The sequence below is a fragment of the Hevea brasiliensis genome, chromosome 8 (assembly GCF_030052815.1).
Source record: "Hevea brasiliensis isolate MT/VB/25A 57/8 chromosome 8, ASM3005281v1, whole genome shotgun sequence".
Classification (NCBI taxonomy): Eukaryota; Viridiplantae; Streptophyta; class Magnoliopsida; order Malpighiales; family Euphorbiaceae; genus Hevea; species Hevea brasiliensis.
This window is the reverse complement of record NC_079500.1, coordinates 86,592,801-86,664,889: the sequence shown is the minus strand read 5'-3', so window position 1 is coordinate 86,664,889 and position 72,089 is coordinate 86,592,801. Positions and strand designations below refer to the sequence as shown.

The window sequence follows — 72,089 nt, the reverse complement described above, 5'->3', positions numbered from 1 at the left end:
TATGATAAGTTGTGATACTGAAACACAGTGAAACTATGGGTTTCAGTGGAAAAGAATACCGGAAAAGAACCTGAGGCATCGAGTCAAGGCCAAGAGGCAACTCGTATAAGGTTTGTGCACAACATCAATATTCTTTAAAATTCATTTACAAAGTGCATGAAATGTGTATTATGCTTTTGACTAAAATTGTTGAAAGTTTACTTGTATATATTTGAAATGGCATTAAATGTTTGATAAATTGTTAAGATAGTTTTGAAACCACAGTGTCATAACCATATATTTGAATACATCACTAACATGACTAGTGGGGGAAATTAGTTTCGAATTTTGATTCCTTCTCTGGCTGAAGTGTTGAGGTGTGTGCCAGTAGAAGAAGAAATTGAATGGATATCCATATATTTGAGCTAGCTAGCCTTGTGATGTGACTTCTCATAAGCCTCTGGCTATTGAGATGATTATTGTTTCGAATGGCATGATATAACTGTGTGTTTTTATGAAATTTGTTTTGAGACTTTCGAAATGAAATTGTTTGGATTAAAAGCTTATAAATCATATTTGTATTTATTTCTCATATTCAATTCAGTTTTTGAATAAGTATGATTTAAATTCTGCATAAAGGTTATTTTAGTATATTGTGCACTACTGAGTCATAGTACTCAGCAATTGTGACACCCCTTACCCGTCTACAGTGTAGCCGAGCAATTTATGCCACACGGTGTACCAGCACACTCTATTTTATCTTAATTAATTTTCATCATAATTTTGAATATAACTTGTGAAATATAATTTATTTAAGTCATTTATTGAAATTATAATTTATTTAAGGTTCCGAAAATTTTATAGAAAATCCGGCAGGGTACCGGCTAAAAATGGAGAAAACAGTTCTTCGGAACCTGTTAAAAACACTTCCAAATAATTTCTAAACAATCCCAACTTCAATTCATCAACAAAGTCTCAATATCAAAATCTCAACATTTTCCAATCTCATTTCTCAATCATCATTTCTCAGGGTATTCATATATAAGCAACAGATAAATACTCAATTTACTTCCATACATATCCAAGTCATAGATAGATATTTACTTTTCCATTCACAAATACAATTTTCATAATTTACATGAACTTCAAAATATATTACATAATTCTAAATACATATGAGAAAATAAAAATTTAGTTACAAAATGACAAAATGACACCTAGTGTCCTACCAATGCACTGCAGGTGGTGAGGTGACACAGACAACGTCGTAATCTGCAGATGGACTCACCCAGTCTGCGGTCTACTGGGCTCACGATAAGTATCTCCAGTACCTACGCGTGGCAAAAGCAACGCGCTAAGCAATAATGCTTAGTGGTGCAATAATAAAATAAAAGAAAATAGCAGAAAATGAATATGTAGTGAATGTATATGTTTTATTTGTTTGGTATTGGTATATCCATTATATTCATTAATTTTGTTCACTTTCATTCATTTGGTTTCCCAAGTAACCTATACTGAACGACTGGACTGGATAATGGGTAAACTGGCACTGGGTATCTAGTACCTCGGGCCGTCACACCATCGGTCACATATGCATCTCCCGGTGTGCAATGAGCACTAACAAGTCAGAATACATCAGGCACAAGGCCAAATCTCAAGACAAGGTCAGAATGGCTAAAAGCCATAAAATCACAGAATGGCATATTGCCATGTGCAGTACTGCTAACTGAACCCTATTGGCATGCCAAACTATCCAAACCAATCTTGTTAGGTATACTAGGGCATTTGATACTTTAAAATTCTTCAATCTTTGAATTTCAAGTTTCAGTGTCACTATTCACCTCTTTGGTGAACAAAAATGTTGACTTTTAGGTAGAAATTAGGTACATTGGTTTTGGCACTCCCAACATACCACATTTTGCATTTAAAACTTGTTGGAATTGGTCACCATTACCATTTCTAACTTAAAACCAAGAGGGCAGAAATTTCAGTTTTTGAAGCCTAAGTTTACTGTTCCATTAAGCACTGTTGCAGTGGGAATTTGAAGAAATGGAAAACAGGAAAGTTGTTCCTTATTTTGTCTAGTTGAATTTCCTTTTTTGAATCACTCCATTTGGAGTTTTGTAGCTCCAGATATGGTCTAAAAACCATAGCTGGCCGGATTGCCAAAACTGCAAAATTATCAAATCTACAGTACCATGAACAGTGACTGTGATTGCATTTTTGAATAGGTTCTGGCCATAATTTGGGGTAGTTTTCTTCATGAAAGTTGTTTTTCTATGTCTTAACTTGTTGTTGTAAAAATTTCAGGTCAATTGACCATATCTACAGTGAGTTATGGCCAAATACTGTTCATTTGGTCATTTCTGCAGGTGCTGTTGCAGGGTATCCGGATTGGGGCCAACTTTTGGTCCTCTTGCTTTGGTCTTTTGGGCATGGTTTCTTCAGCAAAAATGTGCCATTATAAGCCTAGTTTCATGTCCAATTGGCCAAACACCAATTGGACCAACACAGCCAAAGATATGGCAGACCAAACAGGCTGGACTCACAGCCTCCCTGCTGCTGTCACTAGGCAGCCTACCAAAACACTTTGTAACACTCTAATGCACTTCAAATTATGGTCAATTTACCTCAAATGGTCACTAATTGACCATTAGAATGTTCTTTAACAATTTCATAAGCAAACCCTAATTTTGGTCATGTCTCCAAGTTCTCAAAGTTTAAGTTATGCATTAAACTTACAATTTCAACTTAAATCATGTCCTTAAACATGAATTGAGTGAGAGAGAATAAATTGGGCACTAACCTTAGGAGGGCAGAATTTTCCCTTCAATTTCCTTCACTTTCTTTAATTTTCTTGGCGGCCAAACACTTTCCCAAGAGGTAAAATCAAGTTTTTGTGAAGAAGACTAAAGGTTTTATGGTGATTTTTCAAGAGAATTTCTAGTGAGAAGTTTGGAATAATAATGGTGAAGGGAGAGGGAAGAGAGAAACGGCTGAAGAAGATGTGGAATTGCAGAAATTGTTTTCATTTTTTGTCATTTTATCTCTTTTTAATTTGGCTTGTTGAGTTGTGATTGGTGGAAGCCTTCCAAATGACATCATGTGATGTCATATTTAGGTTTTTCTTTCATTTTCTTTTCTTCTTTTCTCTACTCATTTTCAATTTAATTTTTAGCAATATTTATTCATATTTTAGATCATAATAATTATTTACTCAACTGGACAAGTCGGCCAAAAATCACCTCCGAAGGTGAAATGACCAAAATGCCCTCCGTTTGGCTCAACGGGCCAAAATTGTCTGTACCGATTGAAAAATTTTTCTAAATATTTTCTTGGCATTCTAATGCCATAGGAACCTCAATGACCCTTCTCTGGAGTCCCAAAAATTATTTTATGAATTTTCTCTCGGGTTTAGGGCTCCTAGTTGCGAGAACCGCAACTTCCCACTGGGTTACCCATCGCTTGGGCATCGGCTCATTTAACTTGGTTGTATTTTATTTCTAAAATTTTTACTAAATTTTTCTTATTAATATTTGAGTTAATTATAGTTCCTCACTTTAGTTTAAATATTTTTCCGGACGTTCTAGCTGTTAGAACCGACACTGGTCACCTAATGAGAATGTACGAATTGCTACTCGAGGGTGTTACAAAGAATGGTCATTATTATCCACAGATATAGAGACTAGAGGAGCAGCAGAGTGAGCTGCTGAGGATTGTGGAGCCACCTTCCCTGAAGTTCTATCGGGTATATTTTATACCCTGATTGTAATGCTTATTTTGATGTATGTAAATGTATGTACATGTAGAACTGATCATGAGCAGTTGTATAAAGTTTGTAATAATATTAGTTTGAATTTTTCTAATGTAAATTCTGGTTGGATGAATGTAATTTGTCTTAACTTTAATGAAATATGAATGAAAGTATTTTTTTTTAATTTGAATGAAATTACTTAGTAATATTTTGGATGATCTTTGAATTGGAAATTATTGATTTGAATTTTTCAATTTGAGAAATGATGTTGAAATTTGTTGCGGTGGATGTTGAAGTTGTTGAGTTGATGAGATAAATAATTGGAAGTGTTTTTTTCAGGTATTTGAAGAACTGTTTTATCAAAATACAGACGGCACTCTGCCGAAATTTTTATAAAATTTGCAAAAAAATAAAAAGGAACAAAAACTTTAACTAGTTTTCAAACTCTAATTAAATGTTTTAATACCTATTAGAAAATGCTCACCACTTCTAAAAAGTAAGAAAATTATTTTAAAATCCCTTGTAGGATACTTAATGAGTTATCGGTAGGTGAAGTTCGGTAGTTCATTAGGTATTCTATGGGATCATGTTATGCCTTACAGAGGGGTAAGGTGTGACAAATAGAAGTCACATTAAGGTGAAATGGAAATAAGAAAAACAAAGCATAATCAGTTATGTAACACCCTCCCGGTAGCAATTCCGTACATTCTACTGTTCCGGTGACTGGTGTCGGTCCGGACAGCTAAAACGTCCGGAAAAATATTTAAACTAAAGTGAGGAACCAAAAATTTACTCAAATACTAATAAGAAAATTTTAGTAAAAATTTTAGAAATAAAATACAACCAAGTTAAACGAGCCGGTGCCCTAGCGAGGGGTAACCCAGAGGGAAGTTGCGGTTCTCGCAACTAGGAGCCCTAGACCCGGGGGAAAAATTATAAAATAATTTATGGGACTCCAGAGAAGGGTTATTGAGGTTCCCATGGCATTAGAATGCCAAGAAAATAGCTAGAAAAAATTTTCAATCGGTATAGACAATTTTGACCCGTTAAGCCAAACGGAGGGCATTTTGGTCATTTCGCCTTTAGAGGCGATTTTTGGCCGACTTGTCCAGTTGAGTAAATAATTATTATGACATAAAATAGAATTAATGTTGATGAAAAATTAATTTAAAGTTAGTAGAAAAGAAAAGAAAAGAAAATATAATATAATGCAAATTATGACATCATTATGATGTCATTTAAAAGTCTCCACCAATTACATTTAAACAACTACTTAATTAACTAATAAAAAGAGATAATTGAGACAAAAGAAATCAAAATACCATCTGCTCTTCCTCAACCAAAAACGTTACACTCTCTCCCAAACCCATTCCTCCATGGAAGCTTAATGGAAGCTTGAGACAACCCACCAAATCACCATAAAACCTTTAGTCTTCTTCACAAAAACTTGATTTTACCTCTTGGGAAAGTGTTTGGCTGCCAAGAAAATTAAAGAAAGTGAAGGAAATTGAAGGGAAAATTCTGCCCTCCTAAGGTTAGTGCCCAATTTATTCTCTCTCACTCAATTCATGTTTAAGAACATGATTTAAGTTGAAATTGTAAGTTTAATGTATAAATTGAACTTTGAGAACTTGGAGACTTGAACAAAAATTAGGGTTTGCTCATGAAATGGTATATGAACATTCTAATGGTCAATTAGTGACCATTTTAGGTAAGTTAATCATAATTTGAAGTGAACTAAAGTGTTACAAACCCAATTGGTAGGCTGCCTAGGGACAGCAGCAAGGAGGCTGTGAATCCAGCCTGTTTGGACTGCCATATCTTTGGCTGTGTAGGTCCAATTGGTGTTTGGCCAATTGGACATGAAACTAGGCTTAGAATGGCACATTTTTGCTGAAGAAACCATGCCCAAAGGACCAAAGCAAGAGGACCAAAAGTTGGCCCCAATCCGGATCCCCTGCAACAGCACCTGCAGAAATGACCAAATGAACAGTAACTGTTCATTTGGCCATAACTCACTGTAGAAATGGTCAATTGACCTGAAATTTTTACAGCAACAAGTTAAGACATAGACAAACAACTTTCATGAAGGAACCTACCCCACATTATGACCAGAACCAATTCAAAAAAGCAATCACAATCACTGTTCATGGTACTGTAGATATGGTAATTCTGCAGTTTTGACAATCCGGCCAGCTGTGATTTTTGGACCATATCTGGAGCTACAAAACTCCAAATGGAGTGATTCAAAAAAGGAAATTCAACTAGACAAAATAAGGAACAACTTTCATGTTTACCATTTCCTCAAATTCCCACTGCAACAGGGCCCAATGGAACAGTAAAGTTGGGTCACAAAAACTGAAATTTCTGCCCTCTTAGATTTAAGTTGAGAAATGGTAATGGTGACCAATTCCAACAGTTTTAAATGCCAAATGTGGTATGTTGGGAGTGCCAAAGTCAATGTACATATTTCCTATCCAAAAGTCAACACTTTTGTTGACCAATGAGGTGAATAGTAACACCAAAACTTAAAATTCACAAATTGAAGAATTTAAAAGTTTCAAATGCCCTAGTATACCTAACAAGATTGGTTTGGATAGTTTGGCATGCCAATAGGGTTCAGTTAGCAGTACTACACATGGCAATATGCCATTCCGTGATTTTATGGCTTTTAGCCATTCTGACCTTGCATTGAGATTTGGCCTTGTGCCTGATGTATTTACAGCTTGTTAGCCGCTCATGCACACCGGAGATGCATATGTGACCGATGGTGTGACGGCCGAGGTACTAGGTACCCAAAGCGGTTACCCGCTTATCCATCCATTGCCTAGTGTAGGTTACTTGGGCAACCAAATGAATGAAGGTGAACAAAGTTAATGAAATGATGGATATACCAATACCAAACAAACAAATCATACACATTATATACATATTTATTTTATGCTATTTTCTTTTATTATATTATTGCACCACTAAGCATTATTTCTTAGCGCGTTGCTTTTGCCACGCGTAGGTACTGGAGATACAGATCGTGAGCCCAGAGACTGTGATCGGGTGAGTCCATCCTGCAGCTTCTGACAAGGTCCGTGTCACCTCACCACCGCAGTTGCATTGGTAGGACACTAGGTGTCATTTTGATATTTTGTAGCTAATTTTTACTTCCTCATATGTATTTGAACTTATGTAATGTATTTTGATGTTCATGTAAATAATGAAAGTTATGGTTATGAATGCAAAATTTGAGCATTTATTTATTTTTGTATATGAGTATTACGAGAAATGGATGTTTGAGAAACGAAAAGGTTGTTGAGAACCGAAATTGAAAATTGTTGAGATTTTTGGATATTGGAGTTTGATATGATTGAATACAAATACTGGAAGTGTTTTTAACAGTTCAAGAACTTTTCTCCATTTTTAGCCAGACTCACGATTTTCTTTAAAATTTTCGGAACCTCAAATAAATAATAATTTTGATAAATGGCTTAAATAAATTATATTTCACAAATCATATTCAAAAGCATGATATAAATTAATTAAGGTATATTAGAGTGTGCCGGTACACCGTGTAGCATTACTTATTCGGTATACTGTACACGGGTAAGGGGTGTCACATTTAGTGGTATCAGAGCACGGTTTAGGCATTTCTAGGCCTAGATTGAGTCCATACCATGCATTGCATTTGTAAGAGTTGAGGTGACACTAATGCAGATCTGTTTGTCTTTGTTATTTTGAATAGGATATGGACCCTACATCTCAGAGGGCAGTTGAGGAGGAAGTGGAGAGTCATGCTCCACCTGCAGCAGCTGAGACTGAGGGTATGGGAGAACTCGCTCCGCTTGATTCAAGCAGAGCTCGCCACCTCCACAGCCATGTTCTAGCAAATGGCCGAATTCTTTAGATAAATGGTCAGTAATGCCACCACCACCACCACCACCACTCCACAGTAAATCACACTGAAAGATTGAGAAAATTTGGAGCAAAGGGACTTCTTCGCAAGAGAGAAGATGATTCTTGTAGCCAAAACTGTTGAATGCAATGTGCAGTAGTCTTAAAACAACTCCACTGCACTCCTGAACAAAACTTAGAAGCTGCCATATCTCTGTTACAAGATGATGCTTATGAATGGTGGGACACGGTATCCAGTGAAGGGCAAATGGTTATAACTTGGGACTTCTTTCTCGTAATTCAAGAAGAAATATGTGGGTACTGTATACCGGAAGAGAGAAGAAGAGAGTTTATTAACTGAGGCAGATGCTTGTCGATGGCCGAGTATGAGAAGGAATTTGTCCGATTGAGCCACTATGGAAGGGAGATAGTCCCTAATGAAGCTGAAAGGTGTAAGAGATTTGAAGAGGGACTAAATGACAACATAAAGATCCACTCACCGCTCGGGAATCACAGAATTTACCAAGTTAGTGGAAGCTGCAATAAAGGTTGAAAAAGTAAGAATCAGTGAGCAGACCAAAAGGGATAGACAGCAGAAGAGGGGCCCGGGTCAGTCTAGTTCATCTCCTGCACCTGGGAAGAGGTTCAAGGGTCCATCTGCACAGAGTTCAAGCCAGCTACAAGGTCAGGGTCAGTCTCAGGGGCTCAGGCCATAGTTTAACCCTAGGAGAGGTCAATCCACACCATCAGTGGGCAGCTCTCCAGGGATGGGGTTCAGGGGACCAGCCCCAGCATCTTCTGCATGTCCACACTGTTTGAAATGGCATAAGGGGGAGTGTTGGAGAGTGACTGGTGCCTGCTTGAGATGTGGGTCGACAGAGCATCAGTTAAGGAATTGCCCACGTAGAACTACTACAGCTGCTCCAACACAAGTAGATGACCGCTCCCGCACTACGTAGGGGTAGAAAACTGCAAGTCCGAGGTCAGGACCATCACAGAGGCCTGCATCTGAGCCAGCAGAGAGGCCTAACAGCAGACCACCTGCAAGAGCTTATGCTATTAGAGCTCAGGAGGAGCAAGATGCCCCGGACGTCATCAGGGGTACGTTCTCCCTCTATACTACACCTGTGCATGCATTGGTGGATCCAGGATCCACTCACTCATACATCTGCATCAACCTACCCGTAGAAAGGGGGATACTAGTAGGGGAGAGTGACCAAGACATTCTGGTCACTAATCCATTGGGCCACAGTGTATTGGTGAACAAAGTATACAAGGGTTGCCTGTTAAGGATTCAGGGGTATGAATTCTTGGCAGACTTGATTGAGTTGCCCTTCCATGAGTTTGACGTGATTTTAGGAATGGACTGGTTGTCACGTCATCAGGCAATAGTTGATTGTAAACTGAAGAGGATTTCTTTGAAAACTTCTATGGGTAATGAGATCACAGTTGTGGGGGAAAGGACAGATTTCTTGTCCAATGTCATCTCAGCCACAGTTGCAAGACAAATGATGAGAAAAGGCTGTGAAGCCTTCCTAGCACATGTGGTGGATACTAGGCAGGCTAAGCCAAACTTGAGTGATATACCCACAGTAAGAGACTTCCTAGAGGTATTTCCTAAAGAATTGCCTGGTTTGCCACCAAAAAGGGAAGTTGAATTTGCTATTGAGACACTGCCGGGTACAGCACCCATTTCCATTGCTCCTTATAGGATGGCACCCACTGAATTGAGGGAGTTGAAAACTCAGTTGCAAGAGTTGCTAGATAAGGGGTTTATACGCCCCAGTGTGTCACCATGGGGAGCTCCAGTGCTGTTTGTGAAAAAGAAGGATAGGACTTTGAGGCTTTGCATTGATTACCGGTAGTTAAATAAAGTGACTGTGAAGAACAAATATCCGTTGCCTAGAATTGATGATCTGTTTGATCAGTTGAAGGGAGCAGGAGTATTTTCCAAGACTGATCTCAGATCAGGGTATCATCAGTTGAGGGTGAAGGATGCAGATGTGCCAAAGACTGCATTCAGGACCTGATATGGGCATTATGAGTTCCTAGTGATGCCCTTTGGCCTAACAAATGCACCAGCGGCATTCATGGACCTTATGAACCGTATCTTCCATCCACACTTAGATCGGTTCGTAGTGGTCTTTATTGATGATATTTTGGTGTATTCCAAGACCAGGGAAGAACATGATGAGCATTTGAGGATTGTTCTGCAAACCCTGAGGGAAAAGAAGCTGTATGCTAAGTTGTCCAAGTGTGACTTTTGGTTGAATGAGATTGCATTCCTTGGACACATAGTGTCAGCTGATGGGATTAGGGTGGATCCCAAGAAAATAGAAGCAGTGATGGAATGGAAGCCTCCCAGAAATACAATTGAGGTCAGAAGCTTCTTGGGGTTAGCTGGGTATTACAAAAGATTTGTGAAAGGATTTTCCTTAATAGCTGCTCCAATGACCAAGTTGTTACACAAGAATGTTAGATTTAACTGGAATGACAAGTGTCAGACCAGTTTTGAGAAGTTGAAGGCTATGTTGACAGAGGCACCAGTGTTAACACAGCCATTGTCAGGAAAGGACTTTGTGGTCTACAGTGATGCCTCTCATAATGGGTTAGGGTGTGTATTGATGCAAGAGGGGAAGGTGGTCGCCTATGCTTCCAGGCAGCTAAGGCCACATGAACAAAATTACCCTACCCATGATCTAGAGCTTGCAGCAATTATCTTAGCACTGAAGATATGGAGGCATTACTTGTATGGTGAAAAGTGCTACATTTACATGGACCACAAAAGCCTAAAATACTTGCCAACCCAGAAGGAGCTCAACCTTAGACAGAGAGGATGGATTGAGTTCCTGAAGGATTATGATTGTGTAATTGACTACCATCCTGGGAAGGCAAATATAGTTGCTGATGCTTTGAGCAGAAAGTCCATCACAGCTTTGAGATTATTGAATGCCCGTCTAACTTTGATTCGAGATGGAGCTATTTTGGCTGAGTTGCAAGTGAGGCCAAACCTGCTACAGCAGATTTTAGATGGGCAGAAAGTAGATGAGAAGCTAATGGCTATTATGAGCAAAATCCCAGAGGGAAAAGCAACTGACTATGGGGTGAAAGCAGATGGGTGTCTGTATTACCAAGGAAGACTGTGTGTACCAGATGATGGGGAATTGAAGGCCAGTATTCTAAAAGAGGCACATACCAGTGTTTATGCTATGCACCCAGGAAGTACAAAGATGTATCATGATCTGAAGCTTCAGTATTGGTGGCCTGGTATGAAGAAAGACATAGCTGACTATGTGACCAAATGCTTAACATGTCAGCAAGTCAAGGCAGAACATCAAGTTCCATCAAGTTTGCTACAGCCGATACGCATACCTGAATGGAAATGGGATCGGGTCACCATGGATTTTGTAAGTGGTCTACCTCTCACCCAGAAGAAACATGACATAGCATGGGTGATAGTGGATAGATTGACGAAGTCAGCACACTTTCTGCCAGTTAGGACTAACTACTCACTGGGGAAGTTAGCAGAATTGTATATTGTCGCAATGGGATTTTGCGATCGCCCGGACGATCACTCACCGAAGTGGGAAAAAGTGAGGAGTCGCCACCTTAGTTTTGAGGAAAACTAAAGAAAACCATTTGAGAAAAAAAATGATACCACTTCAAGGCAGAGATTCTAGGTTCGGGGTCCGTAAACGGGTAGGGAAGGTGTTAGGCACCCCACCTCGTCCCTTAATGAGGGTAGGTAGATTTAATTTTGCGTCCTTTATAAATTAGTTAGAAGGGCTTGAACGGGAATGTTAGTCCTTTTGGTAAAAGGAATGTTTGATTTTTCACTGATTAGGATCACCCAGATACATAAGTAAATGAGACAGCCTTAGTGAATTACTTTTGTATGTTAATTTTACTTGAAAAGGAATGTTTTATTTAAAATTTAATTTAGAAGATCGGATAAGAACTCTCTTCCGAACCTCTTTTAGATATTCATTAAAATTTTGGTTGGGGATCGGATAAGGACTCTCTTCCGATCCCTAATAAATATTTATTAGAGATTTTAATTTGAGATCGGATAAGAACTCTCCTCCGACCTCTTTTAAGTATTTATTAAAATTTTAAGCTGAGACCGGATAAGAACTCTCCTCCGATCTCTTTTAAATATTTATTAAAAGTTTTGAATTGAGGTCGGATAAGAACTCTCCTCCAATCTCTATTAAGTATTTATTAAAATTTTAAGCTGAGACCGGATAAGAACTCTCCTCCGATCTCTTTTAGATATTTATTAAAAGTTTAAGCTGAGACCGGATAAGAACTCTCCTCCGATCTCTTTCGGGTTAGCAGGAGCCTGGAAGGGGCTTTGCCGATCTCCCGAATTTCAATTTTAGCTACATATCACAAGAACCTAAAACTAAGGTTTCTGGCATTCAAAATGCTGGAGATGAGGTTTCTTGATACCCTATGACTAAATGGGTAATACTAAACTTGATTTACCGACCTTCCATGTAGTCATTTCATGCATACCTATTAATGTCCGCTCTGTTCTGTCTAGTTTATTTTGGTTTTATTCCTCTTCATGGTATCTTGCCGAATTCCCGTTCACGTCAGCCTAATAGTTTGGCTATTTTCCTGACGTGTTATCCAAGCTTTCTCTTTTTAAAAGAGACCCTTAAGTTGCAGATACCTATATTTTGCCTGACCACTTACACGCTACTAGGAGCTAAAAGCTCGTATTCAGAAATGACGAAAATTGATGAAATGATGGACCGATCACTAAAGAGAATTCGAGAGTAACGTTCTTTGAGATTTTTTTTTGCTCAGAATAAACTCAGAGAAAACCGCGTACGTAAAGAGAACAAAGAAAGTGCGAAAAGTAAACGCAAATACTTAATAAAACAGTAATATGAACTCTTACCTGTGAGGAGCCAAATATATTGAAATAACCGTGAGGTGGTAAATAGTGATGAAGATGGCGGATTGATCAGCCTGAGAGTTGATGTCTGTGAGGAGCCAAATGTATTGAAATAACTATGAGGTGGTAAATAGTGATGAAGATGGCGGATGGATCAGTCTGAGAGTTGATGTCTGTCGTGAAACCGAGAGACGCTTTAGCTAAAAGGTAACCAGGTAAGAACCCAGTGGAAGGAAGTTGAGCTTGAGCAGAGGAAAAGAAAGCAGAGATGATGAGAGTATGACTAGATAATGAACAAACTGGAAATGTAGAGTTCCAGTATTCACAATCTTTTTCAAGAAAACACTCCTGAAAACTAGTTTCAAAAGTCTTTTTAATCACTACAAAACAGCAGAGAAACAAACTGAATGAAGTTTCAGAGTTCCTCCACGATAATAGCAGCCTCTTGTCTATATTTTTGTCCGTCCTTGAACAGTTTTTTCATGCAGGTATTTATAGGAATCGGGTGCTCCCCATGAAGGGTCAGGATTTATTTTGAGGGAGATGGAGGGTCAAGATTTTGAAGTACATGATCGGATGTTCAGGAATTAAAGAGAATCAAAACGAATGGCTGAGATCGCTTCTCAGAATATTTGTCCTTTTCCTCTTTTAATCTGACGGTCTTGAATCCTCTTGTCCGGAACGATCTGAGGGCTAAGAGTGAAAAACGCTGGTATTGTCGTCTTCTCTTTTGATCCAAGGGTTCCGGATTCATCCTTACAAGTGAGATCAACGGTGGAGATTGGGATGTACAGGATCACATGACATACCACGGCACTGTCGGCATTGCGGGCGATTCTTAGGCGTGCGGTGGAGATCTCGTCGCCACGCTTTAACTACCTCGGCTCGATTCGACGGTTATTGGAATTTGTCTTATTCTTTTTGTCTTCCGATCCTCCCCTAGCTCCTATTCGATCTCTCATGCCGATCTCCTATCTCCGATCTCTTTATCCCTTGATCACCTGGATTCGGTCCAAGCATTAATTACATCTCGATTCTCGGCGCCCGCTGCTTTCCGCCGACATTAAATGCCTATTTCCCCTATATATACCGTCGACGGAGACATTTTCTTCATCCGACTTTCCTCTCTTCTTTTCTTACTTTCCTCGTTTCTAGCCGCCCGGTGGAAGTTCGCTATAATCGTGGCTTTGATCTTTTCCGATGAACTTCTTTACTTACCGATCAAAATTTATGATCCGGTGATCGCATGACCTTAACTTACGATGGTGAGAGAACCGATTTGACCGATGTATTGCGGACCTCGGTTGTACCGATCTCGAGTCGCTCAACCGAGTTCATTCGGCTTCTCACCGCATTGGGTGTTCGGCGTCTTTCCTCCACATTGGGTGTTCCGACGCTGGTCGGTTTCGAGTGGTAACATCGGTGACGATGTCTCTCATCTTCATGGGAGTCATAATCACCCCATCCGAAGCCGTACATCCGTCGATGTCAATAGCCGGTCTCCTGATCGAACACATCAATTGATTCAGCAACAAGACTAGGCTTTGACATAGGCCTTTTAGATAGGATGTTCCACCGGTCTCTAGAGATCGCCCAAATGATGTAATCCTGAAATGTAATCAGATCTCTAAAGATTGCCCAATTGTAGTCTGATCCCTAGAGATAGCCCAAATGATGTATTTTATTTTCAATGCAATCCGATCTCTAGAGATCACAGAAATGATGTGATCCAATGTTAGTGTAATCCGATCCCTAGAGATCGCCCAAATGATGTAATCCGATCTTTTGAAAATAAAGACTTTATCTTATTATTTTTGCATTGATTATTTTTCCGATCTCTAATGTGGTTATCCGATCTGGTTCTTTACCTGAATGACACTTAACTGATCCTTTATTCAAAATATTTAACTTATTATGCCGATCTCCAATTAACCGATCTCAGAACATTCGGATATTTGAGAAAAGTGTCAGAACAACATTGCCGAGTCCCACCAATCGATGCGCTGCCTAGAACCTCGCGAGCATTAAATGCTCGGACTAGTATAAATAGGGGTGGGTGGGTTAGCCAGTTGTTCTCTCATTCCATTTTCAATCCCCTGCTCACAACTTCAAAGTTCTCTCCTTTTCTCCAGCTCTTCCGACGCCGATCAGACTCCGGTAAGGGCTTTAATCCTCTTTTTAGTTTAAGTTCTTTGTTTCTTTTGAAAATGAGCGGTGCCGAAGGTCAGAGAGCGGCGAGCCCTCCTTCCATTCAGTTCTCATGGTCATCGTCTGACGAAGAAGAAGCAGTCGGGCCCAGCGTGCAACCTAAACCCCCTAGGGTCTCTCGCTCCAGTCGGTCAGTCATACCATCAAGGCTTGCACCACCTTCAAGGAGAGAGACCCTTCCTATAGACGAGCTTCCGTCGGTTCTTCGAGAATCCGATCTGCAATCGTTTGTTCAAGAATACAATATTTGTCCTGATTCATATGAGCTGATCAAGTGCCATGGCGATCTTCGTGTCGATCACTCTTTTGAAGAGGATGACATGGTTATGGTGTACGAGGAACAGTTAAAGGCCGGTCTGAGGTTCCCTCTAGCCGATTTCTATAAGGAGGTCCTAAAACTTCACCGAGCATCCATTGTTCAAATCCACCCCAACTCGTGGCGGATCTTGGTAGCTTTCCGAGGTCTATGCCGAGCTAAGGGAATCAGACCTACGGCTAAGGTGTTCGCCGAAATGCCTGCACTAACTCGCCGAAAGGATGACGAACACTGGTTCTTTCAGGTGAAGCCTCGTTGCGGACTCTTTTCCGATCTGCCCTCATCCCTTAAGAATTGGAAGAACCGGTTCTTCATTCTGAGGAGTAAAGATCCGAGCTGCTTTGAGGATTTTCCTCGTAGCTGGTGGTACCAGGGGCCCCTGCTTCCGAAGCACATTACCCTGAGTCAAGAGGAAAGCTTGATAGTGATGGAGCTGAAAAGTCAGGCCGCCACTCTAAAATATTCCTGTCCAAATGCGGTGACTGCCGAACTGCACCATTGGACCATGCAACTGATCACCGGCCGAGATCGCGAACTTCCGCTCTCTGACCTCGGCATTGGTATTTTCTATATCTCGATTCGGGACCTTAGCGATCTCACTAACCTCTTTTACGTGCGGTATGGCGGGTGGTGAAGGTTCTAGGAAACGAAAGAAAGAAAGAGAGATCTCCGAAGATAAAAGAGATGAAGCGTTGAACGACTTCAAACACCCTGGCCACGAACACTGGGAGATACAAAGAGACCCGCCTCAACCTTCGGTCCACGACCATCAAGCCGCCGATCTCCTCCTAGATCGGAAGAGCAGCCCCCGCCTCTCTCAGTTATTCCAAGCACGGAAAGGGAGCCTTCTCAATCTTCTGGGAGGACCTCTTCTCGTGGCGCTCAGATACTGATCGACTGCTTGAAGAATAACCGGACTGTTAGGGAGAACTCCGATTTTGCCAAAGTCCTGGGATCTACCATCTTCTTTCAAGAGGATCGGGACAGGCTATCCCGGAATGGTCTCGATGATATCTTGACTCGAACCATGAGCTTGAATGTGGAGTGTCTGGTGAACCAGACCATGGTTCGGGAAAAGATTCAACGTCTGGGTAAGGAGGTCGGGAAGAAAAATCAGGAATTGGCTTCCCTCCGATCCCAACTCTCATCCGCTCGGGATTATATATCTCAAGTCGAGGGACGGGCGAAGTACCATGAAGACAAGCTGGCCGAGAAGTCTCGTGACCTGGCTGAAAGAGAACGGGCTCTCAGAGAAGTCCAGGCACTTCAGGCCAACGAAGCCGCTCAGGTCGCCCAACTCATCGAAGAGCTTAAGGAGAAAGACGAGGAGCTTAAGGCGAAAGATGAAGAGATGGTGACAGGGATAGCCGGAGCCTATGTGAATGCTCACAAGGACCTCTTGGCCGAACTCCAAAAGCGCTACCCTGAAGAGGACTTCTCCTGGATGGATGACCTGGCTCCCGAGGGCGACGGCGAAGATAGTGAAGAGGAAGCTGAACCAGAGGGAGAGAGAGTGAGTGAGCCAAATGTAGATCAGGCTGGGGGATCACCCCCAGCCGAATAACTTGTACAAATTATGATATGAAATGAAATGCCTCTTTGTTCAATGAATGATTGTGATCGGAAAATTTTAAACCATTGTTTGTCTGAGTATTTGATTGTATGAGCACAGCAAAACAAAAACTAAACGTGATTATTAATCTAAGTATGAGAGATCGGAAAGCACTTTAAGCATGAGATCGGTAGGGAAGAAATGCTGAACGGAACTTGATTGAAAATTTAACTCGAACACTTAAGATCTGAATCCTCACTAAATCGAACCAAAACTTTAGCTCTTAAACTTTTGGAAAGGAGGTCGGTAATAAAACAGGTAGGAAAAGATCTTATTGCCAGTTCATTTTATCAACAGAGATCAGGAATATACTCGACAGGTCCGGAAATTCGACAACGGGTTTGAGAGGTCGGTAAATGATTTGAGAGATCGGCGGAGCTTTGACGAATGTAAGGACTTAGCGTTGATTCACTTCCTTTTAAGGAGAGATCGGAATAATGACTACCTATCAAGGAAGGATCGGAAATGTAATTAACTGTCCAGAGGAGACTTAGTACCAGAGATCGGCTTCAAAGTTTTATTGATTTTGGGGATCGGCCAAAATATAGTGTCGACAGCTGCCCCTCTTTACATAATTTCTATTGAAGGAAAATTTCCGTATAGGAATTATGTAAAGATTCAGACTCATATTTTGGACGATTAGGTGTACCTAAGTTAACGACCTAGAAATTGGCAACGGAAGTTAGAATACTTAGAAAATTAAAATCAACTTGGATCAAGAAACCAGAGGTTGATAGCAGGAAAATTAAATTGCGGAAAAATAAAATTGCAAGAATTTAAAATCAACTTAGATCGAGGAACCAGAGGTTGATAGCAGAAATTTAAATTGCAGGAAATTAAAATCAACTTAGATCAAGGAACCAGAGGTTGATGACATAAAATGTAAATTGCATAAAATTAAAATCAACTTAGATCAAGGAACCAGAGGTTGATAGCAGAAATTTAAATTGCAGGAAATTAAAATCAACTTAGATCAAGGAACCAGAGGTTGATGACATAAAATGTAAATTGCATAAAATTAAAATCAACTTAGATCAAGGAACCAGAGGTTGATAGCAGAAATTTAAATTGCAGGAAATTAAAATCAACTTAGATCAAGGAACCAGAGGTTGATGGTGGAAATGTAAATTGCAAGAAATTAAAATCAACTTAGATCAAGGAACCAGAGGTTGATGACATAAAATGTAAATTGCATAAAATTAAAATCAACTTAGATCAAGGAACCAGAGGTTGATAACAGGAAATGTAAATTGCATGAAATTAAAATCAACTTAGATCAAGGAACCAGAGGTTGATGACAGGAAATGTAAATTGCATGAAATTAAAATCAACTTAGATCAAGGAACCAGAGGTTGATGACATAAAATGTAAATTGCATAAAATTAAAATCAACTTAGATCAAGGAACCAGAGGTTGATGACATAAAATGTAAATTGCATAAAATTAAAATCAACTTAGATCAAGGAACCAGAGGTTGATAGCAGAAATGTAAATTGCATGAAATTAAAATCAACTTAGATCAAGGAACCAGAGGTTGATGGTGGAAATGTAAATTGCAAGAAATTAAAATCAACTTAGATCAAGGAACCAGAGGTTGATGGTGGAAATTTAAATTGCAGGAAATTAAAATCAACTTAGATCAAGGAACCAGAGGTTGATGGTGGAAATTTAAATTGCAGGAAATTAAAATCAACTTAGATCAAGGAACCAGAGGTTGATGGTGGAAATATAAATTGCTGGAAATTAAAATTGCAGGAAATCAAAATCAACTTACAAGGCAAGTCTAACCCTGACACATGAAGTTCTTTCCCTGACGAAGTGTACTTAACAAGATACCGAAGGCCGTTGATTAACGGAAAAGAAGTTGCAAGACTTGACCTATAACCCCATTTTCTTCAAATACCCCTCTTCTGTTCCCGATTTTCTCCTTATTCTATGGAAAGCGCCCTCGCGGGTTTTCACTTTCTTTCCGTCCCTTTTGACTAGAAGCGCCCTTTCGGGTTTTCACCCCTAGTTTTTTTTTTTTTTTTTTTTTTTTTTTTTTTTGATAGCTCACTTTTTCAGGATGCCCTTTCGGGTTTTCATCCTCTTTCACACATTTTACTAGGAGCGCCCTTTCGGGTTTTTATTCCTACATTTTCTTCTTCTTCTTCTTCTTTTTCTTCTTCTTTTTTGTTCAAGTCCCAACTTCCCATATCAATAGGTTGTGTGTTCACTGCTTAGTCATTCCCTATAATTCTCAATGCAATGTATATAAAGTTACCTGTGTTTAAATTCTTAACTCATAATAAAGCATTAACAAGTTAACAGCGCATGTTCCAAGGTAAATGGGCTGATGGAATGAGAAAAATATGGTTTTTAATAACAAAGAATAAGGATATGAATTTGGAAGAAAGAGAAATCTCATGAATTCCTTTATTAACTTTTCTAGACCCTTTATTGCCCCAAATACTAATAGTCTGAGAAGAATCCTTGTGCCATGGTCCCTTGCTACCTTTTGACTCCGTTTTACATTCTCAATAAGGCTTCATGTTGCTAGGCGCATCCTTTGAGGTTTTCAATCCCGATAACTCACTTTTTCAGGATACTCTCTCGAGTTTTCATCCTTCACTCATTTTGCAGAAGACGCCCTCTCGGGTTTTCACCCTCTTTCCCTCATTTTACTAGGAGCGCCCTTACAAATTTTCACCCTTTTTTTTTTTTTTTTTTTTTTTTTTGTTCAAGTCCCACATTTTGTAGTATTTTCCTTCGATATAAGATCTCTTGGTTGGAGCTCCCGAGATTGTTCATTCTTATTCAAGCACCCTGGCCTTTCTTCTTTGGTATAACCGTCCATGGTAGATTTCGAATCTTGTTTTGACCTATTCGATTTCATCTAGCTCTGTTCTCCATTAAGATTCACAGAGAAGGAATTTCCATCTTTATTGGCAAAACTGCTTCCATGCCATATACTAACGAATATGGAGTTGCTTTAATCAATCATCTTTTCGATCATTCATTTGAGATTCTTGTTTACAGTTTCCATGGCGTTGTTCATTTGGGGCCGATAAGGTGATGAATTAAGATGAATCACCCCGGAGGCTTCCGATGACATCGATGCCCCGCATTGCAATCGATCATGGGACGTTTTTCCAGCCAACATATGTACAGCACTTGTGACATTTTCAAACATACTCGATACAGTTTTTCTTAGCCATCGTGTTCGTTAGCTTGCGTGGCATAGTTTCCCTTCATCAGAATCACTAGTATTCAGGGCAATTATTGGTCCTTCAAAGTTAACTTCATGAATATCATAGTTGATTGAATCATTATGTATTGGTTGGAAATGGGGCGGTTACAAGAGGAGAATTAAGTGGTTTTATTAGGCAAAGAAAAGGCTAAACAAAAGAAGTAATCGGATATGAAAGTTTGGAAAAATGCGCGATTAACTTACTAATACTTAATCATGAGAGAAGGTCCATTCACAATCCACTTAACACCATGGACAAAGTGGTCAAGTGTAGGTAACCAAATATTCATTACTCAGAGAAAAGTATAAGGATATCCTTTGCCCCCCAAGTATCAAGCTCTTGATTTCCTTTTATTTGCACAATCAACATTTCTGGTTCCAACGCATCTCCTATGCATTCTATTATGTGCACATTGCCTCTTTTACCAGTTCGTGGTTAGGCAATGGATTAATTTCAACATTAGAATTGCACTTTCACTTTCCATCTCCAACCACCCATTTCTCGATAAGGGATGACTTACCTTTGAAAGCTCCACAATTGTATGTTGAGTGACCAATTGCCCCTATAGTATTCACAATGAGCATTTGGATCACACCTCATTGGATATAGGGATTGTAAAAGGTCGAGTGGTATGGGGACTATCCGGTTTATGCTCAAAAGGTAACAATAAATCTCGCTAAGGGCATAGGCGGTGGTGGGTCGGGATTGGGAAGTGGGTGATTTAGATGAACTAATTTGTTTGAGTCGCAGACGTGAAGTGTAAGCAATTGGTTATGGGACCTATTGTGGTTGGGATAAGAAGAAATTTTGGTGGAAAATTGGCTACCATTAGGTTTTGGGAAGAAAATCGAGAACGGTAGGTGTTTTGTGGGGGGGCATGGTTGATAGGCTTGTTACATCACATTGTGCACCTCCTTCCATTTTCTTCTCGTAATTTATCGTACTTTTCACCGAATTTTCTCTTACCACTTCTGTAACCTCCCTAGTCTCAAATTTGCCTCAATTCTCTCCCCGATCGTATAATGTTAGCAAAGTTGTTGGAGGTGTTCCGATCATCAAATAGAAATAAGGAGCTTTCAAGGTCTCAATGAAGAGAGAGCAAAGCTCATTGTCAATAACTGGAGGGTATATTTCCGCTGCTTTCTCTCTCCATCTTTGGGCATATTCTTTGAAGCCTTCCCTGTCTCTCTGTACCAGGTTCTGGAGGTCCCTTCTTGTGGGGGCCACATCGCAGTTAAATTTGTACTGCTTTAAAAAGGCCTCGGCTAAATCCTTCCAGGAGCGCAGTCTGCTCCTGTCTAATTGAACACACCACCTCAGAGCTGCTCCAGAGAGGCTCTCGTGAAAGAAGTGGATTAACAAATCACATCATCATCATCTGTCATAGAGGACATCTTGGCAATATAGGTGGCCAAATGAATTCGAGGGTCCGAATTCCCAGTATACTTGTCAAAATCGGGGACCTTGAATTTGGGCGGCACCACCACATCGGGAACCAATCTTAGTGATGCCACGTCAACTGAGCCATACATATTCAGGCCCTCTATAGCTCTCAATCTCTCTTCCAGAGCGGACAGCTTCTCATTTTCTCTCATCTTACTTTCTCCTCCTGTTGTGTGAGGTGCTCCCCCAACTGGGAAATGAGGGGCAGAATGAATTGGAGGGCTCGGGACCGAAAGGGATGGTTCAGCATTCGGGATGGCTGGATAATAAGAGAAAGGAGGTTCATTAGTCATGACGACCGGATTGACAGTGACTGTTGGGTCCGGGATGGGGGATTGAAAGGTAAAAGAAGTTGAAGCTTGGTGAGGATCATTTGTCGGAGGTGGTGGAGGAGGTAATAGTAGGTTAAGGTCTGAAGCTGGCTTATTTTGGGACATCTCCTTTATCAGCTTCATAAGTTCTGAAACCTGGTCTTTTAGTTCAGAAACTTGCCCCTGTAGGTTCTGTACTTGTTCCTGATCTTCCATTAGTTTTCTTGTTTGAGATCTTATTAAGTACACTCGCTGGGGTTGAATCGCGTGCTTGGTCAGACTTGCCTTGTTTGAAGTAATGTTTGATTTTCTGGGGGGAGTAAAAAGGAAAATTTTCAATGAATTTTGAATTAAAAATTAAAAGGGTCCTGGTGTGGACAAAGGATACGATGGCATCTGAGAGCCAAGACGAAATCTGCAAAAGGATAATCGCCTCAGCTTTATCATGGCATCGTTCGATAGTCTGACCGTGAATGACGGGATTGAATGCGCATTTATGATACCTGTCCATATAGCGCATTTCAATTTTTCACATAACCCTAGCGAGGGAGTTCCTACGGGAGTCATATTATTCATTCACAAATCTGCTTAGACAATGGTCCAAAAATCATTTCATTAACTGAATAATTTGTACAGCATATTCTTTACATCGGCCTAGGTTCCGGGAGGTTCTTTATAATGAGATGACATTTTCTGAGATACTCATATAACCTTTCCTCTTGTTTGGCAGGATCGAACATTTTGAGCATACTTGATTCTGTAATAGTTCCTTTTTTCCCTGTGCTATCATTTTCTCCAACTGGTCCACATTTTCTTTCAGTCCTTGATATAGGGCAGCTTGTTTCTCTTTCTCTTTCCTTTCTTTAGCACACTCTTTCAAGATGTCGTTGATGAGGAGTGCCTGTTCTTTTAATTCAAGCTTCTTCTTCTTGTTTTCCTGTTTATACTCTTCAACGAGTACCTCTTGGTACTTCATCCTTTCCTGAAGCTTACTATTCTGCCCTTTCATCTCTTTGACCTCAGCTTGGAGAGAGTTTCTTTCTTTTTCCCACTGTACCTCTTGCTCTTCGAACCCTATCCTTTCGGCCCTTGCCTCTTCCTTGAGCTTTCTTACCCTTCTCTTAAGTTTCTGCTGTTGGTCCTCCAATTGTTTCATTCGTTCTTGCAGCTGTGAGTTTTCGGTATTTGCCTTTTGTAGCGAGTCAACCAAAGCGACATTCCTCTCTAATAGGGCGTCTTGGCGAGGGTTGTCGTCCTTGAATTCTATGGTAGAGCGTTCTTGGTCCCTATCAGCTCTCCATTTAAGGTAATCGCCCGAGGCACTTGGGCCTTTGGGTGATCTCTCCATTAGAGTGATGTTTTCCCAGGACTTGCGAGCCATTTTCAACCCTTCTTCTTCCTTGAGCTCATGGTAGAAGTGACCTTGGTGGTATTCTTTAATGTTGATCATGGACTGTGTTGAGCCAAACTGCCTCATTACCAGTGCTGGAGTGTAACTTGTATACCCGGTTATTCCAATTAGGGACACCGACTGAATACCTCCTGTACCAATCAAGACGGGTTGGCTTGACGTCCACAGCTTCCTCCAACAGTAATCATGGCTATTGAAACTCAAAATCCGTTCCCGCCACTGTTTTTCATTCTTCGAGCTGATCACTAACCGGATCATCTTCTCAATGGGAGGCTGGTCAAGGTACCAAGTCAATCCTTTTGTCTCCACAGGACACATGTGACTGATAGTCCAGAGGTATAATAACTGAGAGCAACACTTAATGGACCCTTTCCCCTGTTGTCTGCAGTAAGTTAGGGTTAACAAGGTTTCGGCAAGGATTGCCGGTATCGGATTGATCCCCTGCCTTTCTACTGTCCAAAATACCTCCACTGCACTGCTAGTGATGATCCCCAATGGCCCCGGGAACAGGATCAGACCATAGATTCCCAAGGCGAGTGCTACGGAAGCTTGATCCCATTGTTTCTCTTGGAGGTGATGATCTAACCGCTTCTCAAGGTACGTCCAATGCCATCCATGCGTGTTCCCTTTGATCAAGCTCGACTTTACTTCTTCCGGGAGAACCCAACATATGTGCCAACCGCTTCAGTGTCTGCCTATGCTCGAGGTGTAAGTAGATCCGATTCTGCAATGAGTATGGGATCCCCAGCAATGCCTGATATTCCTCCATAGCGGGGGCCGTATCAATGTCATTGAAAGAGAACACTCCGTACTTAGGATTCCAAACCGTCAACATGGCTTTTAATGCAGGGATTTGGACCTTGACTTGCATTAAGGTTGCAATCCTTCCGTACTTCTCTTCAAACTGTACCTTGACCTGGTCGGGAAGCAACCTCCATCTATTAGACAGACCCTCGAGGTTGTTCATTTTGACCTCTATTTTGTCCAGATCTAGCGAAGGTAGCGAGCTAACAGGTGCCTCGGAAGCATCATTTTGCGAGGGTACCGGACTATGAACTGATTCGGACCAAAGTTTAGCATTCTGAGCCTTTTCTGCCGACTGACTCGAGGATGCCATGATAAAAAATGATGCCTATCCTTTTACAGACCCTTGGTTTGGTAACGCCTGCGGGAGAATTTGTTAGTAAGACAAATTAGGGTAATTTTGAATCATACTGCTGATGTAGTAACACGTACACATTTATCAAAGTAGGAAAATGTGTAGGCGTTTAGTAGGATTCAAGATTACCACAAAAGAAATGGACAAAAGGAAAATAAAGCAGAATAGGGTAAGAGTAAGTATGCCCCTTTTGTCCTATAGTAGGGAGACTCTAACACCTGTAAGCGCTACCTATCCGGATAGTTCTATCTTATGAGGCGCTTTACTACGGCTTTCACTATCGTGGACGGTTTAGCTCAGATCTAATTTTTCTAATAGCCAGGTTCCCAAATTGCCCCTATCAGAAGTAGAGCCCCATTCTACCCCCATGATATTGTCGGAAAATTCCACGGGTATCACGGTAAATAGAACAAGTTTCAATTTGAGCGAAGCCTTCACGGATACTAACGGGTAAAACCCACTGCACCGCTACATGACCCCCTCCTACTTTCCTAAAAGGGTAAGAAAGCCCGGGTTAGGACCATAGTGTGTGAGGACATTGTGTAAGTGTTCAGTGTGTGAAGGGACACTTTTACCTCTTCCCAATTCAGGGGGATTTTATTTTTCCATTTTTTCTTTTTTTCTTTTTCTTTGAAATGAAGAGCACTGTAGGAGATAGAACAGGCAAAACAAAATAGTTAGCAGCAATAATAATTAACATATAAGACATCGCCGAGTGAGCCCATCTAACTATAATTTGATCGGACAAAAATTAAACCTAATTTTGGACCACTAGACCGGGGTTAAGTCGGCATATCCCCAGCGGAGTCGCCAAGCTGTCGCAATGGGATTTTGCGGTCGCCCGGACGATCACTCACCGAAGTGGGAAAAAGTGAGGAGTCGCCACCTTAGTTTTGAGCAAAACTAAAGAAAACCATTTGAGAAAAAAAATGATACCACTTCAAGGCAGAGATTCTAGGTTCGGGGTCCGTAAACGGGTAGGGAAGGTGTTAGGCACCCCACCTCGTCCCTTAATGAGGGTAGGTAGATTTAATTTTGCGTCCTTTATAAATTAGTTAGAAGGGCTTGAACGGGAATGTTAGTCCTTTTGGTAAAAGGAATGTTTGATTTTTCACTGATTAGGATCACCCAGATACATAAGTAAATGAGACAAATTTTTAGTGAATTACTTTTGTATGTTAATTTTACTTGAAAAGGAATGTTTTATTTAAAATTTAATTTAGAAGATCGGATAAGAACTCTCTTCCGAACCTCTTTTAGATATTCATTAAAATTTTGGTTGGGGATCGGATAAGGACTCTCTTCCGATCCCTAATAAATATTTATTAGAGATTTTAATTTGAGATCGGATAAGAACTCTCCTCCGACCTCTTTTAAGTATTTATTAAAATTTTAAGCTGAGACCAGATAAGAACTCTCCTCCGATCTCTTTTAAATATTTATTAAAAGTTTTGAATTGAGGTCGGATAAGAACTCTCCTCCAATCTCTATTAAGTATTTATTAAAATTTTAAGCTGAGACCGGATAAGAACTCTCCTCCGATCTCTTTTAGATATTTATTAAAAGTTTAAGCTGAGACCGGATAAGAACTCTCCTCCGATCTCTTTCGGGTTAGCAGGAGCCTGGAAGGGGCTTTGCCGATCTCCCGAATTTCAATTTTAGCTACATATCACAAGAACCTAAAACTAAGGTTTCTGGCATTCAAAATGCTGGAGATGAGGTTTCTTGATACCCTATGACTAAATGGGTAATACTAAACTTGATTTACCGACCTTCCATGTAGTCATTTCATGCATACCTATTAATGTCCGCTCTGTTCTGTCTAGTTTATTTTGGTTTTATTCCTCTTCATGGTATCTTGCGAATTCCGTTCACGTCAGCCTAATAGTTTGGCTATTTTCCTGACGTGTTATCCAAGCTTTCTCTTTTTAAAAGAGACCCTTAAGTTGCAGATACCTATATTTTGCCTGACCACTTACACGCTACTAGGAGCTAAAAGCTCGTATTCAGAAATGACGAAAATTGATGAAATGATGGACCGATCACTAAAGAGAATTCGAGAGTAACGTTCTTTGAGATTTTTTTTTGCTCAGAATAAACTCAGAGAAAACCGCGTACGTAAAGAGAACAAAGAAAGTGCGAAAAGTAAACGCAAATACTTAATAAAACAGTAATATGAACTCTTACCTGTGAGGAGCCAAATATATTGAAATAACCGTGAGGTGGTAAATAGTGATGAAGATGGCGGATTGATCAGCCTGAGAGTTGATGTCTGTGAGGAGCCAAATGTATTGAAATAACTATGAGGTGGTAAATAGTGATGAAGATGGCGGATGGATCAGTCTGAGAGTTGATGTCTGTCGTGAAACCGAGAGACGCTTTAGCTAAAAGGTAACCAGGTAAGAACCCAGTGGAAGGAAGTTGAGCTTGAGCAGAGGAAAAAAAAGCAGAGATGATGAGAGTATGACTAGATAATGAACAAACTGGAAATGTAGAGTTCCAGTATTCACAATCTTTTTCAAGAAAACACTCCTGAAAACTAGTTTCAAAAGTCTTTTTAATCACTACAAAACAGCAGAGAAACAAACTGAATGAAGTTTCAGAGTTCCTCCACGATAATAGCAGCCTCTTGTCTATATTTTTGTCCGTTCTTTAACAGTTTTTTCATGCAGGTATTTATAGGAATCGGGTGCTCCCCATGAAGGGTCAGATTTATTTTGAGGAGATGGAGGGTCAAGATTTTGAAGTACATGATCGGATGTTCAGAATTAAAGAGAATCAAACGAATGGTGAGATCGCTTCGTAATATTTGTCCTTTTCCTCTTTTAATCTGACGGTCTTGAATCCTCTTGTCCGAACGATCGAGGGCTAAGAGTGAAAACGCTGGTATTGTCGTCTTCTCTTTTGATCCAAGGGTTCCGGATTCATCCTTACAAGTGAGATCAACGGTGGAGATTGGGATGTACAGGATCGCATGACATACCCTCGCACTGCTTCGGCATTGCGGGCGATTCTTAGGCGTGCGGTGGAGATCTCGTCGCCACGCTTTAACTACCTCGGCTCCGATTCTCGACGACGGTTATTGGAATTTGTCTTATTCTTTTTGTCTTCCGATCCTCCCCTAGCTCCTATTCCGATCTCTCATGCCGATCTCCTATCTCCGATCTCTTTTATCCCTTGATCGATCCGATTCGGTCCAAGCATTAATTACATCTCGATTCTCGAAGCGCCCGCCGTTTTCCGCCAAAGATTAAATGCCTATTTCCTATATATACCCTGTCGACGGAGACATTTTCTTCATCGACTTTCCTCTCTTCTTTTCTTACTTTCCTGTTTCTAGCTCGGTGGAAGTTCGGCTATAATCGTGGCTTTGATCTTTTCCGATGAACTTCTTTACTTACCGATCGAAAATTTATGATCCGGTGATCGCATGACCTTAACTTACGATGGTGAGAGAACCGGATTTGACCGACCAGTATTGCGGACCTCGGTTGTACCGATCTCGAGTCGCTCAACCGAGTTCATTCGCTTCTCACCGCATTGGGTGTTCCGGCGTCTTTCCTCCACATTGGGTGTTCGACAAGTGGTCGGTTTCGAGTGGTAACATCGGTGACGATGTCTCTCATCTTCATGGGAGTCATAATCACCCCATCTGAGCTGTACATCTGTCCGATGTCAATAGCCGGTCTCCTGATCGAACACATCTTTTGATTCAGCCACAAGACTAGGCTTTGACATAGGCCTTTTAGATAGGATGTTCCACCGGTCTCTAGAGATCGCCCAAATGATGTAATCCTGAAATGTAATCAGATCTCTAAAGATTGCCCAATTGTAGTCTGATCCCTAGAGATCGCCCAAATGATGTATTTTATTTTCAATGCAATCCGATCTCTAGAGATCACAGAAATGATGTGATCCAATGTTAGTGTAATCCGATCCCTAGAGATCGCCCAAATGATGTAATCCGATCTTTTGAAAATAAAGACTTTATCTTATTATTTTTGCATTGATTATTTTTCCGATCTCTAATGTGGTTATCCGATCTGGTTCTTTACCTGAATGACACTTAACTGATCCTTTATTCAAAATATTTAACTTATTATGCCGATCTCCAATTAACCGATCTCAGAACATTCGGATATTTGAGAAAAGTGTCAGAACAGCTGTCGAGTCCCACCAATCGATGCGCTGCCTAGAACCTCGCGAGCATTAAATGCTCGGACTAGTATAAATAGGGGTGGGTGGGTTAGCCAGTTGTTCTCTCATTCCATTTTCAATCCCCTGCTCACAACTTCAAAGTTCTCTCCTTTTCTCCAGCTCTTCCGACGCCGATCAGACTCCGGTAAGGGCTTTAATCCTCTTTTTAGTTTAAGTTCTTTGTTTCTTTTGAAAATGAGCGGTGCCGAAGGTCAGAGAGCGCGAGCCCTCCTTCCATTCGGTTCTCATGGTCATCGTCGACGAAGAAGAAGCGATCGGGCCCAGCGTGCAACCTAAACCCCTAGGGTCTCTCGCTCCGTGCCTGGTCGGGTCATACCATCAAGGCTTGCACCACCTTCAAGGAGAGAGACCCTTCCTATAGACGAGCTTCCGTCGGTTCTTCGGGAATCCGATCTGCAATCGTTTGTTCAAGAATACAATATTTGTCCTGATTCATATGAGCTGATCAAGTGCCATGGCGATCTTCGTGTCGATCACTCTTTTGAAGAGGATGACATGGTTATGGTGTACGAGGAACGCTTAAAGGCCGGCCCGAGGTTCCTCTAGCCGATTTCTATAAGGAGGTCCTAAAACTTCACCGAGCATCCATTGTTCAAATCCACCCCAACTCGTGGCGGATCTTGGTAGCTTTCCGAGGTTTATGCCGAGCTAAGGGAATCGGACTACGGCTAAGGTGTTCGCCGAGCCGCATGCACTAACTCGCCGAAAGGATGACGAACACTGGTTCTTTCAGGCGAAGCCTCGTTGCGGACTCTTTTCCGATCTGCCCTCATCCCTTAAGAATTGGAAGAACCGGTTCTTCATTCTGAGGAGTAAAGATCCGAGCTGCTTTGAGGATTTTCCTCGTAGCTGGTGGTACCAGGGCCTCGCTCAAGCACATTACCCCGAGTCAAGAGGAAAGCTTGATAGTGATGGAGCGAGAAAAGTCGCCACCACTCTAAAATATTCTGTCCAAATGCGTGATCGCCGAATCGCACCATTGGACCATGCAATCGATCACCGGCCGAGATCGCGAACTTCCGCTCTCGACTCGGCATTGGTATTTTCTATATCTCGCTTCTCGGGACCTTAGCGATCTCACTAACCTCTTTTACGTGCGGTATGGCGGGTGGTGAAGGTTCTAGGAAGCGAAAGAAAGAAAGAGAGATCTCCGGAAGATAAAAGAGATGAAGCGTTGAACGACTTCAAACACCCGGTCACGAACCTGGGGAGATACAAAGAGACCCGCCTCAACCTTCGGGTCCGCCGACCACTGAAGCTGTCCGATCTCCTCCTAGATCGGAAGAGCAGCCCCCGCCTCTCTCAGTTATTCCAAGCACGGAAAGGGAGCCTTCTCAATCTTCTGGGAGGACCTCTTCTCGTGGCGCCGACATCGATCGATCGCTTGAAGAATAACCGATCGTTAGGGAGAACTCCGATTTTGCCAAAGTCCTGGGATCTACCATCTTCTTTCAAGAGGATCGGGACAGGCTATCCCGGAATGGTCTCGATGATATCTTGACTCGAACCATGAGCTTGAATGTGGAGTGTCTGGTGAACCAGACCATGGTTCGGGAAAAGATTCAACGTCTGGGTAAGGAGGTCGGGAAGAAAAATCAGGAATTGGCTTCCCTCCGATCCCAACTCTCATCCGCTCGGGATTATATATCTCAAGTCGAGGGACGGGCGAAGTACCATGAAGACCAGCTGGCCGAGAAGTCTCGTGACCTGGCTGAAAGAGAACGGGCTCTCAGAGAAGTCCAGGCACTTCAGGCCAACGAAGCCGCTCAGGTCGCCCAACTCATCGAAGAGCTTAAGGAGAAAGACGAGGAGCTTAAGGCGAAAGATGAAGAGATGGTGACAGGGATAGCCGGAGCCTATGTGAATGCTCACAAGGACCTCTTGGCCGAACTCCAAAAGCGCTACCCTGAAGAGGACTTCTCCTGGATGGATGACCTGGCTCCCGAGGGCGATGGCGAAGATAGTGAAGAGGAAGCTGAACCAGAGGGAGAGAGAGTGAGTGAGCCAAATGTAGATCTGGCTGGGGGTGATCCCCCAGCCGAATAACTTGTACAAATTATGATATGAAATGAAATGCCTCTTTGTTCAATGAATGATTGTGATCGGAAAATTTTAAACCATTGTTTGTCTGAGTATTTGATTGTATGAGCACAGCAAAACAAAAACTAAACGTGATTATTAATCTAAGTATGAGAGATCGGAAAGCACTTTAAGCATGAGATCGGTAGGGAAGAAATGCTGAACGGAACTTGATTGAAAATTTAACTCGAACACTTAAGATCTGAATCCTCACTAAATCGAATCAAAACTTTAGCTCTTAAACTTTTGGAAAGGAGGTCGGTAATAAAACAGGTAGGAAAAGATCTTATTGCCAGTTCATTTTATCAACAGAGATCAGGAATATACTCGACAGGTCCGGAAATTCGACAACGGGTTTGAGAGGTCGGTAAATGATTTGAGAGATCGGCGGAGCTTTGACGAATGTAAGGACTTAGCGTTGATTCACTTCCTTTTAAGGAGAGATCGGAATAATGACTACCTATCAAGGAAGGATCGGAAATGTAATTAACTGTCCAGAGGAGACTTAGTACCAGAGATCGGCTTCAAAGTTTTATTGATTTTGGGGATCGGCCAAAATATAGTGTCGACATATATCAGTGAGATAGTTAGACTGCATGGAATTCCACTTTCCATCATATCTGATCGAGACCCAAGGTTTACATCGAGATTTTGGAAGAAGTTGCATGAGTCCTTGGGTACACAACTCTACTTCAGCACAGCTTTCCATCCTCAGACGGATGGGCAATCCGAAAGAGTAATCCAGGTAAACAATTGAACCAATTGAATTAATACAACTATTGAATTAAAATGATAATAATAACATGAAATATATGTCAGGTCCTTGAGGATATGCTGAGGAGTTGTGTCATTGAGTTTGAGGGAAGTTGGGATAGATACCTCCCATCGCGTAATTTGCATACAACAATAGCTACCAAGCTAGTATCCAAATGGCCCCATATGAAGCAATCGTATGGGAGAAAATGTAGAACTCAGCAGGTCTTTGGACTGAATTGGGCGAAGACAAACTGGTAGGGCCAGACCTGGTGAAATAGACTGAGGAGAAAGTGAAACTAATCAAAGCCAATCTGAAGGTTGCCTCAGATAGACAGAAATCTTATGCCGACCTGAAGAGAAAAGAAATAGAATATGCCGTTGGCGACAAAGTGTTCCTCAAGGTGTCACCGTGGAAGAAAGTACTGAGGTTTGGAAGGAAAGGTAAGTTAAGCCCTAGGTTCATTGGCCCATATGAAGTCATTGAACGTGTGGGTCCAGTGGCCTATAGGCTAGCTTTACCTCCAGAGCTGGACAAGATCCACAATGTGTTTTACGTATCCATGCTCAGAAGATACCGCTCAGATCCTTCACATGTCATCTCCAGGGAAGAAATTGAAATACAACCGGATTTGACGTATGAAGAAGAACCTCTACGGATCCTAGCTCGGGAAGTGAAAGAGTTGAGGAATAAACAGATTCCACTGGTGAAAGTGCTTTGGAGGCACCACAACAACGAGGAGGCAACTTGGGAAAGTGAAGAGACGATGAGGCAACAGTTCCCTCAACTGTTTGCATCAGGTAAATTTCGAGGACGAAATTTAAATTAGAGGGGAAGAGTTGTAACACCCTCCCGGTAGCAATTCCGTACATTCTACTGTTCCGGTGACCGGTGTCGGTCCGGACAGCTAGAATGTCCGAAAAAATATTTAAACTAAAGTGAGGAACCAAAAATTTACTCAAATACTAATAAGAAAAATTTAGTAAAAATTTTAGAAATAAAATACAACCAAGTTAAACGAGCCGGTGCCCTAGCGAGGGGTAACCCAGAGGGAAGTTGCGGTTCTCGCAACTAGGAGCCCTAGACCCGGGGGGAAAATTATAAAATAATTTATGGGACTCCAGAGAAGGGTTATTGAGGTTCCCATGGCATTAGAATGCCAAGAAAATACCTAGAAAAAATTTTCAATCGGTACAGACAATTTTGACCCGTTAAGCCAAACGGAGGGCATTTTGGTCATTTCGCCTTCAGAGGCGATTTTTGGCCGACTTGTCCAGTTGAGTAAATAATTATTATGACATAAAATATAAATTAATGTTGATGAAAAATTAATTTGAAGTTAGTAGAAAAGAAAAGAAAAGAAAATACAATATAATGCAAATTATGACATCATTATGATGTCATTTAAAAGTCTCCACCAATTACATTTAAACAACTACTTAATTAACTAATAAAAAGAGATAATTGAGACAAAAGAAATCAAAATACCATCTGCTCTTCCTCACCCAAAAACGTTACACTCTCTCCCAAACCCATTCCTCCATGGAAGCTTAATGGAAGCTTGAGACAACCCACCAAATCACCATAAAACCTTTAGTCTTCTTCACAAAAACTTGATTTTACCTCTTGGGAAAGTGTTTGGCTGCCAAGAAAATTAAAGAAAGTGAAGGAAATTGAAGGGAAAATTCTGCCCTCCTAAGGTTAGTGCCCAATTTATTCTCTCTCACTCAATTCATGTTTAAGAACATGATTTAAGTTGAAATTGTAAGTTTAATGTATAAATTGAACTTTGAGAACTTGGAGACTTGAACAAAAATTAGGGTTTGCTTATGAAATAGTATATGAACATTCTAATGGTCAATTAATGACCATTTTAGGTAAGCTAATCATAATTTGAAGTGAACTAAAGTGTTACAAACCCAATTGGTAGGCTGCCTAGGGACAGCAGCAAGGAGGCTGTGAATCCAGCCTGTTTGGACTGCCATATCTTTGGCTGTGTAGGTCCAATTGGTGTTTGGCCAATTGGACATGAAACTAGGCTTATAATGGCACATTTTTGCTGAAGAAACCATGCCCAAAGGACCAAAGCAAGAGGACCAAAAGTTGGCCCCAATCTGGATCCCCTGCAACAGCACCTGCAGAAATGACCAACTGTTCATTTGGCCATAACTCACTGTAGAAATGGTCAATTGACCTGAAATTTTTACAGCAACAAGTTAAGACATAGAAAAACAACTTTCATGAAGGAACCTACCCCAAATTATGACCAGAACCAATTCAAAAATGCAATCACAATCACTGTTCATGGTACTGTAGATATGGTAATTCTGCAGTTTTGACAATCCGGCCAGCTGTGGTTTTTGGACCATATCTGGAGCTACAAAACTCCAAATGGAGTGATTCAAAAAAGGAAATTCAACTAGACAAAATAAGGAACAACTTTCATGTTTACCATTTCCTCAAATTCCCACTGCAACAGTGCCCAATGGAACAGTAAAGTTGGGTCACAAAAATTGAAATTTCTGCCCTCTTAGATTTAAGTTGAGAAATGGTAATGGTGACCAATTCCAACAAGTTTTAAATGCCAAATATGGTATGTTGGGAGTGCCAAAGTCAATGTACATATTTCCTATCCAAAAGTCAACACTTTTGTTGACCAATGAGGTGAATAGTAACACCAAAACTTGAAATTCGCAAATTGAAGAATTTAAAAGTTTCAAATGCCCTAGTATACCTAACAAGATTGGTTTGGATAGTTTGGCATGCCAATAGGGTTCAGTTAGCAGTACTGCACATGGCAATATGCCATTCCGTGATTTTATGGCTTTTAGCCATTCTGACCTTGCATTGAGATTTGGCCTTGTGCCTGATGTATTTACAGCTTGTTAGCTGTTCTGTTGCACACCGGGATATGCATATGTGACCGATGGTGTGACGGCCCGAGGTACTAGGTACCCAGTGCCAGTTTACCATTTATCCAGTCCAGTCGTCTAGTGTAGGTTACTTGGGCAACCAAATGAATGAAGGTGAACAAAGTTAATGAAATGATGGATATACCAATACCAAACAAACAAATCATACACATTCTATACATATTTATTTTATGCTATTTTCTTTTATTATATTATTGCACCACTAAGCATTATTGCTTAGCGCGTTGCTTTTGCCACGCGTAGGTACTGGAGATACAGATCGTGAGCCCAGTAGACCACAGACTGGGTGAGTCCATCCTGCAGTTCTGCACAGTGTCCGTGTCACCTCACCACCTGCAGTGCATTGGTAGGACACTAGGTGTCATTTTGATATTTTGTAGCTAATTTTTACTTCCTCATATGTATTTGAACTTATGTAATGTATTTTGATGTTCATGTAAATAATGAAAGTTATGGTTATGAATGCAAAATTTGAGCATTTATTTATTTTTGTATAAGAGTATTACGAGAAATGGATGTTTGAGAATTGTTGAGATTTTTGGATATTGGAGTTTGATATGATTGAATACAAATACTGGAAGTGTTTTTAACAGGTTCCGAAGAACAGTTTTCTCCATTTTAGCCGGTACTCCGCCGGATTTTCTTTAAAATTTTCGGAACCTCAAATAAATAATAATTTCGATAAATGGCTTAAATAAATTATATTTCACAAATCATATTCAAAAGCATGATATAAATTAATTAAGGTATATTAGAGTGTGCCGGTACACCGTGTGGCATTACTTATTCGGGTATACTGTACACGGGTAAGGGGTGTCACAAGTTAAATGAGCCGAGGTCCTAGCGATGGGTGACCAAATAGGTAAGTGACTGCGAGCTCAGTTGCTACCCTAATTTCGTGTGGGATCCTATGACACCCCAGGCCAAGGGATAATTGCAAAACTAATGGTAATGTGAAAACCACAGAAAAGAATAGAGAACAAGTTCAAATAATTGAAACAGAATTTAGGAAGCAACCTAGTGCTGTTAGAAAAATTGATCAGACCCGATAAGGGGTAAATTGATCACTTCACCCTTAGAGGTGACTTTTGGCCTAAATGTCCATTAAAATATAGGAAATTAAAATATTGAAAACTAAATAAAAAATAAGGAGGTGTATGGAAGAAAAGAAAAAAAAATTCAATTTTAAAGTGATTATGACATCATCATTATGTAAGCATAGCACAATAAAAATTTATAATTTAATTAAGTTATTTTTGGATAAGTATAAAAGGAAATAAAATGAAAATTAAAAGAAAAAAATATTAGTCTTCTTCCCTAATATTGCTGTCCCTCTTTCTCTCTCTCACTCTCTCAAATTTCCTCCATTTTTATCAAAACTCAAGCTTAAATTCCCACTCTCCCTCTATAAACTTTCCACCAAATTAGTAGAAAAGCCTAAATTAAACCTTGGTAAGAAGATTTGGAGAAAGAAATCTAAGAAAATTTCGAAGAATTGAAAGCTTTGGAAATTCAACAAAGAAGTAAGTGATCTTCCAAGCCACTTCTTTTCTTTAATCTTTTAAAGTATGTAGAACTAAGTTAAATTAGCATGAAATTTTGAGAAAATGATGGGAATATAGAATAGGTAAATTTTGGCAGCCATAGATAGAGTTGAATTTTGATAGTTTTCTTTGAATTAAATTTGCCTAGAAGTGGTTCTTGATAAGTATAAGTAATTAGTATACTTGAATTGCATGAATTGTGGCATTTGGAGAATTAGGGTTTATAGTGATTAGGGCTTTAGAAGAAATTGGAGATTTTTTTTTTAGAATTGTAGACCAATTGATATTGTGATGCTTAATTATGGTCATTTAGTGTGATTAGAATTGATAATTTATGATTGGAATTGAGAACATTGAGAATTATTGAGTTGCTGAATTCTGGACTAATAAGTCTAGCAAGTTTAGATAGTCATAAGTAGAGTTGTGTTGCTCCAATTTATGTGAAGCCAATTGGAGATGAAACTAGGGTCATAATGTCACATTTTTCATGAAGAAACCTTGCCTAAAAACTGACCACAAGTTGACCTAAAATTGGCTTGAATTCGGAATTGGTGTTCTTATTATAGGCAGAATTGACCAAATGAATGGTACATGTTCAAATGACTATAACTTTGTGTACAAAGGTCCAAATGACCTGATTCTTGAACCCATGAAAATCTTAGACATAGTAGAACAACTTTCATGAAGAGCAGAAACCCAAATTCAAACCATAACCTAATCAAATTGCTAATCAAAATTAGCTCATTAAAACTGTCAGAACCAAAATTTACCCAGAAATTTTGAATATTGACCAATCTGGCCAGTTGTGGTAAAAATACCATAACTCGAGCTACAAAACTCCAAATGGAGTGATTTAAAAAGAAAATTAAATTAGAGACATTAAGGAACAACTTTGAGGAAGAAAGTTTAGCTAAATTTCTACTGTAGATTGGTCCAATGAAACGGTAAATATTGGTGACAAAAACTGAAAATTTGAAATTTCTTCTAAGAAGACTTGAATTGTAATTGGCAACTAATGCCAACAAATTTATAATCCAAAATGTAGAATTAGCATGAGATTAGAAACGGTATACCTATTAATTATGAAATGGTCAAAAATTTACATGAATAGTAATATGAATAGTAACCACAATAACATCAAATGCAAAGAACTCAAACCTTATAAGACTTTATGAGTAAATTAAGTATGCAAAATTCAATTGTTAGACTAATTATTAGAAATATTTTGGATGGGTATTGAAACATTATAATTATATGTTTCAGTTGGAAAGGAGTCCTCTAAGGAAAGAGGAAGAGTGTACTAAGTCAAGGCAAACAAAAAGAGATTTGTGCACAATAAATTTTAATTTCTTGTTTTCTACTTTAAAATTTATTTGAATAAGTGTTCAGAATAATTTTTTATTATTATGGCTTTGAAAATTTTATTTGAGAAATAGTGTTTGCCTGTTTTATAAATGAGAATTTGGAATGAAATATGATTAATGATTTGTATTTGTTATGGAAGGTCAATCACTATGTTATGGAAAGTCAATCACTATATTATTTCTCTGTATATTCTATATTCTATATTCCTATTTAGGATTTCTTATTTAGGATTTCTTCCTAATTAGTAGAACACAATTATAGGAATCAATTGTATATATATACCCATGTACAGATTAATTGAAATAAATAAGAATTATCTCTTTCTACAGTATGAAATATTTGAATGATGTGATTTTGAATTGGATTTTAAAATCACAATTGGCATGAAAATTATATTGTGTTCCTCCTCCATCTATGTAGTTGAGTTTGATTATAATCCTCCCTCTTTGGCTTGCCAGTTTGAGGTTGAGATCGGATGAGTACTCATATAGCTAGCTAGTCACCTCCCTCATTAATTTCGATTAGCGAGGTTGTAAATTGCTTTATCGTGGTGTACAACACGGCATTGATCGTGAAATTTTATGTCATAACCTAAGTTGTGTAATTATTGGCAACACTATTATTACAATTTAATTTGATAAATTGTTATTAAAAATATTGGCATCGGCTTTGTGAACTATGATTATGAAATTTTTTAAAATTTAGCTCACCAATGGGTGATTATATTTTTAGTGACTTTAAAAAAATTATTGTAGTGCACCACTGAGTAAATTACTCAGTGATGGCTTTTTCTTGCTGTCGCAGATAGAGAGAATGATAAAGCAGCAGAGTGAGCTGCTATAGCTACAGTTGAAGCAATTTTGGGATCTTTTATGGGTATAATATTTTATACCCTTGTACATTTCTTTTTTATGTAAATTACTTGTTCATATGTATCTAAAGAACCAGTTGAGCAGTTGTATAATAAACTTTGTAATAATATTATTTTGTTCTTTTTTTCTTGAATTGAGACTTTTATATGTGAAATGATCTAAATTAAGTGATATTGAGACTTGTTGAATTGTGTTGAGATTAAATGGAGTTGTGGATATTGTACATATTGGGTGTCACACCTTACCCCTCTGTAAAGTATAACATGATCCCGTAGAATACCTAATGAACTACTGAACTTCACCTACCGATAACTCATTAAGTACCCTACAAGGGATTTTAAAATCATTTTCTTACTTTTAGAAGTGGTGAGCATTTTCTAACGGGTATTAAAACATTTAATTAAAGTTTATTAACTGGTTAAAATTTTTCTCTTTTTATTTTTCCGTAAATTTTAAAAAAATTTCAGCAGAGTGCCGTCTGTATTTTGAGAAAATAGTTCTTTAAATACCTGAAAAAAGCACTTTCAATAATTTATCTCAACAACTTCATCAATTTGATATTCATCCCAACCAATTTCAACATCATTTCTCAATTTCCAAAATTCATCATCATCAAAATACTATAATTTAATTTCATTCAAATTAAAGCAAAATATTTCCATTCATATTTCAATAAAGATAAAACAATTTAGATACATTATTCTAAAAATTTACATTAGGAAAAATCCAAACCAAAATTTATTGCAAGCTTTATACAACTGCTCATGACCATTTCCTACATTTACATATATTATATAGATCAAAATAATTTTTTACAATCAGGGTATAAAATATACCCGATAAACTTCAAAGTAGGTAGCTCCTCAATCCTCAGTAGCTCACTCTGCTGCTCCTCTAATCTCTATCTCTGCGACAGCAATAACAGCCATCGCTGAGTACTAGGACTCAGTGGTGCACAACATACTAAAATAACATTTATGCAGCATTTAAATCATACTTATTCAAAAATTAAATTGAACATGAAATATAAATTCAAAACATGATTTATAAGATTTTAATCCAAACAATTTCATTTCAAAAGTCTCAAAACAAATTTCATAAAAACACACAGTTATATCATGCCATTCGAAACAATAATCATCTCAATAGCCAAAGGCTTATGAGAAGTCACATCATAAGGCTAGCTAGCTCAAACATATGGATATCCATTCAATTTCTTCTTCTGCTGGCACACACCTCAACACTTCAGCCAGAGAAGGAATCAAAATTTGAAACTAATTTCCCCCACTAGTCATGCTAGTGAGACATTCAAATATATGGTCATGATACTGTGGTTTCAAAACTGTCTTAGCAATTTACTAAACATTTATTGCCATTTCAAACACAAACAAATAAACTTTCAACAATTTAAGTCAAAAGCATAATGCAAATTTTTCTATATAAGGAATTCATTACATGCATTTTGTAAATGAATTTTAAATAATATTGATGTTGTGCACAAACCTTAAGCGAGCCACCTCTTGGCCTTGACTCGATGCCTCGAGTTCTTTCCCGGTATTCTTTTTCATTGAAACACACAGTTTCACAGTGTTTCAGTATCACAATTTATCATAACTCCAAAAATAAATTCAAATCTACTTATACCTAGCTGTAATAGGCTAAACTTGACGTTCTTTAAAATTTGTATTTCGGAGTTACTATTCATGATACTATTCGAGTCAATTTGTTGACTTTCTAATGCTTAATAGGTATGGAAATTCTAATTTCCCCCACATACCACATTTTGGTTACCTAATTTGTTGGTTCTGGTTCTTTTCTCAAATTTTAAGTCTTTTAGGCAAAATTTTAAATTTTCAGTTTTAGTGTCCTATTTTACACTATTCCATTGGTCATATTGATGTTAGAATTTGGCTAAGTTTTCTTCATAGAAGTTGTTCCTTATTTTCTTAACTTTATTTCCATTTTTAAATCACTCAATTTTGAGTTTTGTAGCTCAAGTTATAGCCATTTGAACATGGCTGGCCGGATTGGTCTAACCCAGATTTTCTGGGCACCAACTTGGTTCTGGCAGTTTTAGGTCACTAAATTTGGGTTGCTAAATTTCTTTGTTAAGGGAATAATTTGGACTTGTGTTCTTCATGAAAGTTGTAGGGCTATGTCTCAACTTTCTACTGGTAAACTTTTAGGCCATTTGGACCTGCCTAGCCCAAGTTATGGCCAAATGAACAAATACTATTCATTTGATCATTTTTGTACAGGGTAGTGTGCTCGATTCTGGGTTTGGCCAATTTGTTCACTATGCTATGGTCACTTTTTGGGCATGATTCCTCAATGAAAAATGTGCCATTTTGTGTCTAGTTTCATTCCCAATTGGCCTCACACCAATTGGGGTTGGTAAATTTTCAGTTTTGGTCCCTGAAAAGGACTTTGGTCATGTTGTCTGCAAAATGACCATAACCAATCCGAATTTCAATTTGGTTCCAACACTTCCAACACACCACAATTGGTTATACATGAGCATTTTTCAACTTAGGTAAGGTCAAACACATCAATTGACCAATTCTCAAAATTATTTCTCCAATTTTTCATAAGCTCCAGACCCTAATTCATCCATCTTACAATTTTTCATGCAATTAATGTCATTCTAACATATAAGCAACGCACTTTTCATCATCCAAGCTCAATTACATGGTTAATTCCATTCAAAACTATCAAACCCTAAACATCCTCATGCTGGCTAAATTTTATAGGATTCTAGATAAGCATGATTTTTCATGTTTTCATATAATTCTAACTACTTTAATCTTAATTCTATACTTATAATTCAATTAAAGTTAAGAAAGAGAGCTTACCTCAAATGGAGCTTTCTAACTTCTTGATTCCTCAAGTTTTCTTCAAATTTTCTCTTTTCAATATTCTTAACAAGACTCAATTACAAGTTTTAGCTAAGAAATCTATAAATTTTATAGCTAAGTTTTGGGGTTTAAGAAGCTTTTAAATGAGCTTCAATGGAGGAAGATGAAAGAAATGAGAGAGATGAGAGAGAAAGGGAGGGATGGCAAAGGAGAAGGAACAATAGGTATTTTCTTTTCTTTTCTTTTCTTTTATGTATTTTAAATTATTATCCTAAATTTTCAATTTTTTTAATTATTAGGTTTATTGCATCATGCATGATGTCATGCATGATGTAATTAACCTTTTTCAACTTTTTCTTTTTCCTTTTTTTTATTTATTTTTCTTTAGTTCTATAATTTAATTCTTGATCCCAAAATTTTCTTTTATCTGATTTTGTAGGACAGTTAGGTCAAGAGTCAGCTCTAGGGGTGAATTGACCAAATTGTCCCTCGCCGGTTCAATCCGGTTTTCTAGTTATTTGATATTTCTTTCGGATCTCTGACCTAATTATTTGACCGGCTTAACAATTCTTTTTTATGATTTTCTCTTTTCCACTGTGTTCGCAATAGTCCTAAGGACCGCAGCGTCACATTTTACGGTTTGAAATTTGAGTTTAAATCGACCTCGCAGTCCTTCTCGAGAAGGTTACCCATCGCTATGACTCTCGGCTCATTTAACTTCTTGTGTTCTATTTTTCTTATTTATACTTAACCATTTGACAATTACTAATTATTCATTTTCAGAGCTTAACTAGTTGTTTTAGATGTGGTTCTAATCCCCTTAATTATCTGGACCGACACGGGTCACCGGAACAGTGAAATATACCAGGCTATACAAATAAGGTTGTTACATTGGGAGTATTTTTAATAGATTTTGAAGAACTGTTTTCTCAATTTCTAGCCGGCACTCTACTGAATTTTCTGTAAAATTTTCGAAATCCCAAATAAATCAAAATTTTAGCCCATGATATAAACTTCAATTAAAGACTTTTTAATAATTATTTAACATTACTTTACATTTTAAAATGAATGGAAATTAGTTTAAAATCCCTTGTAGTATATTTAATGGGTTATCGGTAGGCAAAGCTCGGTAATTCATTATGTAACACCCCTCACCCGTCTACAGTGTAGCCGAGCAAAACGTGCTACACGGCGTACCGGAGCACCTGATCTTATCTGATTTCATTATAGTTCTAGATTTACTTATTCAAAAACTTTATCTGAGGTTTAGGCTATTTTTACTTTTATCAAAATCTGACTAATTTGGAAATTTCAAAAATTTTAACGATAATCCGGCAACGTGCCGACTGTAATTTGGACTAACAGTTCTTCTGAACCTGCCAAAAACAATTTTAATATATACTCAATTTCTCAAACTTAATAGTCTCTAAAATTTTCGAACATAATGTATCTCAATACAGTATCCAGATTTCTCAGAAATCTCATCAGATTTTCAACATCTCAATATTCACAAGTACAATCTCATTATAACTCAAATTCAATTCACATATTAAAATACTTACTTTGAGTAGCTTCCATAATTCATAGGTTAATTACATGAGTTTATTTTGTACAAGATATATACAAATAATTTACAATGTGCTAGGAATGAACAATATACATAACATGTATAAAATGAGCCCTATCTACATGCATTGCTGAGGAGGTGACAATCTTGAACCCTTCTGACACTTCTGCAGATCTGGACTCCAAAAATCTCAGTTGACAGTCTACTGGTCTTACCTTCAGTACCTGCGCGAGGAAGCAATTCCATCGCGCTAAGCATTTCTGCTTAGTGGTGCAATAGTATAACAAGAAATAATATATACAATTAAAGAAAGAAATAAATCATAATTCAGATACTCAAGAATAAATTTAATTTGGTATGGTATTTCTAGTATCAACGATCTTATATATTAATTTGTTCCTCTTTGGAAGTGCTTAGTTTATAACTTTTCAGTAATACTACCCAGTATACAATTTATTCTAACTGTATTGTATTTCAAGTCTCTACGATTCTGCAATTTATATTTTTGTTATGTTTCTTTTGCTAATTTCTTTTACTCATTCATTCAATACTTAATTTAATTGTACTGAAATTTCATTATACTTAACTTAACTTAGCTTCTTGAATTGAATAATGTTTTAAATGATTGCCCATATAGCCTATACACTGACCAGACTGGATAAACGGATATACTAGCACTGGGTACCTAGTACCTCGAGCCGTCACACCATCGTTCACAAAGTATCTCCCGGTGTGCAAACAGTGTGGCTAAAAAAAAAGTCATATAATCAATCAGGCATTAAGCCGAGTATAATAACACAAACTGTATAGCCATAGGCTATTAAAATCATAGTATGACATAATAAGCCATAAAACACAGTATGACGTAAAGTCATTTACAGAACAGCTGTCAGAATCCTATTGGCATGCCAACCTATCCAAACTAGTCAACTAGGCAAATTAGGGCATATTACAATGTTACATATTTAATTTTTTATTCATAGGGTTTATACATCTTTATGCCTTTCACTGGTCAATAAAATTATTGACCTTTTTATGCATCATGGATAGGTTGATTCTAGTATCAACATGTCACAATTTACAATTCAATATGTTGTCAATATAATGCAATTTACCTTTTTCACAAGTTGGCATTCATTGCCAAATTACTTCAAGCATCATTTTATGTAATTACCAATTTTCAATTTTAGTATGCTAGATTGGTCTAGCTTAAAGTCCTATTTTCCTTAGTTTTTAGCTTCTGGTCAAAGAAGAAAAATTGTAGCTCTATGTCTTATTGCACGCGGGGCAAAATTTCAGGTCATTTCGAGTTGTATAGACCAAGTTATGGTCAATTTACTAAAGCTGGACAGATTACACCTTTACTTCAAAATTTGGTCAATTTCTCAATTTTTGTGTGCTAGATTTGTCTAGCTTAAAGTCCTATTTCTCTTGTTACTATTCCCTTCAATTCATTTCATTAGTCAACCTATAATGTTGACCCTTCATGCACTCTATGTGAGTCAATTCTAATGTTACCAATTTCATTTCCAAGTGTATTGCATTTTATTGTAATTTACTGGATTTCGATGTACTATTTTGACCTAGCCGGACGACCTAGTTCCCTCGGTTTTTGGGTTTTGGTCCAAACTAAAAACTTGAAGGTCTATGTCTTATTGCACGCAGGGCAAAATTTCAGGTCATTCTGAGTTCTGTAGATCAAGATATGGTCAATTTACTAAAGCTGGACAGATTGCACCTTTAGTGCAAAATTTGGTCAGTTTTAATTCTAGCAGTTTTGGTACCTGAACTTGTGCAAGCCATTTGACTTGGTTCTGGCCATTTCTGGGTTTTGGTGTCTTCATAAGAATTGTAGATATAGGTCTTAACTATTCATGGTCAAAATTTCAGGTCAATTGGACCTGTTTTGAGTGAGTTATGGCCTAAACACTAACTGCTGCCCAAATGGTCAGTTTTCAGGCCTTAAATGCACTAATCCGGATTTGGTCACTTTTTAAGGTCAGTTTCTAGGCAGAATTTTGGCAACATTTCTATATGAAAGTTGGTCTATTTGGTGTCTAGTTTCACTCCATATTGGCCTCATACTAATTGGGTTCACAGTTTGGCACGTATGGCCTAATTTAGGTGCTGCCTTCGATACACAACCTGCACAAAGCACATACACTCCCAATTTGATGTTCCTTCTCCTCCTCATTACTACAATATTCAATCAACAACACTTCCATATATATATTGTACACAATTCCGGCAAAAATTCTGGGTAGAATAATCAAGTGCACAAGGCACACAATACACCATTAAACTTCAACATTTACATCCACCCAAATTCAATGTGCATCAACACTTATGTTACACACAAACACTTCCATTTTAACTATACATACTGCCCACAATTTAACACCATTACATTTCATTAATGAACTACATATTCACACACACAAATTCATGATTTAATAGGCTGCCAATTTCAAGCTCAAATGTCCAAGTCTTCAAAATTTTGTTCAAAACCCACTTTCACATTGTCAACCTCACATGTACTTTTATAATTAAATTCTAACACTTATAATCACATAAATTGAGCATCATCAATCAACAATAATATGCATAAATTAACCATTTTCATGCTTCTCAAGGCTGCCCCAATTCAACAATTATCCAAGGTCTTCAACAATTCTTTCAAACTCCTAATTCAATCACTCAATCTCAACATATACATAAAGTTAATTAGCTAGGACCTCTAATTACCTTAATCAATATCATTTCCCATCAAATACATGTAAAGATAATTCAAACCTCTTAGGTTCCATGGCTGCCAAATTCAATCACCATTAAATATTCATCCAATCCTTCTAATTTTTCAATAATTCAACTCATCTCAACCTTAGTACAAATTTTAATTAAGTGAGGTAAGGAAAACTAGCACTAACCTTTTATGGAGCTTGATCAAACTTCATCAAAAGCTGCCCTTTTTCCTCTCTATGTGTTGCTCATGATGTGTAGAACAATTTTAATAAAGAAACTTATAGGAAAAAATGGCTTGATCATGGGTTGATGAAGCTTGCTTCATGGACATCCATGGATGAGCTTGGGAGAGAAAATCAAATTCGGCAATGGTGATGAAGGAGTGAAGAAGATGAAATGGTTTAGTGGAAAATGCTGTCCACTTATGGTTTTATACCCCACTAAACATTTAAATAATAGTTAAAATAATTAAACTTTCATAATTCTAATTATAGCCCCATATTTCCTTTAATTGCATTTCATTTATAATTTCATTTTTCATGGAATTTTCAAAGTTTAATTCCATTTATTTTTAATGGATATTGAGGTCAAAAGGCAACTCTAGGTGTCAAATGACCAAAATACCCCACTTCGGGTTATATTCCCGATTTTTCAGTAACACCGATTTTTGTCTGTTTTTCGATTTTTCGTTTTTCTTTGTACTAATTTATTTTTTTTTTAATAATTCTAGTGTCAATCATATTTCAATAGACCTTTACTTATGTCCTGGAATTAAATTCTGAGGGTTCCCTGCTGTCCTGGGGTCAATGACCTTCCCAAAGGCGGTCACCATCAGCCATGTGTCGGCTCGTTTAACTTAGCTTCATTTTCTCTCTTTCATTTTTGTTTGATTTTTCTTGTATTTTCTTTTTATTTATTTCATCATTATATGTCTGTTCACTATCACCGAAGTGTAGTTCCAGACATCCTGACTTGCCTGGACTGTTATTTGGCCACTAGAGCAACAGAACGTACAGAACACGTACAGTGGGGATGTTACACATTAGGTATACTACGGGATTATGTTATGCCTTACAAAGGGATAAGGTGTGACACTGATCACATTGCTTGTCTTATTCTGATGATCAAGGTGCTCTTAGACAGGTTCTAATTATATCTTGACACTTGATTAAATCTTTTTCTTTCATTTGCATTTCTTCTTAATGCCTTATCACATTGGTTGATATTGTGTTGAGTGAGTGCAACTACTGCCTTGTTGGATGGATGAACTTGGGCGCTATTTGTGAGTGCTTATCAATTAAGATTATATTTGTCTTTAAAATTTAATATTTACCCTCTTGCTTTACCTATAAAAAAGATAAATGGTGATGAAGGATGAACCATTCATTGTATATATGGCCTTTAAGAGGGAAAGAAAGGTAGTAATAAACATGGTTTTGAAACCTAGCTCGACTAGGTCGATTAGACCATAAAACCCATTAACCAACTCTTTAAATGGGTATCAAAACTGGCAAAAACCCAGTGATCCAGCCAGATACCTGGTCACCCATTCAACCAGCTGCAGGTTTAACAGTTTGGGTGAGTCTTTATTAATTTTTTTTATTCACTTGATTTGATAAAAATGACTTTGTTTTAAGAAATTTAGGGTTATATAATTAAATTAGGGCTAATTTGCATTAAAAAAAAAAAAAAGACATTTGTAATGATCGTGGCTTGAATATTGAACTATAAAGAAAATATCTGTAGGTGTATATATACATTTGTCCTATATAATTATTTCTTAAAATAAATTAAAAAAATGAAAATAAAAATTATTGAAAATAAGATCGGAAAATATTTGATATATCCAAAACCTAATTAATTAATGATTCTTGTATCCATTATATCTTTTTATCTGTAGTTACTTAGTCTATTCTATTCATTATTCTAGTTAGACGATAAACATTGTTTGGGGTTTTTGCTTGACATATACAATAAATGAGTTATTCATTAATGGAGTTATTGTTTACTGATAGAATAGAAAAAGAAAATAGATATTTTTAACCTAATTGATATAGACAATTTTGTCATTTTTTTAATTAATTATGATATAGAACATGACTTATAGACATTTATATTGAATATAGTGATCTTGTATTAGAATGATAACATTATTATATAGGATTTTATGTTATGGCCCGATTTAATCCCGTTTTAACAACCTTAAACTCTTAACCAAAGCTTTGCTTTCACTGAGTTTTAGACTGGGCAGGATCTGAAAACCATGGCTATAAAGGTATAGGTGGAGCTTGAAGGCATTTGTATCTAAGGGTGTGTAGTTTTGGTTTCAGTTTGAAATTTGTTTAGGAATCGAAATCAAATTGAAATTTCAGTACAATTTTGGTTCTGTTTTTTGATGTTTTGTTTATGGTTTAGATTTTGGTTTTTCTAACAATTTTATGCAATTGTTTTAATAAAAAATCATTCTTGAATTACCATTTAAACTTTAAAAAAGGTTGTTAATAAACAATATATTATATAACATACCTTTTAGCTATTTTTAATTATATAGTTTTTAACTATAAGATGTGTGTGCATATATATATATATATATAAAGACAAAAAAAAAAAAAGAATGAAACGTTTGCGGTAATATGTAATTATGACCAAATGTTCTAATTTTGGATAAAAAATGCTAACCTTTCATATTAGGTGCAATTATAGACAAAACTCAAAATTAATTTAAGGAAATTTAAATTTTGCCTGCTAAACTAACAATTATAATAACCAAACTTCATAAACTTACAGTTATCCTAAATACTCTCAAATATAACAATTTTGCATGAAAATTTATTTATTTTTTTGAAACATATTAAAATTTTCATTTAAATCACATAATATATGGATTAAAAGTTTTTCTTCCATTATAAGAAAACACAAGCACATAACATATGGATTAAAAGTTTTTCTTCCATTATAAGAAAACACAAGTATAAAGACGAATTTAGTGATGGATTAAAATTCCGTCGTAAAAATATTGATTAGTGACGAATCAGCGATGGATCCATCGCTTATACTCTAGTGACGAGGGTTTCAGTGATGAAATAAAATCTGTCTTTGAAAGTCTACTTTTGAATTAGCTAAGAATTAGCGACGGATAATGGTCATCGCTAAAAACCTCATTACTAATAGGCTTCAACAATGAATCCATCGCTAATCTTTATTATCAGCATCGCTAATCTTTATTATCAATGACGGATTTAGCAATAGATCCATCAATTCATCGCTGATACTTTTTTTTTTGTAGTGTTCCCTTGAGATGTCAAATAATGACAGTTGTGAACAATGCCGTATGAATCAAATGAAAGGACCAAAAATTATTAACTAATAATTGAAGAGTATTAACATTATTTAAGATATGTATATATACTTGGGTATTTGTCTTTAAATAAGATTTTGAATTTGTATTTGAATAAAAATCTTTTTCTTTTAATTTATAAATTACACAATTAATTAATTTCATTACACATTCCATTCCGCCCATGACTTAAAGATTCCAAGGTTCAAAAATGCCATCATCATCCCAATGTCTCTCTTGCCTTCCATGTTTGCTGCATCTTCTACTTCTCCTCTTCTTCACACTAATGTCCTCTTCATCACCATTAAGAAGAAGAATAATTATGCCAAGGCTATGCATGCATATAATAGTGCAGTAGATAACCCACCTAGCACAAATCATTCTTTGGTGTAGAGGATATGAAACTTTCCATTATAAGCAAACCCTTGATCACTTTAATTAGGAACCATAGTCCCACATAGATATGTAATGAACTCCAAATATTAGAAAGGTGTTAATGCTTCTGCACAAACTTTTGCATACCTTGGACAGGAAGCTCTTGTTATTGACCAATTTCAGAAATCAAGGAAGAAGAGCAAGAACATAGGGAGAATTGTAGAGAGGAAAACTCAGAAATCAAGTATTATTATTCCATAATCTTTAGACTACAATAGAGTCCTTTATAAGCAATACAAGTAAAGAACTAACTACTTATTAGCAGAATCCAACCCAGCATAGCTCTCAACCAATCATGCATCATCTTCTACTAAAAATTGTTTCAGAGTTTGTTGAGAAGCCATTGCTTCTCTTCTTCAAATTCAATTCAATATCAATAATTGATGCAAATCCAATAGAAAAGAGAGAATTAGAAGAAGAATACTCAGATAAGAGTGAAGAATTCATAAAGAAAAAGAAGAGTTTCATTCAATCCACACTTGAATTACAAAGAAAGTTTCTCTTTTATACAGATCATCACCCTAACAGCTTAACAACCACATTAATCCACATTAATCAATATTAGACACATATCAATATCTCCCCTCCAAGCTTCTTTGTCCTCAAGGAAGAACAATTAGAAAACAGACTTGGAGTACATCAGCAACTCCAAAAAAATCTGCAGTAACGTAAATGGTAGTAAAAAAAGCTTTCATTAGAACACTAGCAATGATCTCCTCTAATTCTTCATTTTACAGCGAATTCTTCTCAAATACTCTTGTCACTCACTAGTTGCACCCATCTTCTTATCCTTTTTTTCCTTTATTTTACACTGAATCCTTCTCAAATAGCAGTTGCTCAATTCTAACCTCAAAGAGACAATGTATCTACACTTGGAAAAATGAATTAGAAATCAAGCTCTAGACTTGTCTTCCTTCAAATTCTGTCACAACATCTCTATCTTTCAAATCATGTTCATGAGAGCCCAAAATCAATGCACGTAGAAGGATCTTTCTTTCAGTTACAATACCCAATCTTCCGTCCCTAACGGCATCAGTAATTTGTGTTCTTGAAAGATTTTTTTCAATTATAGGACCCAATGCATCTCTAATATTGTTACTTTCTTGAAAAACTTCTTCCAAGAACTTGCACTCAAACTTCTTTTGATCTTCTTCAATATCAACGTCATCCAAATAAAATACCCAATTCTCTTCCATAATTTCTTCATCACATTCTTGCATTTCATTAAAACTTCCTTGAATTTTTGGGTTCTCTTTGCAAGACCAGGATAAATCTTCAACATCAATACTCTTTCCATCCTCTTTAATCAATTAAACATCTTCCTCATTTTCAACATCGTTTATGATACTCACCATGAATGGTGCCTCGTCACAATCATGGTTAGCAGTAAATTACTCATCACACCACAAGCACAAGCCCTTACACCTTTTATCATTCAATTCTGATAAGGTCTGGTGATTGAGAAGGGTATATAATACATGGTAAAAATTTTATGTAATCAAATGGGATTTCAAGTAATCAAATGGGAAGGAGTTTTATGCAAGAAAGAAATCAAGAATCAAGAAATTTCTTTGGTTTCCTAGTGAACAAAATCCCAGGAAATTATAAAGAAGAATGGAAAGAAGAATGAGAAATAAGAGATTGACGGAAAGAATAGAGAAAAGGGAAACCTGGATTCAAGAGAGGAAAAAGAAGAAAAGAATTAACAGTCGGAACCTATGGCCAAAGATAGTTGACTCTGATACCATTGATGTAAATCCAATAGAAAAGAGAGAAACAAAAGAAGAATAATCAAATAAGAAAGAAGATTTCTGAGAGAAAAAGAAGAGTTTCATTCAATCAACATCGAGAAGGTTTCCCTTTTATACAAATCATCACTCTAACAGCTTAACAACCCCCACTAATACACACTAATCAATATTAGACACGTATCAACCCCACTAGACCATGACATAGGCAGTATAGGTTTCCTCAACGATAACGCAGCTCAATTTGGTGCTTTAATTGTGCTTATTAAGGTTTGTAAGTTTTCTTTTTTGTTTGTTTTTTGTGGGTTTTCGTATCTTTCATCATGTTTATAAGAATGACCATGTAAATTAGTACTTATTCTAACTTATAAATAAGTTTAGACTCAGTAGTTCTAGAGTACTATTGAGAAAGCATTATAAAATGTTGAGTTCCAATGGCAGTCTTTTTTTATACATTAGCTTTGATTGGGATCTTGAATTTGAAGCCTCACAATCCTTAAAACAAAATACCATTGAATTTTAGCGCTAATTTAATATATAATAATTTGATATTTTTAGAATATCAAAGTGTAAAACACTTGAAAAGGACTATTTTGAGATTTTAGGATATAATGTGCATTATAAAACTTAAGGTTTTAGGTTCTAATGACCAAATTGGAAAAAAAAAATTGCATCACATAAAGAAGGTTGCACAAAACCCTAATTGAATGAGGTGTTTATTTATTTTTTATTTAAATTGATATATTTGAGGGTCTGTAGGATATTATAGTGAAGTAAAAGACTAAAAACAAATGGGTAAATGTTATTGTGATTTGATTACAATATATTTATTCATTTTTTTAATAAATTTGGTGAGCAGCAATTTCCTGAAGGCTCCAAACCGAATAGAAAATCTAAACTGAAAAAGAATTGTTACTGTAGGAACTGAACCAAACTTATTTTACTAATTTAATTCAATTTTATAGTTCATAAAGAACTGAATTGAAACTACACTGAAGAACCAATTTGATACATATGTGTGTTTTATATTTTTTAGATATATTATATAGTTCCAATAAAATTATATATATTATGCAATATATGCACACACACACACAAAACTTAATTTGTCATTAATTATAAATGTATATATGTAATCTAATATTAAATTTTATTACTTTTAATCATAAATATATTAAATCAATTTATGGTCATTAATTATATGATTAAATCACCTTTTAATCATGTAGTATACTTTCTAATTAAAAATTATATATATATATATATATATATATATATAATAGTAGAATATACTTATTAAAACATATATTGTGAAGTGACTTAATTTGTGGATATATTGTTCCATATGATTTAATTATGGCCCACTTAAAATGCCAATGATATGATTCAATTAAAATATTTTGTGAGATTTGTGTGATAGGGGTGACCACAAACCGAAACAATATTTAGAAGTGAATGTTAATAATTGATTTCACTAAATAATATAATCTAACCCTAAAATCCGAACTCTCTGGATTGGGTCAACCACAAGGGTGCTTAAGCTTCTATGGATCGAATTCAGGTGACAGGACGGGTCGGAGGCGATCTATAAGAGGCAAATTATCTTCAATCTCTATGAGGTCAGAATATGATAATTCAGCGACATGAGAGATCAACTCCCTCAATATGAGATCAAAATGACAAGGAATAATGCAGTTTTGGAAGATGCGGCTAGAATCAAGCACTCTAATTAAAGTGTATACCGTTACATACCAATAAGAAAAGGATAAAGGATCTGGCCATAATCAAGGTGTATACCTTTACAATGAAATAGGTTTCAATGGTTTAGGCCTCATTTTGTTCTTTGGTTTCAGGCAACCCAGGAATTCGACATTCATCATTCGTGGATCCAGAGAATCATGGCAACATCACTAAGTTTAAGATTACATTAACTATCTCATTTTTAATTTGAAAAAGTATAATCTACAAAAATTTTATAAGCATCTACTATATTAAAATTAAATTTATTTTTAATACTTATTATCATGAATCAACATTTAAACTAGTAAAAATTGTATATTGTCTAACAAAGTTTTAACTTTAAAGAGTTAAATGAAAACATAATAAAAAAATTATCTAAAACCCAAAACTACATAGTTTTGTGCTTTTGGCTTAGGTTACATTAATCCTAACTCATATTATACTCGTTAATTTTCTATTATTTTATAATTTAGACAGAAATATTATATGACTTATTAAGGATATTCAGTGTTATATTTTCATATAAAAATTGTTAGTTTGATTAATTTTAATATTTATCTTGAGTAAGTCATTATTTTATTTTGATATTGGTATTATTATTTTAATATTAGTACTATTATTATTTTTTTTATATTTTGATGTTAGAAATATATAATTATTTTTGTTATTTTAAAATGAATATAATAATGTGGCAATTTTGAGGGTAGGAATCGAAAATCGAACTAAATCATAATCATAACTGGAACCAAAATTATAATTGAAACTAAAACCAAACTGAAAATGAAAGCACTTAGAATCAAAATGAACAGAAACTGAAATTTGGTTTGTCTTTTGGTTTAAAAAAAAAAAAATGAAAGAATCGAAGTTTGGTTTTGGTTCTTACAAAGAACCAAACTAAAATCACACACCCTTGCATGTATGGAGAATCAATTCCTTTTGCATCGAGAGAAGAAGAAGTATTCTTGAAAAAAAGAGAAAAAAGAAAAACAAGAAGAAGCATTGAAAATTTTAAAATTATTCTAATATATTAATAATTTTTTTCCATTAACTAATTTCTAAAAATTTGTATTGACAATTATAAATATTTATAAAAAAATTATTAAATAAGAACAATAAAATTTAATTTTTTATTAATTGGCTCTCAAATTTTCTATTTGTTTCTAATAATTTATATTTTGTTATTTAAATTGAACCATTAAAATTATTTGATTGTCATTAAATAAGTGTAAAAGTTCAATTAAAAATTAATATGGTAGTTGTTATTTGATGAAAATTAAATAGAAGTTAATTTAATAATTTCCTATATATATATGCATTATCTTTCCTTTCATTTTGCTTTCTTTCCTTTATTTCATTCTAATTAAAAAATTATTTTATTTACATAAGTAAAAGTAGATAAATTTAGTGATCTTAACTATCATGTAAATTTTGAATTAATCAACTTAAATATACATTTATTTTTATATGATATCTTTACTTTATTATTTTAGTAAACTCTAATTTTTCATGTCTCTTTATTTTTAATCTTATCCTATTATGTCATATAATCTAGTTATTTGGAGTTTATATTATTTTTTGGCTTTGAATCTACAAATTATATATTCGAATGAGATAATACTTTGATGGTACTTATTTTTATTTTCTAAATAATATAATTTATATTATGAAGTTATAGAATAATCAAAACTATAATTTTGTAATGCCTATATTTATTATGCCTATATTTATTCCCAATTACTTAACAGGACAAGTCGGTCAAAAATCATCTCCAAAGACGAAATGATCAAAATGCTCTCCGTTTAGCTTACCGAGCCAAAATCGTCTGTACCGAATGAAAAAATTTTCTAAGCCTTTTCTTGGCATTCTAATGCCATAGAAACCTCAATGACTCTTCTCTGAAATCCCAAAAATTATTTTATGAATTTTCTCCCGAGTTTAGGGCTTCTAGTTGCGAAGACCACAATTTCCTACTGGGTTACCCATTGCTTGGGCACCGTCTCATTTTTGTATTTTATTTCTAAATTTTTTCTAAATTTTTCTTATTATTATTTGAGTTATTTATGACTCCTCACTCTAGTCTAAATATTTTTTCAGACGTTCTAGCTGTCCGGACCGACACCAGTCACCAAAACAGTAAAATGTACATAATTACTACAGTGAGGGTGTTACATATTCTGGATTCGATTCTATTTCGATTTTGGTTCAAATTGATATTATTTCAATTTGAATATCAATTTTTACACCTTAAATTATAATATTTTTTTATTCATTTTAAAATAGTAAAAATAATATTAAATTTCTAATAGCAAAACAACAATTAAATATAGTAATATTAATATTAAATAATAATATTAATATTAAAAATATATCATATATATTCCTTAATAAGAATATTATATTATCTATTATATGTTTATTAATTATATGGTTTTTAACTAAAGAATACATATATAATTAAAAATTAAAAAATATATTATATGACTAATATGTGATTTATTCATACAATTAAGGATTATAATTAATGATTTCATATATTTATACTAAAATTATTTTTTAAAAAATAAAAAAAATAAAAGATAACATTCAATCATTTACACGACAAGAATTTAAAAAAAATGTCTATGAAAATTTATTTTATATTTTTATTTTTTCTTTAACCCTTAAATATCGGTAAAACGTCAAAAGTTACCAACAAAATTTTTATCATAAGTAATTTTTATATTTATTAAAATTATAAAATATATCTAAGCAAAACAATATATATAAATTTAGTTCAGCATAATTTATTTTTACGATGATAATTTTTTTTTCAATTTCTGTATAATATAATATGATTCTTCACTTTAATTCAAAACTTTAACAACAGCACAAAATCATAACTGTATTAGCAATAAGCCTATGAAAATATTTTTGAAATTCAAAGGCTTTTTCACTTAAATATCGTCCAGACATCCATCACTGTATCCAAAAATCTCAAGATTCAAGTAATTTATTATCATTATTTTTACTAATTAATAAGCGTTAAGTCCACTGATAAAACTTACTTACTAAACTCTTTAAAAGTAAAATTTAAATTTAATTCTTAAAAAAATATTATTATGAAAAATAAACATAAATTTAAAAAAAATAAATTTTTATAAATTATAAAATAAACATTAAAAATATCTTAATAAAAAAAAATATATTATCATTGCTTCTAATATTCATACAACCGCATTCGCGAGCTACACCCAATTCGTACAATAATTGAAAAGATGTGTCTCCTTAACGATACAAACAAAGACGTAAAATAATGCAGTACCTTCAGTCATTATAACATCAGCAGGACCAACCATTTTTTATTGGAGAAGCCATAATTTCCCTTTTCATTTCTTATAGTAACACACAAATTAATGCATTTTGACATCTTGGATCAGAAATCCCAACCTCCACATTTAGTTTGAAAAAGGGTACACATGGAGGGTCCACTTAACAATGTCTCTGTTACTGTTTTGTTAGAACATGTGGTATTCAATTTTATGAAAGTCAAGATCGTTAATTTAAAATTTTTAAATTAATTTATACATGACAAATCAAACTTAAGTTATTTATTTCTTTATCATTATTATGAATTGTTAATAAAAAATAGGAATAATTATAAAAAAATCTCAAATTTTCTATGTTTTTAATTCTATACAAATCTTTTAATTTTGACTACTTTATTCAATGACAGATCTTAAAACTTTTTTTACCAAGAGTATATATATATATATATATATATATAATTTAAATTTTATACTAATAAAATTATATGCAAATGAAATGTTTTGAAATAACATCTTTTAATTAATATATACAAGTTTAATATAATATATATTTTAATTAATATAATATATATATTTTAATTAATTTACACAAATTTAAAAATATATATATGCAAGTTTATGTTAAGGATTTATTTATCTCAAAATGTTTATTTAATTTATTTTTAAAAATTTATTTAATTTTTTTAAAAGTTAAAAGGGGTTTAATTGTATTCTAAAATATTTTAAAAATTTATATGATTTTTTAACATAATTAATAGCTAAATAAGCGTTTTATCAAAATAAAATTATTTTAAACCCAGCGAGTGGACGTGGACATAAAAAAAGAAAAAAAAAAATTCCTTGTTTCTGCCGCTGTGATGCTCGCTACAATGTGCCCCTTATCCTTAACTCCCGCTCTTTCTCTCCTCCTCCGCCGCCGCCACGTACACAGGTCCGCCGTTGACCTCCCTCTCTCCTCCTCCAATTTTTCTCTTCATTGCTTCTCTCCGAAGCCACCTCCTACCCTACCCCTTCACTTTCTTTATCGTGCTCCCCATGCACCCACCGCTCGGACTTCTTCACCGTCCTTCACTCCAAGGGCCGCCGCCGGAGGTGCGCTGCTTCAAGACGCTGGTGCTACGGCAGCTGTTCTCGCCGGCGCGTACTGTCTAGTTCTCGCTTTTGATACTCTCACTGAGCGAAAACTCATCAAGCAGGTACTCTACTCTAATTGAGTGTATATGTTCGGTGAATTGAATTTTGCAGTCAATTTCTGCATAATTTTATATTAGATTTCGTACTAATATGAAACATGAGAATAAATGAATTCTATCATTGAAATTTGACATTAATCATTTGTTTGCTAATTGGAGCAGAAATTAAGCAGAAAACTGGTTCATATATTGTCCGGTCTGCTGTTCGCCATTTCTTGGCCAATTTTCAGGTACCCATTTCTATATTTCTTTTGAAATTCCAAGCATATATATAGTAAATTACTGGATGTGCCAATGTGTTTGAATTTTGATATTTCCTTAACTACGTCAGCCTGATCATTTTGATCCTAGAATAGCACCTCAAATGTAGCTCGTTACTTTGCTTCTTTGGTGCCTCTTGTGAATTGCCTAAGGCTTGTCATCTACGGTCGCTCATTGGCTACTGATGAAGGGCTTGTAAAGTCTCTTACTCGAGAAGGAAACCCAGAGTAATTCTGTTCCTAACTTCATCATTTTCTCCTGGTTTTTGTACAGTCTGCATTTTCCTTTTATTCAATCAAAGCTGCAATGTTTTGTTCTTGCAGGGAGTTGCTAAGGGGTCCTTTGTATTATGTTCTCATATTGATGTTATGTGCACTAGTCTTTTGGCGCGAGTCACCTGTTGGAGTGATCTCATTGGCAATGATGTGTGGTGGGGATGGTAAAGCCTTTTGCTTAAACTCCAAACTCATTTGTATCGCACTTTCCAATTGTTAACTATAGTCTTGTGGGCCTTTTAGGTGTGGCTGATATTATGGGAAGAAGATTTGGGTTAATAAAACTTCCTTATAATCGACAGAAGAGTTGGGTGGGTAGCATATCTATGTTCATTTCTGGATTCTTGATTTCTATTGGGTACGTTTAATTCAGACCTCCTATGTTGCCAATTATATTAATCGATAAAAATATTCCAATATTGCTATACATGGATATCGACATGGACATTGACATAACATTATCTTTACAACATAGGATGCTGTACTACTACTCAGCTTTGGGATATCTCCGGTTGAACTGGATGTCAACAATTCAAAGGGTTGCTTGGGTTGCTTTAGTGGCGACAATAGTGGAGTCCCTTCCAACGACTGAGACTGTAGATGACAATTTATCCGTTCCTTTAATAAGCATGGTAGTAACCTATCTAAGTTTTGGTTTCTAGGTTGTGGTACCTAATGATTTTAATTTTTTTTTTTTTCATGGCATTGATTCGAGTATTCTTCTTGTTTGTTATATTTTGATTACTCTCGTCACTTGCATGCTCTGGGTGCTTTCCTTGTCTTTGGATAATTAGTTCCTTTTCGCTTCATAGTTCCACCCAAATCAGTTGCAAAATTTTAGCATTGCTAATGCTTCTGTCTAATGATAGCCATCCAGTTTCCTAGGACCTTGGATGGCAGTTTAAAAATAACACCTAGTGGCCTGTGCAAGCTGGTGAAGTATAGCTGCATATCAAGGTTGAGCTAAGCACCAATATATCAAAATTGAGTTACACTCGTTTTGACTTCTTTGTCTAACCATATTCCTTAAAGCATTTGATTCTCGTATTTTCTCCTCACTGGTTATGTCTTTGTTAAAAATAAATTGAAAATATTAGGAGCTATGTCGTCACATGAGTTATTTCTTGTTGAACCTTTGCAAAATTTTTCCTCTCTAACACCTTTAAGATGATAATATTAAGATGGATAATATTATAACTCTTGCATGATTGGATCTAGAATAACTAGACGAACGAAAGAAATTCATAGACCAGCATGGTCCTTAATTTTTTAGATTTGAACCAGTCGCATTTTCTCAGTAAGTTTTACTTTGTTTAAATGCATGTTACATTTAAAATGTACACGTGGAAGGATTTTCCTGATTCTAGTTTTATTTAGTTATTTGGTTAGATATTGCTCACCTGATTGCAGAATACAGGTGAATAATTCACCTGAAATTAGAATATATATGAATAATGGAACTAGGGAATTACTTATCACCGTCCATCTGCAAAAGGAAAATGAAATGCCTACTTTTCTATCATATCAAGCTTTGGGGACAATCTTGATTGGCCGTTGAGCTCAACTCAGTTGCGTAGGTGGATCTTTTCCTTCTATTTCTTCTCCATTGAAAGCTACAACTATAGAGAGATCCAACTATTAAATTTTTGTAGGCTACTTTATTTCATTTGCATTTGTTGGGCTACTTTAAACATATTCAAACTGTTCCTTCCTCGTTGGTGACTTTGGTTTTTAGTCCTTTATTTATACTTTATTTCATTTGCATTTGTTGGGCTACTTTAAACATATTCAAACTGTTCCTTCCTCGTTGGTGACTTTGGTTTTTAGTCCTTTATTTATACTTTATTGGTGTTATAATTAGATTAGCCATGAATAATTCATTCAAACATAGTAGTTAATTTCTACTTTGTTGCTGTTATCAATGGATTAGCCATGACTAATCATTCAAGCATAGTAATTCATTTACAAAATATGCATATTTACAAAATATGCATTGCTTCTTTGACAAACGACGTTACCTCACAATATCTCTATCTCGATTGCGCCTCGATTAACTTTTCGCCAATGGATTTGTCATTGATTGCATACTGTCTACTTTATGAGAAATTTTAGAATATAATTGTTAAATATAACTTTCGGATGGCAACGGATAGAATATTCGCAAAAATCGTTATGTATAACATGTAAAATTCAAACTTAACCCGAATTCGTTACGAGTATTAAATTTTAAATTTGAATCCATTTCAAATCCACTTATATACTATTTAAATTTGTTCTATTAGGGTTTGATCAAATTAGGTACCTACAAAAATTTGATTCATTGTCATTCCTAGTATAACTATTTTGTTATAGCCATTAATCATGGTCAATCCCAATAGATCTCATCGTAATCAATGGTCAAAATTCAATGGTTTGACAGAATAATTTCTCTTAAAATATTCTTTTTTACTGGTCTATTATATAAATATGCTCTTTGTACTTAATTAGAAAGCTTGCTGCTTCCATATAATTTTATTTGGTTCTATTTGTGTACCCTAAAATTGGGCTTTCTATTTTTGCATGCAATGCTACTTTTAGTATCCCGTAGTATAAAAATTTCTGTTGAATTTTAATAGAAAATTTGATTGTATTATAATCTACTAAACATAACATTTATTCATTATAATTTGTTAATTTAAATTTTTCATTAAAAAAAAAATACTAGGATAAATTTATGTACTACGCTTTTTTTTTTTCAAAAAAAAAAAGCACTGTTGGACGTTTTCAGGACCGGATAGAAAGCTAAAAGGATAAAAGAATTTTGGTTTTCCTAAATGTTATGATTATGTTTCTTAAAAAGTTTCGAACGTTCATTTAGCGTTGTGTTATATTTGTGGGATCCATCGCTTTTTTTTTAATTAAATTTTAGCCGCATTTATGCAGCATAATATGATGGGGTGACAAAAAGGGAAATGCTGTATGAGATGGTTTAAACCTGTTCATTTTTTTTTTTAATTTTAATTTCTTTAAATACTGGTATGATCAATGGTCTTATAATTATAATTATAATTGAATTTTTTTTTAGCATGTTCTCAAATTTTTGTAATAATACTGTTAAGAAATATTTAGTCATAGGATTTTTATGCATTAAGTGGTATCTGTTAAATATATATTCATTACAAGATATATATATATATATATATATATAACGGTATAATGTTATTTTTTTTAAATATTAACAATTAATAGTAACGAAAGATATTTTTGAAATTAATTATAACAAAAATTTAAAATTATAATAATTTACCCGGTTTTGCATTGATATTGCCACACTAATCGGTAGATGAAACATGGGCTCTAAAATAAGCAAAGATGCCCAATTCCCTTAGGACCTAGTGGTTCCTCTCTATTACTGTCTGTCGTGAGGAGAATGAAATTGCTGATGGCATAAATATAAGCAATAAAGGCTGATTGAACAAAAACTTTCAAAATAAATAAATAAATAAATTTCACTTGTGATCGGCTTTTATCGTCATGTGTTCATCATTATGGAAAAAAGATAGCTTCCTTATTAAGCTACCATTTAAACTTGACGGAGATATCACTCTTATAAAAAAATAACTCATCATAGTGAAACTTATGTAGAACTTATAATAATTAATAATTGTAATAAAATTATTATACATATATTAATTTTATTGTATAATTTTTCCTAGTAATAACACTATCATATCTCTTATAAGCTTAATAAAAATGTCAATAGTTACTTTAATAAGATTTCGTAAGCTTATTAAACATTTTATATGGAAAAAAATAATAGAAAAATTCAAAAAAGAAAAAGCTTGTAATTATTATAATTATGTTTTATTATCAATAAAAAGTTTTATATAATTTTTTAAAAATAAATAAGAAAATAAAATTCTTGTGATTTAAACTTTCATAAGATTTCATTGCCAAAAGAATCAAACAAGTCACAAGAAAAGGACATGAAAGGCTGTGTATGGTGGTGGGACTTATGGCATCATTGCCTCTTTGTAGTTTTTGTGTTAAAGCCCTTTATGATATTGCCATTTCAAATGATTTCATTGCTGACCATAGCTTCTTTTTTATTTTTTTTATTTTTTTTTATTTTTATGAAAATCATATGTTAATCTCATAAAAAAAATGCGGTCAGAAATTAAATCTCTCATCTTTAAAATTTTCATATCATGAAAAAATTATCTAAATTTGAAGAATAAAGAAATAAAATTAAAATTATTTATAGTCTAAATGTTTGATGTGTACCGTATCTACATTTTACATGAAACGAAAAAGATATTTTTATTAAAAATTTTTATTTAAAATTAACACATTTTAATTTAGTAAATATTTGAATAGTTTCAAAAATTATAAGATTTTAAATTTAAATTTCAATTAAAAATTTTCTATTTGATAGTAAAAAAAAGGTTTTATTTGGTAATGATAACATTAGTTTAAGTACAATGTTGTTCATTATCTGGAAATATATAATCAAAAAATAAAATTTAAGCTTTAGAAAATAACCCAAAAGGTAGATACGTATATGAATTATAAATAATATAATAAAAAAAATTATGATTAAATAATTAATCATAATTTATCTAAAATTTTCACATTTTCTAAATTATGGGAATAATACAATATAGAAAAGCAATACACTTATTTGATGTATCCAAAAGAAATTATTGGAGGACAGACCAATAATTTATGAAAAAAAAGCTACAAAATAAATTCTATATTATTTATAAAAATTTCTAATTTTTTATAAAAAAAAGCTCCAAAATGATTTTTTAAATTTCTATATTATTTTAAATTTCTAAATTTTTCATCATTATCCATCACAATATTAGCTATAATTATCAACTATTAATTATTCACGATAATTATTTACTATCAATTATTTGTAATGGTTAAAAAAATTTATTTATTTGTAGTTAATTTGATGTTAATTTTATAATAAAAATTAAATGAATAAAATTAATATAAATTATATATTTTAATTTTTATATAAATATTATATATAAAAATAAATTGTTATGTTAAAAATTTATCAAATGAATCGAATTAAATTATTTCAAATTTTGATTTAATTCAATTTCATCACCTTGATTCATTTAAGTTGAATATAATTTTTTCTAAAAAGAATTTGATACTTTAGGTTAAGAGCATCGGTTCAAATCGAAAAGATTTAAATTTAGGTGGTGGGTTATTAGGATCTCCTCTTCTTATTATTGAATTTAAATCAAGTCATTTTAAATCATAAATTAATTTAGGTTACACATCAAATCGCTATATAAAAAGATTTTTAATTATATTTGATTCAATTTATAAATTATAAATTATTTTAAATTATATTAATATTTTTATAATATATTTATTTTTAATTAAAATTTTATATAAAAAATATTTTTATTAATTAAAAATAACTTAATTATTTTTTTAATCAAATCAAATAAATTCATATATTTAAAAATAAAATATAAAAATACAAATTTCTTTCCAAAACAACTACAAGACTTAGAGAGTAATCATTTCATTCTTTATCTTTTCGGTCCAATGTCATATCAAAATAAGTTATGGGCAGAGACCTCAAACTCAAGATCAACCTTAGAATAATAGGAATAAAGTAGCATCAAAATCAAAGCTATCTTTGCAATAATTGATTCCAGGACAAATACCATCCACACACACACACACATATATATATATAGAAAAGTAGTTACCAAGACAATAAAATAAGTCATTATCTTATACATTACATTGCAATAAGGTGAGTCTTTGTTTTTTTTTTTTTTTTTTTTTTTTTTTTTTTTTTTAATTTTGATTTATTCCGATAAATTCAGTGATGGAATTTTTTATTTTATTTTATTTAAGAAGTTTGGTTTTAAATAAAATTAAATAGATTGATTTAGTTCAATTTAAAATTAATTTTGATTTCAAATTGATTCACTTCAATACACGTAAATAAAAATTAATTGTGACAAAAAAGTTTCTAAAATATTTACATTTTATTATTGAATACAGGGATTTATTTTGCTTGATTTAAAAAAAATAATTAAGTTAATTTCAATCAATAAAAATAAATGTTGAATAAAATTTTAATTAAAAATAAAATATAAGATATAATTTATTTAATAAATATATTCTATATAATAAATAAAAATATTTAAATATAAAGTTAAAAATAATAAACTATTTAATTATTAATCAAACAAATTTTAAAAATTATATTATAATTTATCTTCAATTTTTATCAGTTCAATTTAATCCTTTAGATAAATAATGATAAATATAAAAGGTTTAATATTTTTCACACATAATTAAAATACTTGAATATAATCGTAAATTCGTATTAAAATTTGGTACTTTCAATCAGTTGGCCTTAAATGAACTCTTAATTTTACTATATATTTAAAATTTGATATTTTAGGTTTTGAAAAATGCTCACTCCGCAGCTCATTTAAGCTATTATTAATAGAGGTAGCAATCAAGTCAAGTGGAACAGATTTGAATATAGGTTGTGAGTTTTTTAGGTCTTATCTCTTTGCAATTGAGTTTAAATCAAGTCATTTTAAATTAAAATATTATTTTTATTTGAAAATCTAATTTTTAAAATAAAATTTAATTGATTGAATTAATTTTAATAAATCAACTTCAAATGAGTTGAATGAATTATTAATTTTACTAATTATTTAAATTTCTATAGAATTAGAATATGTTATAGATTACTTTAGATTGAATTAGTAAATTTAAAAAATTTTATTCAATTTTGGACCGTCTGAAATTAAATATTGTCTTTGCTTTAAGCGTGAAATGTTAATCATTTGTAGATTATTCACATCCTGACATATTAGGACTCATCTCAAACTCGGTGCAAGATTTCTTTTTATAGAATCAAGTTAAATTAAGGATGCCAATAATTAATCAAGGGCTTTGAATCCAAGAGAATAATTACCATTATACTCAAAGGGTTTCTTTATTTCTTTCTTTTATAGAGTGATCATCAAGCATAAAAGAAAAGTTGATTATTGAATTGGATTGCATGCATGTGCAACACAGAATGCTTTCACATTTTTCAGTTTTGCATCAACTTTGATATAAAGAAACAAGAGAATTTCCTTGATTTTGTTAAAAAAAAAAGCTTAGTTGGGATTATAGGATTAAAAGATCCATATGCTGATCTCTTCAGCTTTTAAGCTATGCTACTTAATCAAATATTTTATTATATATAATAATCATTAATGTGAATTTTTATTAACTTAAGAATCATAGCTAGATATCCAATTATTCTTATTCCATTTATCAAATCCTTTCTAACTTTCTCCTAATTATAATTAAAGAGTAATTGTACAAATAACATAATCTTCAAAAGTTTTGTTTGATTAAAAGCTACAATAATTCCATTTAGAGTTATTAAATCCGGATCTTATCAATAAAAATTTTGACTAAGGAGACCACTAAAATCATCCTCTAAAAGCATAAAAGTTATCCTCACTAATCATCATTTTATCGATCGTAACCTATCTTTTAGATTAGTATTATTGAAGGTCATACATGTCAATAGGATTTATAATCATCCTTAAAAACTAAATATGAAGAGAATCATAATTGTTCCCAAGAAGTTAATATAAGGGACCGTCACAGCCTGTTTTCTGATTGAATCAGCGTTAAGACTTAAAAAAAGGCATAAGGCCACTCAAATCCATAATAAGAATTTAATAAAAATTCATAGCCATATTTTTCATTTAATAAAAAAAAGCCTCAGAAATATTTTTAATAAATAGAATAGTTTGATCTAATAGTAAACTAAATATCCTAGTAAATCAAAGATATACAAATAACACATTGACAGGTGGCAAAGCGCAAATACCAAATCACAAATCCCCAATGGATTCTTTTACACTTTTCCCATTTCCATATATCAATAGCTAGGATTATTTAGCTTAATACTTTGTGGAGTATATACACATGCAACTTATTTTAAAACAACTTCCTTCAAAACTTTAAAATATAGTTTAATTTTAATGAGTAAACATTAAATAATATACACACATCTATATTAAATTGATACAAACTTTTAGCACAACTCTAGTGTAATATCCATGTGACACCCCTTACCCGACTACAGTGTAGCCGAGCAAGTTATGCCACTCAGTGTGCCGGAGCACTCTATTTTATCTTAATACATTTTTGTCATAGTTTTGAAAATAACTTGTGAAATATAATTCATTTATTGAAATTGTAATTTATTTGAGGTTCCGAAAATTTTATAGAAAATCCGGCAAAGTACCGGCTAAAAATGGAGAAAACCGTTCTTCGGAACCTGTGAAAAACACTTCCTATATTCTTATTCATTCATCTCAACTCCATTTATCAAGATCTCAATATTTTTCAACCATTCGTTTCTCAATCATTCATCTCATGTGATAATCATGTACAAGTCACAGTTATGTATTCACTTTTCCTTTCACAAACACAATTTTCTTAACAATTCCTCTATTTGTCATTCATTCATTTCACATCATCATTAGACTCAAATCATAAATAAATTCTCACATGTGATTTATAATCACAATTTACAAGTACTTACATTAATACAAAATTATATTACATTTGTTCAAATACATATAATAAAATAAGAGTTTAATTACCAAATTTACAAAAATCTCAAAATACAAAATGGGACCTAGTGTCCTACCAATGCACTGTAGTCTGTGAGGTGACACGGACGCTATGCAGAACTGTGAACTGCCTTACGAATGCGTGGTCTACCGGGCCCCTCTGTCCAAATCTTCGCACCTCACGCGTTGCAAAAGCGACGCGCTAAGCATAAAGCTTAGTGGTGCCAATAATACAAGAAAATATAATATGCAAATAAAAATAATAATTTCCTTGCTATTGTGTTCATAAGAGATGAATAATTACTAACTTATTGTTTAGTCGAGGGCTAATCATGTTTTATGATATTAACTTCTTCATGCATTTCGTTAATTATTTTCTTCATGATCTTGAGCTTCTTTGTATTTTTGTAATCATTCCTGATACTTAATTTTCGTATTTTCTTTAATAATCAGTTCAATCACGCTTATACTTTTCCATGCCCAAGTAACCTATCTTTGACGATCGATCGATAACGGGTCGTTGGCACTGGACACCGCGGTGCCTCGGGCCGTCATACCATGGGACGCAGAACGTCAACCATGTATGCAGTCAATATAGCTAAAAGCTATGATATCACATAATCGGGCATAAAAGCCATGAATACGGGCATAAAAGCCATGAATACAGGCACAAAGCCTTTCGCAGTACTGCTAAAACAATACCCTATTGGCATGCCAACCTATCCAAACCAATCACATTAGGCCTACTAGGGCATTTTGCACTTTTAAGTTTCACAATTTTTGAATTTCAAGTTTTCATGTCACTATTCATTTCATTAGTCAACTAAAATGTTGACTTTTGCATAAACAATAGGTACATTGGTTTTAGTACTCCCAACATACCACATTTTGTATTCAAAACTTGTTGGTTTTGGTCACTTTCTCAAAGCTTAGGTCATTTTGGCAAAATTGCCAATTTTTTGTTTTGGTGTCACTATTCACCTCATTGGTCAACAAAAATGTTGAATTTTGGATAGAAAATAGGTGTATTGGTTTTAACACCCCAAACATATCACATTTTGTATTTAAAACTTGTTGGTATTGGTTGCCAATACCATTTCTAAGCTTAAACCAAGAGAAGCAAAATTTTCAATTTTTGTAACTCAATTTTACTATTCCATTAGGCATTGTTGCAGTAAGAATTTGAGGAAATGGTAAACATGAAAGTTGTTCCTTATTTTGTCTAGTTGAATTTCCTTTTTTGAATCACTCCATTTGGAGTTTTGTAGCTCAAGTTATGGCCAAAATAAGTTTACTGTTCACGTGCACTGTTCATGCTGAGATTTTGGGTCTGGCAGATTTTTGGTCCAAATTTGGTCAGTAATTTGATCAAGTTAAGTTCATAATTTGGTCTAACTTTCTTCTTATGAAATGTTCTACCATACCTTAGGTTTCCATCGGTTCAAGAATCGCCTAAATCCGAGTTTTCTAGAGAGAGTTATAGCCATCCAAACATTACTGCTCAAGTGAAAATCTGCAGAGTTGCAGGTTTGATAACTTAACTTTGTCCAATAATTTGAATGGGTTAATGGAATAATTTGGGGTAATGTTCTTCATGAAAGTTGTTTGTCTATATCCTATCTTGTTGCTGTAAAAATTTCAGGTCAATTTGACCATTCTACAGTGAGTTATGGCCAAATGAACAGTTACTGTTCATTTGGTCATTTCTGCAGGTGCTGTTGCAGGGTATCCGGATTGGGGCCAACTTTTGGTCCTCTTGCTTTAGTCTTTTGGGCATGGTTTCTTCAGCAAAAATGTGCCATTATAAGCCTAGTTTCATGTCCAATTGGCCAAACACCAATTGGACCAACACAGCCAAAGATATGGCAGTCCAAGTGGGCTGGAATCACAGCCTCCCTACTGGTTACCCTAGGCAGCCTACCAATTCAGTTTGCATCACTCTAAATCTCTTCAAATTATGGTGAACTTACCTCAAATGGTCACTAATTGACCCTTATAAGGTTCACTTACCACTTCATAAGCCAAAACCAAATTTCACTCTCCAAAACCCTAGTTCAAATTCATGATTTTCACAATTTCTTTAGTTAACTCTTTCATTCTTTGTATATATATACATATATACTTTAAACATAATCTCCAATTCACTCTAAGTCCATTAATACAATCAAACTCATTCCTTCCTAGGGCTGCTGAAAATTCAAGGGATGCATACACTTAACTTTTATTCATTTAATTTACAATTTCTCACTTATTTCAAGCTTCTAACATGGAATCAAAGAAGTATATATATAAGTAGGCACTAACCTCACTTTAACCTCTTGTAGGGCAGATTTCTCCAAGCTAAAACTTCACTTTCCTTCCTTTTCTAGGCTGCCAAACACTTTCCAAGAGGTAGAGACAAGTTTTTAGTGAAGGGACTTAGGGTTTTATAGTGCAAATTCATGGGAAAATGGAAGTAATTAAAGAAAATTTCCATGGAGGGTTATGGAGGAGAGGATCACGTTTTGAAGAAGAAGATGGCTGCTTGTTTTTGGTCTTCCTTGGTCTTTATTTATCTCTTTTATTAATTAGTCAAATGGTTACTTAATTGTGATTGGTTATGGCTTTTAAATGACATCATCAAGATGTCATAAATTGCTTTTTATTTCATTTTCCTTTTCTTTTATCCACTACTCATTTCCAATTTCATTTTTAGTAATGTTTATTCATATTTTATGTCATATTAATTATTTACTTAATTGGACAAGTCGGCCAAAAATCACCTCTGAAGGCGAAATGACCAAAATGCCCTCCGTTTGGCTTAACGGGTCAAAATTGTCTGTACCGATTGAAAAATTTTTCTAAATATTTTCTTGGCATTCTAATGCCATAGGAACCTCAGTGACCCTTCTCTGGAGTCCCAATAATTATTTTATGAATTTTTTCCCGGGTCTAGGGCTCCTCGTTGCGAGAACCGCAACTTACCTCTGGTTACCCATCGCTTGGGCACCGGCTCATTTGACTTAACTGTATTTTATTTCTAAAATTTTTACTAAATTTTTCTCATTAATATTTGAGGTAATTATGGTTCCTCACTTTATTTTAAATATTTTTCCAGAAGTTCTAGCTGTCCGGACCGACACCGGTCACCGGAACAGTAGAATGTACAGAGTTGCTACGGGGAGGGTGTTACAACTCTTCCCCTCTTATTTAAATTTCGTCCTCGAAATTTACCTGACTTAAGTAATCGGGGAGTTACTACCTCCTTGTTTCTTCACTTCCTTGTATTGCCTCATCAGTGTCTGGGTTTGGCTCTTCCTGAGCTTCCATTGCATATACTTGTGGTGCCACCCTGACTTCGGGCTTTTCAACGGTCTCAGAAACAATCTTCTGTGAAATGTCAGCCGTTTCTGCTCTACCCGATCTTTTACCCCTTTGAACTACAGGGGAAGGTCTATCAACTTGTACCGGAGCTATTGAACCACTCCTCTGAGGGCAATCTCTTATGAAATGATCCGTAGCCCCGCACTTAAAACACTCTCCAGTTAACAGTCGACACTCTCCTCTGTGTCTTCTACCACAATGCATACATTCAGGCATTAGGGTTGATCCCCTTGTTATTGTGCCCGGGGAACTAACTATAGATATTCCAACCTGGCCTCTGTGGCCCTGTGTCTGCTCTTGTGAACTAGGACCCTTAAACTTCTTACTATCAGTCGGTATATTTGTCTGTCCTGGTCCAAATTCCCTCTTACGCTGCCTATCTTTCCTATTTTGTTCATTTATTCTCACTTTCTCCACTTTTAATGCAGCTTCCACTAACTTGGTGAAGTCTGTGATTCCCAAGGCAGTGAGCTGGATCTTGATGTTGTCATTTAGTCCCTCTTCAAATCTCTTGCACCTTTCAGCTTCGTTAGGGACTATCTCCCTTCCATAGCGGCTCAATCTTACGAATTCCTTCTCATATTCGGCCACTGACAGCTGTCTCTGCCTCAGGTTAATAAACTCTCTTCTTCTCTCTTCTAGGTATACAGTACCCACATATTTCTTCTTGAATTCGGAGAGGAAGAAGTCCCATGTCATAACTTCTGGCTGCACTTCACTGGATACCGTGTCCCACCACTCATAGGCATCATCTTGCAACAGAGAAATGGCAGCCTCTAAATTTTGCTCTGGGGTGCAGTGGAGTTGTTTTAGAACTCGCTGCTCGTTTCAACCAATTCTCTACGCAATGTAATCATCTTCTCTCTTGCCATAGAAGTCCACAGCTCCAAACTTTCTTAGCCTTTCTAGGTGTGATTTCTGCTGTGGAGCTGGTGGTGGTGGTGGTGCTGGCATTACCCCGGCCATTTGTCTAAAGAAATCGGCCATTTGCTGAAACATGGCCTGTGGAGGCTGAGCAGGCTCTTCTTGAGCTGGCGGAGCAGATTCTCTCATGCCCCCAGTCTCAGCTGCTGCAGGTGGAGCATGACTCTCCACTTCCTCCTCAACGGCTCTCTGAGATGAAGGGTCCATATCCTATTCAAAATAAGAAAGATGAACAGATCTGCGTTAGTGTCACCTCGACTCTTACAAATGCAATGCATGGTATGGACTCAATCTAAGCCCAGAAACGCCTAAACCGTGCTTTGATACCACTAAATGTGACAACCCTTACCCGACTACAGTGTAGCCGAGCAAGTTATGCCACTCAGTGTGCCGGAGCACTCTATTTTATCTTAATACATTTTTGTCATAGTTTTGAAAATAACTTGTGAAATATAATTCATTTATTGAAATTGTAATTTATTTGAGGTTCCGAAAATTTTATAGAAAATCCGGCAAAGTACCGGCTAAAAATGGAGAAAACCGTTCTTCGGAACCTGTGAAAAACACTTCCTATATTCTTATTCATTCATCTCAACTCCATTTATCAAGATCTCAATATTTTTCAACCATTCGTTTCTCAATCATTCATCTCATGTGATAATCATGTACAAGTCACAGTTATGTATTCACTTTTCCTTTCACAAACACAATTTTCTTAACAATTCCTCTATTTGTCATTCATTCATTTCACATCATCATTAGACTCAAATCATAAATAAATTCTCACATGTGATTTATAATCACAATTTACAAGTACTTACATTAATACAAAATTATATTACATTTGTTCAAATACATATAATAAAATAAGAGTTTAATTACCAAATTTACAAAAATCTCAAAATACAAAATGGGACCTAGTGTCCTACCAATGCAATCAGTAGTCCGTGAGGTGACACGGACGCTATGCGTAATCGTGAACCGCCTTACCGAACTGTGGTCTACTGGGCCCTCTGTCCAAATCTTTCGCACTCACGCGTTGCACAAGCGACGCGCTAAGCATAAAGCTTAGTGGTGCCAATAATACAAGAAAATATAATATGCAAATAAAAATAATAATTTCCTTGCTATTGTGTTCATAAGAGATGAATAATTACTAACTTATTGTTTAGTCGAGGGCTAATCATGTTTTATGATATTAACTTCTTCATGCATTTCGTTAATTATTTTCTTCATGATCTTGAGCTTCTTTGTATTTTTGTAATCATTCCTGATACTTAATTTTCGTATTTTCTTTAATAATCAGTTCAATCACAGTTATACTTTTCCATGCCCAAGTAACCTATCTTTGACGATCGGATCGATAACGGGTCGTTGGCACTGGACACCGCGGTGCCTCGGGCCGTCATACCATGGGACGCAGAACGTCAACCATGTATGCAGTCAATATAGCTAAAAGCTATGATATCACATAATCGGGCATAAAAGCCATGAATACGGGCATAAAAGCCATGAATACAGGCACAAAGCCTTTCGCAGTACTGCTAAAACAATACCCTATTGGCATGCCAACCTATCCAAACCAATCACATTAGGCCTACTAGGGCATTTTGCACTTTTAAGTTTCACAATTTTTGAATTTCAAGTTTTCATGTCACTATTCATTTCATTAGTCAACTAAAATGTTGACTTTTGCATAAACAATAGGTACATTGGTTTTAGTACTCCCAACATACCACATTTTGTA

The 72,089-nt window shown here is 35.4% G+C and overlaps 1 protein-coding gene across 2 annotated transcripts; it reads left to right on the top strand.

Annotated features, from left to right (window-relative positions):
• Nucleotides 1-56,515: 56,515 nt before the first annotated feature.
• LOC110671690 (probable phytol kinase 1, chloroplastic) lies at nucleotides 56,516-59,159 on the top strand. Of its 2 annotated transcripts, none has more exons than XM_021834238.2 (6): nucleotides 56,516-56,904; nucleotides 57,064-57,131; nucleotides 57,315-57,389; nucleotides 57,486-57,601; nucleotides 57,681-57,795; nucleotides 57,913-59,159. In XM_021834238.2, exons 1-6 carry the CDS (start codon nucleotides 56,566-56,568, stop codon nucleotides 58,097-58,099), a joined length of 900 nt encoding a protein of 299 aa, XP_021689930.1. In that variant the 5' UTR covers nucleotides 56,516-56,565; the 3' UTR covers nucleotides 58,100-59,159. The 2 variants fall into 2 exon arrangements, with proteins under 2 accessions (XP_021689930.1, XP_021689929.1); XM_021834237.2 differs by having other exon boundaries at nucleotides 57,258-57,389.
• The last annotated feature ends 12,930 nt before the right edge of the window (nucleotides 59,160-72,089 follow it).

Bases quoted from the DNA above. Each gene is read 5' to 3' on its own strand.
- LOC110671690 (XM_021834237.2), top strand. From the start codon at position 56,566: ATGCTCGCTACAATGTGCCCCTTATCCTTAACTCCCGCTCTTTCTCTC. The intron at 56,905-57,063 runs GTACTCTACTCT...TAATTGGAGCAG, and splicing joins AGCGAAAACTCATCAAGCAG to AAATTAAGCAGAAAACTGGT. The intron at 57,132-57,257 runs GTACCCATTTCT...ATCCTAGAATAG, and splicing joins ATTTCTTGGCCAATTTTCAG to CACCTCAAATGTAGCTCGTT.